The sequence below is a fragment of the Narcine bancroftii genome, chromosome 1 (assembly GCF_036971445.1).
Source record: "Narcine bancroftii isolate sNarBan1 chromosome 1, sNarBan1.hap1, whole genome shotgun sequence".
Lineage (NCBI taxonomy): Eukaryota > Metazoa > Chordata > Chondrichthyes > Torpediniformes > Narcinidae > Narcine > Narcine bancroftii.
The window spans coordinates 54,133,807-54,205,895 of NC_091469.1; the positions used below are offsets into that span (position 1 = coordinate 54,133,807).

General features: G+C 39.2%; 1 protein-coding gene and 1 gene segment (V, D, J or C); both read right to left on the minus strand.

The window, feature by feature from the left end:
- Window positions 1-32,062: 32,062 nt before the first annotated feature.
- On the minus strand, window positions 32,063-32,950 carry LOC138762394 (general transcription factor II-I repeat domain-containing protein 2B-like). Its single transcript, XM_069936319.1, has one exon. The coding sequence runs from the start codon at window positions 32,948-32,950 to the stop codon at window positions 32,063-32,065; it is 888 nt and encodes a 295-aa protein (XP_069792420.1).
- A 1,252-nt stretch (window positions 32,951-34,202) lies between these two features.
- Window positions 34,203-34,538, minus strand: LOC138763176 (T cell receptor beta variable 30-like). The segment is given in 1 exon segment: window positions 34,203-34,538. A coding segment is annotated over 1 exon segment (336 nt).
- Between the last annotated feature and the right edge of the window lie 37,551 nt (window positions 34,539-72,089).

Genomic DNA, 72,089 nt, shown 5'->3' on the forward strand with positions numbered 1-72,089 from the left:
TTTAGCATTTGAGGCTCCTTGTGTTGAAAGAAACTAACATAAGTCGGAAAATGCATAAAACTTTCTAAAAGTTCATGGAATAACATGGTTAGAAGGTAAACTTTCCAGTTACAGAGGATTTATTTGAGATGCGGGCAAGTGGCAACTTTCCACAGTTTGCTCTCTGGTATCGGGATTGGAATTCTTTGGCTTGGCTTCGGGGATGAAGATTTATGGAGGGGTATGTCCACGTCTGCTGCAAGCTCGTTGGTGACTGACAAGTCCGATGCAGGACAGGCAGGCACGGTTGCAGCGGTTGCAAGGGAAAATTGGTGGGTTGGGGTTGGGTGTTGGGTTTTTCCTCCTTTGTCTTTTGTCAGTGAGGTGGGCTCTGCAGTCTTCTTCAAAGGAGGTTGCAGCCCGTCGAACTGTGAAGCACCAAGATGCACGGTTTGAGGCGAGATCAGCCCACTGGCGGTGGTCAATGTGGCAGGCACCAAGAAATTTCTCTAAGCAGTCCTTGTACCTCTGTTACAGAGGATTTATTTGAGATGCGGACAAGTGGCAACTTTCCACACTTTTCTCTCTGTATCGGGATTGGAATAGTAAAGATACAAAACAGTTATTATTACTCACTGCTTTAATTGGGTCATTCCCATTGTAAAACAATTTATCAAAACAAAATGTCTCCTGTTTGATCCCTTGTTTTATTTTTGGATGCAGGATCACAATCTCAGCTGATTGGTTGAATTCCCCTTTTTGTATTCAAAAAGAACTTGCCAAAACCAGTTTGATGAAGGTAAATCCCAACTGCTTTGCTAATTATACATGCCAGCGAGTATAACTATTCACATTCTGTGCAAAGATCAATAACCAACTTGTAAGAGTATTCGCAGAGATTATCACAATTAATATTGCTACAATATTATGACTGTGTGTGGTAATGGTTGGGTGAAAGGAGAATATACAGTGACATTTTAATTAAGGTTTGATGGGCTGATGGTAAATTGCTACAATAAGAAGCACAACTTTAACCAGTATAATACTTTGCCAACTTTATTTCACTGAGGCATCAATAAGTCAGAATGCAGTCATATTCAAAAAAGGAAAACAGGTAAATTGTTTTTTTTCCAAATTTTATTGATGCAACTTCACTGAGATATGATAAATTCTCACATTTCCCTACTCCCCAACTCTGCTATTCCCCCAAGAGATCACTTATTTGAATTATTAAACTAAATACTCATTGAAATACCTTATTCTCAATAATATCTGTGCGTGTATTACTTTAACATTTAGCATGCTATTTAAAGATTCTCAGAACTATAGTAGATATTACCATCAAGGTTGAAATGTATATTTAAGCTGTGAATTTGTTTTATTTCATCTTTAAAAGTGAGATGTTGTCTAAAACAATCTTAACATTTTAATAAATTCTGCAAATTTACAAATCACGGATTTTAAGTTTTAATTGAATCCAAGTATTGTGAGATCCATTTCCCATTCAGCAGCGGCTTGTAAATGTGAGTTTCCAAGGAGATGGAGGAGACATCGGGGTAGGGGTGAGCCATGATCGGTGTTTCAGGACAACGAACAGGTCAAATTTATTTAACATCATGAAACAAGTGCGTTAAAGTCTATGCTTTATTAACAGTTCCTTCATCACTCTATATCATGCCGCAAATGTCATGACTACTTATTTCTTCCTCCTAAAGGCTCCCATACAACTGAGTGATTCATTAATTTATCCCACCCAAAACTTCTACCATGCAATTCCAACGATAATCAGGAACCCCCCCCCCCGCTTAAAATACCCTTTTGCTGATTCTTCAGATAACTAAGGATACGGTGTGAAAGATCTTGCAGGTGGAGCTTTCCCAGGAACTTCATCCGAGTCCCAGGAGGGTCACCTACATTCAGCAGTGTGAAATCGCCTAATATCAGTGGAACCCTTCATCAGGAATACTTGATTGAAGGATTAAAGCCTGATTGACATTCTTGATGAAGGGTTCTGGCCCAAAATGTCGACTGCCTATAACTTTCCATGGATGTCACGTGATCTGCTAAGTTCCTCCCCATTTCTCTTTGATGCTCTCGTTCCCCAGCATGTGCAGACTCGTTTACCAAAATTACAGTTTAGATTTTTTTTTCATCTTCCTCATTAATAATTTTACTTTTAGAATATTTATGCAGGCTTTTCTTTTTTTAATGTAGTGTCATATAATTATATTTAAATTTTAACTGTCATTACCTTGATTATATATAAGGTCAGCCTTGGTTTATTTGAAGCATTTTAGTCTTAGTCCTGAGTTCAAGGCCACTCCCCCATCCCAGAAATGCAGCTGACACTTGACATATTGGAGGATCTGTTAAATATGCAAATATGTTGTCTTTCTAATAACATGTTAAGCCATTAAGTCAATAGGTAAAGATTTCTAATACAATTTGAATGTAAAGTTGGAGGATTTATTGTAAGATTTGCATGAAAAAATATTCCTTCAGTAACTTCATGATAAATAAACTGCTAAAACAATTGAATCAAATTCCTGATTAGCAATCAAAAATTCAGCCCCATGTGTAAAGGTTTGTTATGGGCCCAAAGGACCCCAAAATCCAGCAGCAATAGATATTCACCAAGACAAATGGTTATTTAAACAAAAGTTGGTTTTAATTATCTTAAAACATGAAAACAGAATCACACTTTCTTTGGCTTGGCTTCGCGGACGAAGATTTATGGAGGGGGTAAAAAGTCCACGTCAGCTGCAGGCTCGTTTGTGGCTGACAAGTCCGATGCGGGACAGGCAGACACGGTTGCAGCGGTTGCAGGGGAAAATTGGTTGGTTGGGGTTGGGTGTTGGGTTTTTCCTCCTTTGCCTTTTGTCAGTGAGGTGGGCTCTGCGGTCTTCTTCAAAGGAGGTTGCTGCCAAACTGTGAGGCGCCAAGATGCACGGTTTGAGGCGTTATCAGCCCACTGGCGGTGGTCAATGTGGCAGGCACCAAGAGATTTCTTTAGGCAGTCCTTGTACCTTTTCTTTGGTGCACCTCTGTCACGGTGGCCAGTGGAGAGCTCGCCATATAACACGATCTTGGGAAGGCGATGGTCCTCCATTCTGGAGACGTGACCCATCCAGCTTTAACTTATCACTATTGACCTAACTAACCTATCTTAACCCCCTTCTGATTCTAAGTGCACATGTATGCAATGTGTGTGTAAGTTCAGAAAAGTTCTTTGATTCACAGTCCAATCTCACTTCTCATTCCTCCAAGTTCACTGGTTGTAGGCAATTCTTATACTGTGCACAGAATTTAATATTTATAAGGTTCACCAGGCTTTGGTGCTTGAAAAGTAAATGGTTAGCACGCAGGAAGGTTCTTGTTGGTTTTCTGAGAAAGATTTGTTGTACGATGGACACCCAGGCACTTCAGTGTCTTGCCGAAGAAACTTGTCCCCTCAAGGTTTCCAGATGATAACATCTTTCTTTCACGTCACCACAGAGATCCTTTTTATTTTTCTTATTCCAAGTGAAACATTAAAGAGCCTCTTGCATGAACCACAAGGGCTTTGATGAGGCTGAACTAAGAACTCACAACATGTTTTCCAAATAGGTTTCTCCACAAGCTTGCCAGCTTGTCCTGTTCTAGTCCTAGCTGCTGCTGTTGACTGTTTCACTATAGATCTGATCTCTCTCTCTCTCTCTCTCTCTCTCTCTCTCTCTCTCTCTCTCACACACACACACACACACACACAGAGAAAAAGCCTGTTTTACTTTCTCTGCTTGCCAAACCATATGATCCTCCCAAATGTCTGAGGCTCTGACAAACTCTTTCAAATGTTGCCTTTTTGTAAACAGCAATCCATTAGTGAAGTCCCTTAGGCACACTCCAAAGCTCTTGAAAAAGCTTTGAGGCCTCGACATGTCTAGTATTAGCAGAGCTCCAGTATTTTAAATAAGATCTTTTTTAATGTGTTTGCATGAGACACAAACTAACAAACCCTGCACCAATTTATCGCCCAAAACCATATCTATATTCTGTCACAGGTTAAAACCTTGTGTTTTTGATTCTTAGTTAATTTTGTGCCTATCTCTTTAAGGGGACTGTTGTTTATAGTGTTACCATCATAATATCTGCCCAGACTAACGGCTTTCTCATTATACTACAAGATGTGAAGGAAGCGTGTGCACGAGAAATTTTTCTTTGAATTTTTGTATCTCTTTTAGCTTTTGTGTATCTACATAATTTTGTATTCCTATATATCTTTGTATCTTATACAGTAAATGCTTTGTTATTCATTGTTATGAAAGTCTTGTTGTGAAGCTATGGAAAATGTTTATTTGTTCTATCAACAAATTCAAACTACATAAAGTAATAGCCGCCGAGTTTGATTTGTTGGATTAAAGAGATCAAACGCTTTGGAAGATAATACTCTGAAATTAGGATATACTAGAATAAAGAATGTGTTGTCCATACCATGCTTGGACCAATGAGGCTCTATTTGTGTCACCACAAATATCTGTGACCTAAATTCTCAAGTCCTTTTATGACAAAAGGTTTAAATATTGTTTTAACTGATTAATCATAACAATTAAACAATCACAATATGGTACACCATGTCATTTAAATGGAAACTATTAATTGGGAGATGTTTATGATGTTATCTTTTTTTCATAAGAGAAAAGGACCTTGATCATGGTGAGGTCAAAATTAAATATGTCTGTGTGGACAATATGGAGATTTAGGAAGTGAAAGTGTTGAATCTTCTCAAAAACATCAAGATTGTTAAGTCCTCAGGGCTGGACACAATATGCCCCAGGCTGCCATGGGAAGTGAGAAAAGAGATATCTGGGGCAGTAGCTATGATCTTTAAATTTTCTTTGGCCTGAAGATTGGAGAATGGCAAATGTAGTCCCCTTGATTTAAAAAGGTAATAAGGTGAATCTTGGGAATTATAGAGCAGTGAGTCTTACATTAGTGGTGTGCAGACTACTGGAGAAGATTCTTAAGTATAGGATCTATGAGCATTTGGAGAAGTACTCAAGATTGTCAGCATGGCTTTGTGAAGGGAAGATCGTGCCTTACAAGTCTAATTGAGGTTTTGAGAAGGTAACAAAGGAAATTGATGAGGGTGGGGCAGTAGATGTGGTCTACATGGATTTTAGCAGAGCATTTTAATAAGGCCCCCCATGACAGATTCATCCAGGAAGCCATGAGGCATGGGATCAGTGGAATCTTGGCTATGTGGATTTTAAAGATTGGCTTGTAGGAAGAAAGCAGAGAGTAGTAGTGGAAGGCAAATATTCTGCCTGGACGTCAGTGACTAGTGGAATGCCGCAAGAATCTGATTTGGGACACCTGCTCTTTGTGATGTTTTGTAAATGACCTGGATAAAGAGGCAGAAGGATGGGTCGAAGATTGGAGGAGTTGTGAATTTAGCTGAAGGGTGTTGAAGGTTAGAAGAGGATATAGACAGGAGGCAGAGTTGGGCAGAAAAGTGGCAGATGGAGTTCAATCTGGATAAGTGTGAGGAGATGCATTTGGGAAGGAGAAACCAGAAGGCTGAGTACAGGTTTAATGGTCAGTTACTTAAGAGTATGGATGAACAGAGGAACCTTGGGATGAAAATCCAAACATCTCTCGAGGTCACCACACAGGTTGATGGGATAGTTAAGAAGGCCTATGGGATGCTCGGATTCATTAATAGAGGGATTGAATTCAGGAGTAGAGAGGTCATGTTGCAACTCTACAAATCTCTGGTGAGGCCACAGTATTGTGTTCAGTTCTGGTCACTTTATTATAGGAAGGATGCGAAAGCTATGGAGAGGGTGCAGAGGAGATTTACTAGGATGTTGCCTGGATTGGGAAATAAGTCTTATGAGGCAAGGTTAACAGAGCTCGGACATTTCTCTTTGGAGCATAGAAGGATGAGAGGAGACGTGATAGTGGCGTACAAGATTATGAGAAGCATAGATAGGTTGGACAGCCAGCACCTCTTTCCTAGGGCAGGATCAGCCAACACTAGAGCACATATGTACAAAGTTAAGGGAGGGATGTTTAAGGAAACAACAGGGGTAATTTTTTTACGCAGAGTTGTGGGTGCCTGGAATCCCTTGCTGGCGATGGTGGCGGAGGCTGCAACATTGAGGGCATTTAAGAGACTCAGACAGACACATGGATTAAAGAAAAATAGAGAGTTATAGGATAGGGAGGGTTTAGTACTTTTTTATAGGAAGGAATATATGGGTCAGCACAACATTGAGGGCCAAAGGATTTGTACTGTCTTGTATTGTTCTATGTTCTATGTCTTCTATATTCCCTATTATGCTATTTTAAAGTAGCAGTGAGCCTGACAAAACTGTGATCCCCTTCACTTTCCCTTTGAAAAATTGCCATAAAGCCTAACGCTAAGTAACAAAAAGTGAAGAGTAAGCATGTACATTGGAAATGATCACTAATTATTTAATAGAACAAAGATTTAAATGTTTTTGTAATGTAATCGGATTAATATCAGCTTCTGGGCAAACATAGCTTTCATTGGGACTGAATAAAAGCTTTATTTAAAATGTTCCTCTTTGCTGCACTCAATGTCTTCACCTGAAATGCAAGCAACACATTGAGCTATAAAGCATTACTTGTCATTTTGTTCATCATTCCTTCAGCTCTAGGGAATTGCAAACCTTCCCATGGTCTCCACAAATGACATTCATCTTTCCCTCATGCAACTTCCTCAAGCTCTGTATGATTTCTACATTCTGTTGCCCGGTTGCTGAAGATGGGGCTGTGTGCAATCAACTACCTTCCAGCTGCTTAGACCAGACTGGTAACACAAAAATGGCCATATTCTGTTCTATCCATCTCAGCTTATTGGAAACTTCTTAATTGATGAATGAGAATTTTATCAGCTATGGCAGGAGTTGTTATGTCTGTGATTTGCCTTGAAATGTATCTGTCATGCAGCTCGAAATTGAATAGCCATTGTTGACCAGAGGAGAGATGTGGCAGTGACTTAAGGCACTCTGGAGAGAATGAATGATTTATGTAGTTTATAGACAGTCCTGCTCTTCTTCCGGCTCATGTGCTTTTTGTATCTAATCTGTAGTGGTTCAAGTTTGGATGGCACTAATGAAAAAAGACTAGATGTTTTCCACCTAACCCCCACTGCAGAATTTATTCATTGACAAAATGCGCTAATGAAATGTCACCTTGGACAGCCAGCCAGAGGAATGATGTGCTGAACCTTTTGCACTTTATTTAACTTTTTGTGAAGAATGAATAACCTTAATCCTTTTATGCAATGGAAAGTCAATAACGAAAGTGTAGCTCAGCAATTGTCACCAAACACCACACATAGGAATAGAGGGTGAGAAAATAGCTTCAATGATTCATTTACACTGACTCTTTTCTGTTTGGTTACATAGTGGTGGACCAAACAAACTAAAAATCTCAGCAATGTTAATCAACTTTATAGTGCTTGATTACCAGAAAGCCTTCATATGACCTTTGGCAAAAATAAAACAGAATTTATATAAACTCAGAGACAATATCAGGTACTTATCTATATTAAACATATTTTCCAGCACTGGTTTCTTTGCCTTCTGTGTCATGGTATTTCAAGTGATCATCTAAATACTTCTTGAATTCTGCAAGACTCCCTGCACTCATCAACCCCTCAGGCAATGTTATTGTAGATTCCAATCATATACTGATCCAAAACATTCTTCCTGGTCCTCTCTAAATTTCCTGACCTTTATTTAAGTACCCCTCTCCACAACTAAATCATGGATTTCTTTATTGAAAGACCACTGTCTGTCAGGGTTGCCAGCAGAACCTCAAGCCCCATCACAGTGAACACTGGCGCACCTTTCAGTCCTCTACTGTTCACACTGCCAACTCACAACTGCATTGCCAGGTTCAGTTCCAACAGAATCATCAAGTTTGTAGATGACACTACCTCCAAGAAATTGGGACAGGAGCATAAAATCCAGAATTGCCAAGTTGGGAACAGCTACTTCCTGTGGGTAGTGAAACTTGAAGAATTCTAGAAACCCGTAAATTATTTTTATTTACGGTATATTTCAGCATATAAGTCAAGTCATGAAACCCCCAAAAAATCTCTCAAATAATGGGGGTTGACTTATACACCAGACATACTTTTGAGACCTTATATTCAGCTCAAAATCCATTCCACACTGATTTGGCATATAAGTCAACCCTTGAAAAATGAGAAAAAAAACAATTGCAACAGATTATCATTGAGATTTTTAGTGAAAACAACTCAATTAGCACCCTTCAAAATCGCTATAATTGTCTGTAAACAACAACATATTTAGAACCCTTCAAAAATCACTCTCGCTATCACCGTCTGAAGCAAAGATGGCAGCGAGCACATCCATGCTCTCACTGTTTAAGCAGTCATCATATGGGTGCCAGTCAAATGAAACAGTTTCAGATTCATCAATAATATCCCAAAATAAATAATCTTCTGTGTCATCAATTGCACAAGAGATACCGCACTTTTAAAATGATTTTATCATAGTCTCGACTTTAACTTTGTCCCATGCCTGGACCATGAATTAACACAGCACATCAAGTGATGCAGCACCCATTGCCCCTCCTTTTGTAAATGACTTTTCTGCACTCAACATCCATGTATTCCATTCCTCGCGCACATGGTCTTTGAATGACTTGTTCAAGCAGACATCGAGAGGTTGCAATATAGATATCAAACCACCCGGGATAACCCCTATGTAAGTATTATGTAGTGCTAATCTACTTTTAGTGTTCTCAGTTAAGTAGTTATGAAACATATCAGAGACCAGCAAACTCTGATCTTTGCGTAAACCCCTGGCCGCCTGTTCCACACATTGTCTATCCATAGTTTTACAATATTTTCATGCATCCATCCTTTTCATGAAAAGATACAAAAATATCTGCAGGGAATTTCATTTTTGGTTTAATTTTGCGCTTGAAGATTAACTTTATCCCATTGGCCATGCATGATAACACCACGGTAAACCTGGTCCTTTTGTTCTGTACTTCTGGTTTGAACAGTTAAACCTTTCCATTCCACTGTTCTATTGCCTATCATGTTGAAACTCATTGGGGTTTCGTCCATGTTTCTGATATTTTCCAATGCAAACTGGTGCTTCTACCGGTTCTGTATAATAAACTGGTGAAAACTTATAACTTGTTTTTTGGTGTAATACCAGATTTTTCCTGTCACAAAACTATTGCACCAGCCGACTGTAGCCTCCAAATCATCACTGAGTCTGGGTGTGACTTGGCCCACTGCAGTGTAAATGTTCTTATTTTATTTCAGGTGACTATGAAGCAATCTTTCCACTGTTCACATACCCAATCTGCAATGTGATTTTCGAACTCTGCCCAATAAGTGATTCCTTTTCTCAAAGAACATTGCCCTTTTGGTATGTTTCTTAAAGTCTCTTCTTTCTTTCTCCAATCTCTTATTTCTCATGAACATCAAATTTTCTTGCAGAAGCATGGTTATTGGTTTTCTTGGCCACGTCTGTCACTTTCAACTTAAAATTCACTTCATATTTTTGTCGCGTGCTGTGTTGATACCAATCACCTCCAGCTAATGCTCAGCAGATCGATCCGAACGATCTATGGGGATCAACATATATGCTGGTCAATGGCCCATCTCAGGCATTGTGAGTTTTGGGGGTCAACTTATACACCAGTCAACGGATCACCTCAGGAACCAGAAAACGGGCATTGACATTCGCCAGATATTCCATAAAACCCTTAAAATGAAGTTTTAAAAGGGGGTTGACTTATACCACAGTTGATTTATGCACCAAAATATATGGTATATTTATTTTGGATTGCTACATTTATGCAGTATGTCATTGTGTGTTGGGTGTTTGTGCACTATGGTCTGGAGTTTTGGTGAGTTATATATGTCTATGCCTTCTGAATTGTCCCCCTTTCTGAAATTTCTCCCCCATCTATGCCACTCATAGTTTAGTCTACTTCTATTGCATATAACTTTGACCGTCTCTATTCTCCTGCTGTCTTTCCTGAGAAGTTAATTCCAATGAAATGGATTGTATTAGAAGTGGTGAGATGATGTCTAAATATTTAGGCTTTAATGCATTTTCATTTGAAAAATCCTGGACCTCAAATGTGAACACTCTAATAGAGTATTCATTGTTGGGGTCTTTCATGGCTTGGTTCAGCATCATGCTGAAGAAGATTGAAAAGAGGGTTGGTGCGAGAACACAGCCTTGCTTCACGCCATTGTTAATGGAGAAGGGTTCAGAGAGCTCATTGCTGTATCTGACCCGACCTTGTTGGTTTTCGTGCAGTTGGATAATCATGTTGAGGAACTTTGGGGGACATCCGATGCGCTCTAGTATTTGCCAAAGCAAATACTGTTTACATCCGGTACCGCACTGTTTACATCCGGTACCGCACGGATGGCAGTCTCTTCAATCTGAGGCGCCTGCAAGCTCACACCAAGACACAAGAGAAACTTGTCCGTGAACTACTCTTTGCAGATGATGCCGCTTTAGTTGCCCATTCAGAGCCAGCTCTTCAGCGCTTGACGTCCTGCTTTGCGGAAACTGCCAAAATGTTTGGCCTGGAAGTCAGCCTGAAGAAAACTGAGGTCCTCCATCAGCCAGCTCCCCACCATGACTACCAGCCCCCCCACATCTCCATCGGGCACACAAAACTCAAAACGGTCAACCAGTTTACCTATCTCGGCTGCACCATTTCATCAGATGCAAGGATCGACAATGAGATAGACAACAGACTCGCCAAGGCAAATAGCGCCTTTGGAAGACTACACAAAAGAGTCTGGAAAAACAACCAACTGAAAAACCTCACAAAGATAAGCGTATACAGAGCCGTTGTCATACCCACACTCCTGTTCGGCTCCGAATCATGGGTCCTCTACCGGCACCACCTACGGCTCCTAGAACGCTTCCACCAGCGTTGTCTCCGCTCCATCCTCAACATCCATTGGAGTGCTCACACCCCTAACGTCGAGGTACTCGAGATGGCAGAGGTCGACAGCATCGAGTCCACGCTGCTGAAGATCCAGCTGCGCTGGATGGGTCACGTCTCCAGAATGGAGGACCATCGCCTTCCCAAGATCGTATTATATGGCGAGCTCTCCACTGGCCACCGTGACAGAGGTGCACCAAAGAAAAGGTACAAGGACTGCCTAAAGAAATCTCTTGGTGCCTGCCACATTGACCACCGCCAGTGGGCTGATAACGCCTCAAACCGTGCATCTTGGCGCCTCACAGTTTGGCGGGCAGCAGCCTCCTTTGAAGAAGACCGCAGAGCCCACCTCACTGACAAAAGGCAAAGGAGGAAAAACCCAACACCCAACCCCAACCAACCAATTTTCCCTTGCAACCGCTGCAATCGTGTCTGCCTGTCCCGCATCGGACTGGTCAGCCACAAACGAGCCTGCAGCTGACGTGGACTTTTTACCCCCTCCATAAATCTTCGTCCGCGAAGCCAAGCCAAAGAAGAAAAGAAAGAAAGAATAGAGTATTCACTTTGAACTTACTCTATGACCTTTGACTTTACCTTCATATATTTAATAATAACATATTCTTGTTGAAGTGTTAATAGCTGTATGGTGTGACATTATTTGCTTCCTCCTCCTAACAATTCAAAAATAAATCTGAGCTGTCAGTACATCACTTTTGATACACTGAGTATTAAGATGAAATTTGCAAAGGTCGACTCCTTTTTTATTTAAAGCACTGAGAGAAGCCTAATGCAATCAAACCATATCAATGTGATTTAATGAATCTGACAAATTTGCAAAATGTTTTGACTATGTAACACATGGAGTTAATAAAGGGGAACCTGCAGATGCAGTGTATGGAAATTTCCAGAAGATTTGACAAGGTTCCACAATGTAAGAAAAACACACAGAAATGCTTGAGAAACTCAGCCGGTCTTGTAGCATCCATAGGAGGTTATATTACCGACATTTCGGGCTTGACCCCTTCTTCAAGGAATAAGCAAAAAACAGGAATCTAGAGCTCATACTATTGGAGAATGAATTGCATGAATTGAAGACTGTTATAGTACAAAAATTATAGAGCCAGAATAAATGGGCTTTTTCATGCTGGAAGGATGCAATTCCCAGAGCATTCCATATATCAATTGATGACCCTTAATTATTTACTTTCAAGATTAACGAGTATAAGGTGTCCAGGTATGCCATAGGTATGGAATTAGATGTATGCCAGAAAGAGGATATGTGAACTCTACAACAGGATATAGATAGGTTGAGTTAGTGGCTCATAACTTTGCAGATGTGGGAAAGTGTAAGGACATGCAAAGTCAGACTATTTTGTACTTGAAGAGAGATCTCAATGTTCAATAGCACGGATCGCAAAATAGTAGCAGGAAGATGCAGCAAGTGGTTTAGTGAAGGAAATGGGCCTTATTGCAAGGGAGATGGTTCATAAAATAGAGAAGCATTATTCAAATACTACTCCACTTCTGGAGTATTACATGAGATGGTGTCCTGGAAAAGCAGCTTCTATACTCAAAGACCCCCACCATCCAGGCCATGCCCTCTTCACTCTACTACCAATAGGGAAAAGGTAAAGGAGCCTAAAGATGAGCACTCAATGGCACAAGGACAGCTTCTTCCCCACTGCCATCAGATTCCTGAATAATCAACGAACCATAGACACTGCCTTACGTTTCGTGCAGTATTATTTTCACTTTTTTTTATAGTGATGGCATAAGATGGTTATAATATGAACATTTACATTATGATACTGCTGTAACACACTGAATTTCATGACTTGTTCATGATTCTGATTCTAATTCTGATCTCCTTTATTTCAGAAAATATGTACTAGGATTGAGGCAATCCAGAATAGATTTATTGTTGTTCCTTGAGATTAAAGAGTTGTCTTATCACAAATGGCTAAAGATCTGTATTATTTGGAATTTGAAACAATATGGCTGATCTTAATGTATAACATGTATAACATGACAAGACAGATGTTGAGATGTTTTGGCTTAAATAACCGTGAACGAAGGTTATTTAAAAGCTAATGTACGTATTCTTCTTGCAGAGGCTGGTTAGTCTCTGGAATTCTGTACCCTGGTGCATTGTGGAGGTGAGAACATATGGAGTATTTAAAAGAGAGAGTAAGTGTATTCTTTCAAAGATCAGGAAATTGAATGGAAAGCAGTGCTGAGTGGCCACGTGGTGTAATCTTGCTTCTACTGCTTTGTTTTTCTGTTGTGAAAAAAAAACAAATCTCGTTCATCTTAAATAAATTGTTGAACATAGTTTGCCAAATGAAATAATAGATTGTATACCTGATGATCAGCAAACTAAAATAGCCAATTCTTTTATATTCCAGGGTCCCTAATACTATGTCGCTTTCAGATTAGAATTTTAATACCATTTAAAACTGATAATCTGATCTCCATTGACTGCTACAGAATGCACTAACTTGCGTTTAGGACCCTTCGTTAGAACTATGATCAACAGCATTATTCACCTCAATTGATTTTGTACAATTCTGCCATGAATTGAATTATGAAAGAAATAATATTATTCAGGAGAGAATAAATACAAGGTACAAACATTGTTTCTGTCTCACAATAGATTGTCTACAATAGATTGTAGTCACATAAATTCATATTGTATGGAATCTGGAGCTGAAAAATATGTACTTATTTTACTGTGAATTTTTTTCTGAAATAATCTTTATTAAAAAGATAAGATTGTCAGTGATTCACACAAAAAAAATAGTCATTTAAAAAAAAAATCCTGGTTTAAGGTGGCCATTTATTATAGCACCATAATATTGGCTAGAAGCTGCATCCAACAGGAAAAATATAAATCTCAAATTATTTTATCTTACTTGTGAAGGATATGAGGTCTATTAATGCAACAACATTCTGTCTTTTTCTCCACATGGTGCTTCCTTGAAATTTGACACAATTGATCAATATTGGAATCTTCCTGCCTTAGATTTCTGATCCTCTAAGATTTGTGGAATCAGGGAAATCTCTTGTTTTACGCAGGAAGGTTATTGCTTTCATCCCTGAGTCTGTTGCAACACACCTTCTGCCAAGTACGGAGAACCAAATGAACCTTTCTAACAGAGGCCTAAGGTTCATATTTATCAATATCCCTTCATCAGGCAACATTCCTTAAAATTTTATTTTTTGCTAATAAAGTCCTTTATTTTTCAGGAATCCAGACCTCATTTCTAATCATGTTTCCACATGGTCCACTTCTTTTACCTGTTACTTTCCCAAATTAGCAGTTCCCAAGTCTCAAGGATATCAGAATTCCTGGCACAGTGTCACTATCTGGTACATATGGTATATTTTCTTTGACTCTTACAAGATCTATGGAAATTCTGATATGAAGTTAAAAGTCCATTTATTCAAGTCTTAGTCTGATGTCCAGTCCTTCTGCACCTTACCCCTGACAAGACCATTTACTTGCAGTCCTGCTATTTTGCAACATACACCTTTCAGAATTTCTATGTAGAAAAAATAGACATGTTTTGGGTTTGGTTTTTGGATTGGCTTTTTGCATTTTGGGACACCTGCATTCTGCTGACAAGCCAGTTTCTCATAAATAAATTTAAATTAAAGTACAATACACAGTTAGCATCTGCATGCCATTAGTGTATAACTCAGTACTACAGTCACTGTCAATCTTTACATAAAATATAAATGATCAGTGGCAAGAAACGTTAGTTTCCTCACAGTATTTACAGGTACATTCGCATTTTCAAATTTCAGCTGCTATTAACATTTGCCAAATATTCTGCTTACATTGTTGAGTGTGTTAAAGAGAGAAGTAGCACCCTAAAAGAGGCCTACGGTAGTGTTTCCTGTAAATCCCAGGCCAGAAATGTTAATCCTTTTTATCTTATGCCACAGCTGTTGTCTGACCTGCAGTTTCAGACTCCCAGTTTTCATTCTGGGATGACCTGTTTTCTGTTTAATCAGAAGACCTTAAAACAGATTACAAGTGTCTCGTTATTGTTGTTAATTGAGAAAGGGAATACTTTTCACTCTTCCATCTTGAGTGGGAGATGAAAGCCATCTGTTAGAAAGATCCCAGGGATCTGTAGCTCCAATGAGGAAACAGGAGTCACAGGAAGTATTATAGTACAAATGGGCAGCAAAAGCCCAATCCTATCCCTGAGGAGAAGTCGAAAACTAAAGCATCTGCTGCAAACATAAGGTGTCTCCTGTTTCAAGACCTGCAACCTCAGCTACAACAGGTACAATGTTTCCAATTACTCTCAATGGTGGTCATAGCTCTCAGTTGCTCTGCCTGCCTCATCCAAGATGTACTGATGGCGTCAGTCTAATGTTTTCAACTGCACTGAGTGGCTGATTAATATCACCTTTGCTCATGGATAACCAAATATAGTAAGATAAGATTCACTTAGATTGCAGTGTTACCTGAATGTGTATCAATGCTGTAGCTGAGGTTACTTGGAGGATCACATCAACTTATATTTAATTTATATAATGTTGGTGTGTGAACATCAACAACACATCATGAAAGTCTCTATGTGCTTTCCTTAATCCAGTCAAAGGCATCTCTCCGTTCTCCTCCTCTTTAGTCCTCCAGGTTATATGGAGATTGGTAGGAGGAGACAAGGTTAATCCCATCTCCTTCACCCTATCACCACCATCCTTGAAAACAGGATTCTTCTTTGAAGTCTTCAAATAGTAAAGCAAGCTGCGTAACAAATCAGAATCAGGATTTATTGTCATGATGTCATTAAATTGGTTGTTTTGAGGCAGCATTATAGTGTAAACATTTATAGAAACCACTTTACCAAATAATTTTGTTTAAAAGTGCAAGAAAAAGTCAAGGTAATGTCTGTATTTCATTGTTCATTCAGGAATCTGATGGCGGAGAGAAAGAAGCTGTCCTTGTGCTCGTCTTCAGGTTCTTGTACCTTTTTCCTGATGGTAGCAGAATGAAGAGGGCATGGGTGGTGGGGTCCACGAGGATAGAGGTTGTTTCTTAAGATACCTTCTCTTGTAGATGTCCTTGATGGAGTGAAGTCTGGTGCCCAAGGTGCTGCAGGACGAGTTAACAACCCTCTGGAGTTTTTTTTTCCCATAGATTTATATATAACTAAACACCTTATGAATATTATCAATGAATGTTAAATATCAGTTCCAAAGCCTGTGGGCTTCTTTCACTGCATTATTAATAATGTGTCAGGGTCATGGTGAATTGCTGTAGATTGCATTCATTTTCTCTGCACAACATATCCACAAATGCAAAGAAATGGATTAGAACAGCACTCCTTGAACTTATTGGGAGGAACTCAGTTGGACAAAAATTATTCAGTAGTCCCTGTCCCTTCCCCAACTAACACACATATTACAGTGAAAGTTAGCTCCAATACCTTCCCTTTCCTTCCACCATTTGATATACTATTTCTACCCAAAGCTAAACCTTGATATTCTAGTCATATGACATTGCAATGTCAACAATAATATTATAAAGTTACCATGTGCTCAATATCTACAACAAAATTAATTTAAAAATAAGTAAATGAAGGCTAAACCACTATAAAGCTCTTCAAATTCATCATCTCCACTGCTGTGTGTCTTCCTTCTTCCAATCATACTGATCCAAGATACCCCGATTGCAGCGAGAATCTGATCTCTCCCCCATGGTACCACACTCTCCCTTCTGCTGTGTACAAGCTTAATCCTCAAGGAAAGTAGGGTAGTTAACTTGTAGGATGTACAAGTGCTGTGAAGGTAAGATGAAGAATTCACAAGAAGTGTGTGTAGGAGCCTCAGAAGAAAGTCCTCCTCATCTCTGTCTTAAATTGTTCACCTTTTGTTCTATAACTATGCCTACTTGTTCAAGATTGTCCCAGGAGGGGAAACATGATTTGAGCATATAAACACAATCTGCTGGAGAAACTAAGTGGGTCGAACAGCATCAGAGGGAGAAAAAGAATGGATGACATTCAATTTGAAATACTTTGTTAAAATTAAGTCTCGATAAAAGGCTTCAAGCTGAAACATTAACCATTCTTTTTCTCCCACTGATGCTTCTTGATCCACTGATTTTCTCCAAAAGATCGTAGATGCTAGAATCTGAAGCAAAACACAACCTCCTGTGCATTCCCTTCTTTTCAGCATCAATTTGCCAACCTCTATCAGAATTTTATAGTTACATCATATTTTTCTTAACTCTACTGAGTACTGGTTCATTCAGCTCAATCATTTTTCATAAGACCTCACACTTCTCTCAAGAATCAACATTCTGAGCCTCATGTGGACTGCTTCAAATGCGTCCTTATTGCACCTTAAATAGGGAGACTAATTTGGCCTGCAGTATTTCAGATTCAGTCTTACTGGTGGCCTGCAGAGCTGAAGCAAGACTTCTCTAACATTTGTACTCTATTCCTATCACACTAAAGGCCAACACTATTCTTGCTGCATAGTAGATAACCTTATATTTCCTCACATTAGCAATACACAAAGTGCTGCCAGAACTCAGTCAGTCAACCAGAATCCATAGAATAGACAGTCCACATTTCAGGCTAGAAAATCCTTCCCAAAATGTCTATTGTTTTCCACAGATGCTGCCTGACTCATTAAGTTCCTCCGGCACTATATTTATTGTCTCAATTTTCTGGCATCTGCAGACATCTTGTTTTACCTAAATTATCTTCCATCTTCCAAATTTTGGATAGTCATTTAAATCTATCTGCATGTATCTAGAGTGCTCTTCATAATATTTGGGACAAAGGAACATCATTAAAAAGAAAAAGCATTCTGGTGAACTCAGTAATCATAAATGAATTGGTATTCCAAGGAATACCTCCACTGCTGGTGACTGAAGAAGTCTCATCAAAATGAATGTCTGACAGATCAGAAACACTCTTCAGGAGGCAGGTGTTAATGTGCCAATGACGACTGTCTACAGAAGGGTTTATGAACAGAAATACAGAGGCTACACTGCAAAATGCAAATCATTAGTTTGCCACAGAAAGTATGGCCAGATTATAGTTTGCCAAGAAGTATTTAAAAGAGCCTGCAGAATTCTGTAAAAAAAAGAGATCTTGTGGACAGATGAGACCATGTTGAAAAATGGCAGACTCCAAAGGTGATCAAAAGCTTTGAAGCAAACCGAACTCTCTTATACCTGCATCAATGAAGCAATTAAACATACCTGAGTAATCACAAACACGTGTGAAGCCAAATCTCCCAAACATTATGGTGCCCTGAAATTGTTGGACGGAACTACATATAAAAAGTGTTGTAATTTCTACATGGTCAAACCAAAATGTATGCAAATAACCTTGAATAAAATCTGGAATGTGCACTTTAATTACATGTAAATTGTTGGATTACCAATTTAAAACTATGGAGCACAGAGGCAAATAAAGGAAAAAGGTGTATTTGTCCCCAGCATTATGGAGAACATGGTATATTATCACATCCTAATATCTCAGAGGTGTTTGTTACATACAGGTTTAGTTCCACATGTAACCAATGAAAACTTTGTTTGAGTTGGCATAATATGATTTAAAGGAGGTGCTTGTTTCTTCAGTTTTTCCACCACATTACATTACTCATTTTACTCATGTTCTTTGGCTTGGCTTCGCGGACGAAGATTTATGGAGGGGGTAAAAGTCCACGTCAGCTGCAGGCTCGTTTGTGGCTGACAAGTCCGATGCGGGACAGGCAGACACGGTTGCAGCGGCTGCAGGGGAAAATTGATTGGTTGGGGTTGGGTGTTGGGTTTTTCCTCCTTTGCCTTTTGTCAGTGAGGTGGGATCTGCGGTCTTCTTCAAAGGAGGTTGCTGCCCGCCAAACTGTGAGGTGCCAAGATGCACGGTTTGAGGCGATATCAGCCCACTGGCAGTGGTCAATGTGGCAGGCACCAAGAGATTTCATTAGGCAGTCCTTGTACCTTTTCTTTGGTGCACCTCTGTCACGGTGGCCAGTGGAGAGCTTGCCATATAACACGATCTTGGGAAGGCGACGGTCCTCCATTCTGGAGACGTGACCCACCCAGCGCAGCTGGATCTTCAGCAGCATGGACTCGATGCTGTCAACCTCTGCCATCTCGAGTACTTCAACGTTAGGGATGAAAGTGCTCCAATGGATGTTGAGGATGGAGCGGAGACAACGCTGGTGGAAGCGTTCTAGGAGCCGTAGGTGATGCCGGTAGAGGACCCATGATTCGGAGCCGAACAGGAGTGTGGGTATGACAACGGCTCTGTATACGCTTATCTTTGTGAGATTTTTCAGTTGGTTGTTTTTTCCAGACTCTTTTGTGTAGTCTTCCAAAGGCGCTATTTGCCTTGGCGAGTCTGTTGTCTATCTCGTTGTCGATCCTTGCATCTGATGAAATGGTGCAGCCGAGATAGGTAAACTGGTTGACCGTTTTGTGTTTTGTGTGCCCGATGGAGATGTGGGGGGGCTGGTAGTCATGGTGGGGAGCTGGCTGATGGAGGACCTCAGTTTTCTTCAGGCTGACTTCCAGGCCAAACATTTTGGCAGTTTCCGCAAAGCAGGACGTCAAGCGCTGAAGAGCTGGCTCTGAATGGGCAACTAAAGCGGCATCGTCTGCAAAGAGTAGTTCACGGACAAGTTTCTCTTGTGTCTTGGTGTGAGCTTGCAGGCGCCTCAGATTGAAGAGACTGCCATCCGTGCGGTACCGGATGTAAACAGCGTCTTCATTGTTGGGGTCTTTCATGGCTTGGTTCAGCATCATGCTGAAGAAGATTGAAAAGAGGGTTGGTGCGAGAACACAGCCTTGCTTCACGCCATTGTTAATGGAGAAGGGTTCAGAGAGCTCATTGCTGTATCTGACCCGACCTTGTTGGTTTTCGTGCAGTTGGATAAGCATGTTGAGGAACTTTGGGGGACATCCGATGCGCTCTAGTATTTGCCAAAGCCCTTTCCTGCTCACGGTGTCGAAGGCTTTGGTGAGGTCAACAAAGGTGATGTAGAGTCCTTTGTTTTGTTCTCTGCACTTTTCTTGGAGCTGTCTGAGGGCAAAGACCATGTCAGTAGTTCCTCTGTTTGCGCGAAAGCCGCACTGTGATTCTGGGAGAATATTCTCGGCGACACTAGGTATTATTCTATTTAGTAGAATCCTAGTGAAGATTTTGCCTGCAATGGAGAACAGCGTGATTCCCCTGTAGTTTGAGCAGTCTGATTTCTCGCCTTTGTTTTTGTACAGGGTGATGATGGTGGCATCACGAAGATCCTGAGGCAGTTTTCCTTGGTCCCAACAAAGCTTGAAAAACTCATGCAGTTTGGCATGCAGAGTTTTGCCGCCAGCCTTCCAGACCTCTGGGGGGATTCCATCCATACCTGCTGCTTTGCCACTTTTCAGTTGTTCGATTGCCTTATATGTCTCATCCAGGGTGAGGACCTCATCCAGCTCTAGCCTTAGGGGCTGTTGAGGGAGCTGGAGCAGGGCGGAATCTTGGACTGAGCGGTTGGCACTGAAAAGAGATTGGAAGTGTTCTGACCATCGGTTGAGGATGGAGATCTTGTCGCTGAGGAGGACTTTTCCGTCTGAGCTGCGCAGCGGGCTTTGGACTTGGGGTTAGGGGCCGTACACAGCCTTTAGAGCCTCGTAGAAACCCCTGAAGTCGCCAATGTCCGCGCTGAGCTGGGTTCGTTTGGCAAGGCTAGTCCACCACTCATTTTGGATCTCCCGGAGTTTGCGCTGAAGATGGCTGCATGCGCGACGGAAGGCTTGTTTCTTCTCTGGACAGGACGGCTTTGTAAGGTGAGCCTGGTGGGCAGCTTGCTTCTTTGCCAGCAGCTCCTGGATTTCCTGGCTGTTTTCGTCAAACCAGTCCTTGTTAAATGATATACAGCCAGAACAGTTGTAAAAACACACAGAAATAATGGAGGAATTCATCTGGTCTAGCAGTGTCCATAGGAGGTAAAAAATATCTTAAAGAAACACAGAACACAACAAATAAAAGATAAAGGTGAGGAGAAAAGAAAGAAAATGGCACCCAAGAAGGAAAAACCAAAAACGATGGAAAAAAAAAGAAGGAAAGATGCCAGAAGAGAAAGGAGAATGCCCTTATCTGCCTGAAGAGGCAGGGAGCCGCTGTGGACAGAGGAGCCCACTCCCCAAGGTTAGTGGAGACCCTGCAGGGTCATGACCTCCCGACCGCGGGACTGCAAAAATGGTTCTCTGAGCCAAACAGAAGTGTGCAATGTGCACACCAAGGAAAAGGAAAACACCAACAAGATGGGGGCCCAGCTGTGGAGTTAACTTACACAGCGCGACCAGCTGAGAGATGCCCGACAGCAGGGCTCTCAGCTGGAAGAAGAGGAAAGCAATGGGAAAGGGAGTGATAAGAAAGAAAAACAGCAACAGGAAGCCCAACAGATAACTAGCCCAGAAGAAGAGGACCAACAACAAGAAGCTATGCAAAAAAAAACCCAACAAACTGTGGCAAGCAGCTCAACAAGAAAGTCAGAAGAGACACAGATACAAGGAAGAGATATAGAAGACACAAACCTAAGAGCAGACACAGAAGAAGGATAAGAAGAAGAAGAAGAAGAAGAAGACCAAGCTCTGCACAGAGGAATAGAAGGTAAAAAAGATGGACAGTATATAGATTTTTAAACATTTCAAGAACAAATGAAAGCATTAAAAAAATGGTTGACATTAGAATTTAGTAAATAAAAAGCACAGAAGAAAAAGTGAGTAGATTAGAGCTGGTCATGATAGAAATAGGGAAAAGATTAGAAAATGTGGAAGAACGAGAAATGGCTGTAAAAATGGAAGTGAATGACTTAAGAAGAAAATTGGAAGACAGTGACAAAAAAGTTAAAGAGTCACAGGAGTTGTTAGCTCAGAAGATTGATATAATGGAAAACTATAGTAGATGAAACAATATAAAGATAGTGGGCCTAAAGGAAGATGAAGAAAGCAAAAATATGAAAGAATTTATAAAAGAATGGATCCCAAAAGTCCTGGGAATGCCAGAAATACAGGAAGGAATGGAAATAGAAAGGGCACACAGAACACTAGCTCCGAAACCACAGTCACAACAAAAACCAAGATCCGTTTTAATAGAATTTATGAGATACACGACAAGAGAAAATATATTGGAGAGGGCAAGGAATAAAATTAGAGAAGACAAAAAACCATTGGAATACAAGAGTCAAAAAATTTTTTTTTTTTTTTTACCCAGACACAAGTTTTGAACTCCTAAAGAAGAGGAAGGAATTTAACACAGCAAAATTGATCCTACGGAAAAAAGGCTATAAATTTATGTTAAGATATCCAGCTGTGCTTAAAATAGTTATCCCGAGGGAGCAAAACAAATCTGGAGAAAGCACGAGAATTTGCAGCATGCCTGCAGGACAGAAAGAGAGATGAAGAGATGTAACAAGAATGAAGAATGACGACAAACTACATATAAAGATGTAAAAATAATGTATAAGTAAGAACTAAAGGGAAGTAAGGGGGAGGGGGAGAAAAAAGAAGGGGGAAAAATAAAAGAAAAAAAGAGGGTGAGCTTTGTTAAATGTGAAGATAAAAGTCATTTTTGGAGGGGGTTGGGTGGGAGAGAATAACAGTAACTGCAAAATCAATTGACAATTGTGAGCGGGTTTGCAATCCCAATGGAGAGGGGAGTTGTGGTTGCCCGGTAAGGGACAAGGGGCAACTCAGAGGGGGGTGGGGTCACTTGGGGTTAAGGGAATTTTAGATGTGGGATTTGTTGAAGTATTTTATGTTTTAGAAGTGTTGTCATATATTGAGTTCAAAATGGAAAACTGAGAGATGAAAACGGGGAAAAGGGGAAAGGTGGTGGTGAGGAAGCGGAAGTGAGGTGTAAACAGAGTATGAGATGGCCATGTTGAACTATATGACTATAAATATTAATGGAATACATAACCAAATCAAAAGGAAGAGGCTATTAAATTTACTGAAAAAAGAAAAAAAATACATATAGCATTCGTGCAGGTAACACACCGAACTGAAATGGAACATAATAAATTAAGGAGAGACTGGGTAGGGTACATAACGGCAGCATCATATAATTCAAAAGCCAGAGGTTTAGCTATATTAATCAACAAAAATGTACCAATCAAAATAGAGGAGGAAATAATAGATCCAGCAGGGAGGTATGTAATGATAAAGTGTCAGATACATTCAGAATTCTGGAATTTGGTCAATATATATGAATCTAATTAAGAGGATCAAAAGTTTATGCAAGATATTTTTTTGAAGATTGTAGATAAACAGGGGAATATATTGATAGGAGGGGATTTTAACTTTAATTTGGACCCAATTAATAGTGGCTGTTGCTTTAGACGCAGAAAAAGCCTTTGACAGGGTAGAATGGAATTATTTATTCAAAATATTACAGAGGTTCAACCTTCCAGAAAAATACATTAAGTGGATTAAAGCATTATATAAGGGACCATTGGCGAAGGTGACAGTAAATGGATGTGTATCAAACTGATTTAAATTAAGTAGGTCAACTAGGCAGGGATGTCCACTATCGCCCTCACTGTTCACTTTTGCAATAGAACCATTGGCAGAACTGATAAGGACAGAAAATAAATCAAAAGGGATAAAATTAAAGGAGAAGGAATATAAAATCAGTTTATTTGCAGATGACATCATAGTATACTTAACAGATCCAGAAATTTCAATAAAAGAACTACATAAGAAATTGAAGGAATATGGAGAAATATCGGGGTACAAGGTCAACACAAATAAGAGTGAAGCGATGCCAATGAATAATACGGATTACACAGAATTTTAAAAATAATCTCCATTTAAATGGCAAACACAAGCAATCCGATACCTAGGTATTAAACTAGATAATAATTTAGCCCACCTATACAAATTAAATTATCAGCCATTAATGAAGAAATTGCAGGATGACTTAGAACATTGGAAAGAATTGCCACTAACATTGATAGGGAGAGTAAACTGCATTAAAATGAATGTCTTCCCAAGGATACAATACTTATTTTAATCATTACCAATTCCCTTAACAGAGAAATTCTTCAATGAACTAAAGAGAATAATAAGGAAATTCTTACAGAAAGGGGGAAACCAAGGATAGCACTAGATAAATTAACAGAATGGTACAAACAAGGTGGTTTGCAGCTACCAAACTTTAAAAATTATTATAGAGCAGGACAATTAAAGTATCTATCAGATTTTTATCAAACAAGGGAAAAACCAGATTGGACCAAGATAGAGCTAGATAAAATAGGGGAGAAGGTACCAGAACATATACTTTATAAGTGGGATGAAAAACTGGTGCAATAAAGAAGTTCACCAGTACTGCACCATTTACTCAATATATGGAAGAAGATTCACATAGAAAGGAAAAAAACAAATTACCAACTACCAAATTTATTATTGATGCAAAATCAACTAATCCCTTTCACAATAGATAACCTTTCCTTTAGAGAATGGGAGAGAAAAGGAATTAAAAGAATAGAAAATTGTTTTTTGGGATATAATTTATTAACATTTGAACAAATGAAGTACAAATATGGAATAACTCATGGTACAATATTTGCATACCACCAACTGAAAACCTACTAAAAGGACAAATTAGGAAACAGGCTGAGATTACCAGAAGGAAGCAGCTTTGAATATGTGATTACAGACACAATGATAATTAAAAGATTTATAACAAATATGTACATCAAGCTGCAAGAGAAAGAAAATGATGAAATAAGCTATAAACCCAAACAAAAGTGGGAAAAAGATTTAAAAATAAAGACAAAATGACCTGATCCAGTCTGTAAAAGTAGATGACACAATTTTCTTGTTTATTTTCATTGTGTGATGACATTGTTTAATCGTTTTATTGTTTTGTATATGTTGAACTTTTAATGGGTTTGGAGGGGGGTGGGAAGGGGGGAGTAGGGGGGAAAAAAGGGGGAGAAAATGCCACTGTGTATATTCAAGAGGGAAATGTTTGTGTGTATTTTGATTGATATGGTTCATAGTGTGAAAAATAAAAAAAAGTCTAAAAAATAAGTAGAGCTGGATGAGATTGAGATTTGGAATGATGGGTCTCCACAGGAGTGAAGATTAACACAGTGTGAGCACATCACCTCACCAGGTGCTGCAACAACAGGGGAGCTTAATAAAAGCTTGTGAATGGCTGCTTGAAGGATAGTTTTGCTGATGTCAGACACAACACAATCCCCTAGCAAAACATAGAGCACAGAGAACATATAACAGCACAGCACAGAAACAGTCCTTTTGCTGCACCATGTTTGCGCCAACCATGATGACAATCAATTTAATCCCATCTGCCTGTACATAGACCATATAACTCTATTGCTTGCTCCTGTGTCTATCTGAATAATTCTTAAATGCTGCCATCCTATCTGCTTCTGCAGCCTCCCCAAGCTGTATGTATCAGGCACCTACCACTCTATTAGAAAAAACTTTCCTCACACATCACCTTGAAATCTTCCCATTCTCTCCTTAAACCCATACCCTCTAGTATTTTGCATTTCCACCCTCAGTGAAAAAAAGACGATATATGCTTCTCATAATTTTATATTGGAAATGAAAGTATACTGTCATTCTCTTTAAATGCACTGAAATTCTTACTTGCTGCAGTCAAACAGGTACACAAAATATATCTACTATAATAGTTTACATTAAATTACCACAATAAAAGATAGATATATATTCATATTTGCAATTAGTGTAATAAAAGGAGTTATATTCCAATAGTGCAAATAAATCCTCAGGTGGTCCTGAAGTACTTTATAATTAGTGTAGGACAGGAACATTCAAGACTTATATGAATTGATGAAAATAAAATAAAAATAGCTGGCTCATTCAATATTGACCACTTCCTCTTTCAAGTTGTTGAGAAGAAGAAACCATTAGACCTAACTGTCAAACATTTCTTCCATGGATAAATCCAGCTGGATGTTTCCAGGAACTGCATTTTGTTCTTCACTTACTTCAGGTGAAATAGGATGTGCTCATTGAATTTAAGAAGCATTCGTGGCTAGGGAGATTAAACAAAAACGTATTGCCTCTGTTAACTTTAGGTGCAATAAACAGATATGCTGGGACCATGTACCATAAAAGTAAAAACAAGATATTTCCCCATGATATTGTAGGAACTTGTTGTTCAAAATTCAAAGTTCAAATTTAAAGTCAGAGTGTATACATGTTATCACATACAAAACAGAGACTTCTTTTCCTTATCGGTACCTGTAAACTGCACCCATGAGTAAAGAAATGTATAGAAAAGAAAGAAATGTAAACAAATTGATTCAAATTCAGAAATAGTGAAATGCTGGAGAAATTCAGCAAATCAAAGTGAATTCTTTATGTAGCAAAGATAAAGATACATAACCAATCTTTTGGGCCTAAGGCGTCCACCGAGGTATGAGCAAAAAGCAGACAGATGCCTGAATAATGCTGTGTGACTTTATCCAATATTTTTGTATAAACTACAATCACAGTGTCTACAGGTTTTCTTGTTTACTCAAGAATTATAAATATTCAGTAATGAATAATGAGGAAAGTTAGAGTCCTTAAATGATTCATTGTAAGAGCCTATTGTTCACAAGTGTGTTGGTTGAGGGTGGGGGGTCACAACTACCCCTGCTGGCAGCAGTGTGAACTGAACACTCTGATTGCAATGTTTCATGTCGATGTAGTCGATGGTGGGAAGAGTTTTGCTTGTGATGTCCTGGACATTTTTGCGCGGCTTTCCACTCAGAGGTTTTGGTGCCCCCATACCAGTGTGATACAGCTGGTCAGCACACTTTCCACTGCACATCTGTAGAAATTTGCCAAGGTTTTCAATGTCATATCAAACCTCTGCAAACTCCTGAGAACGTAGAGCTACTGATGTGCTTTCTTCACAATGGCATCATACTGATGGGTCCAGGAAAGAACCTCCAATATAGACAATAGACAATAGGAGCTGAATCAGGCCATTCAGCCCATCAAGCCAGCACTGTCATTCATTTTGTTCATGGTTGATCTTCCACTATCAGTACCCTGTTCCTGCCTTCTCCCCATAACTCTTAATTCCCCTGTCCACAAGAACCTTATCTAACTCCCTCTTGAACTTATCCAGAGAACCCACCTCTACCACCCTCTGCAGCAAAGCATTCCACAGACTCTCTGGGTAAAAGAATTCTTTCTCATCTCTGTCCTCTAGGAATTTAAAGTTGCTCATCCTTTCCATCCCTTATCCCCCAATGATCACTGGTTTTTCTTTCGTAAAGTCGACAGTTGGTTCCTTGGTCTTGGTGTCATTGACTAAGAAGTTGTTGTCAGTACACCATTCAGTCAATTTTCAATCTCTCTTGTATGCTGGCTCACCACCCCTTTTTATGCAACCCACTATGGTGGCATCATCAGCAAATTTGTATATGGTGCTGTTGTGGCACCTAGACACACAGACGTAGCTGTAAAGCGGGTAGAGCAGGATCCTAATCCCGCAGTCCTAAGGTGCTCCGGTGCTGTTGGAGATTGTGGAAGAGATGTTCTTGCAAATCCACTCTGATTGGCGTCTAGAGGTGAGGAATCCAGGATCCAATTGCACAGTGGGACAGTGAGGCCTAGGTCTTGAAGTTTGCAAATTAGATTTGGATGGATGATTATGTTGAATGCTGAACTGTAGTCAATAAAGAGCATCCTGATGTATGCATTTTTGCCATCCAATTGGGAAGTACATGAGTGTGTAAATGAGAATTGTATGTTGGTTTCAGATTTCAGAATTCTCAGTGTTCATACATGACATCACATACAACCCTGAGATTCTTTTTTTCCAGTGGGCACAGAAGAATTACAACTAATTGGTAGCTCAAAAAATTAAACTGTACACTACATAAAAATGTAAACAATCAAAGAACTGTAAACAGATAATGAATGTAAACAAACTGACTGTGCTATTCAGAGAGAACAAAAGCAATCAATAAAGTGCACAAGTAAGTCATTAAAGAGTCTCTGAGTTTATTGTTGAAGAGTCTGATGGTGGAGGGGTAGCAGCTGTTCCTGAACCTGGTGACACCTATACCTCTTCCTGATGGCAGCAGTGAAAACAGAGCGTGTGGTGGGTGGTGAGGGTCTTTGATATTTGCTGCTACTCTCTGATGGCAGTGTTCCTTGTAGATGTACTCAATAGTGTTGAGGTCTTTGCCTGTGATGTCCTGGGCTGTGTTTAATGAACAGAGCATAAAATTATAAAACTAATGAAATATACAACACAGTGAGAAGCCCTTTTAGCCCCCTTCATTCATTACCTTTCTATGATAATACTATTTGCCCAAATTAGGCCCATATTCCTCTATTCATTTCTTCTCAAGTACCTGTTCAAGCAGCTTTTAAAAGGTGTGATTTTATCTGCTTCCATCATAACCTATGTCCACTTATTTCAGATAACCACCACGCTCTATGTAAAAACACCCCCCCATCCCCAATATCATTGTTAAATTTCTCCCCTTAAACCTGTGTGCACTAGTTCTCAACTTGGGTTCTCTGGACAAAAACGTTTGGACAATCGATGCCTTTCAATTTTATAAACCTTTAAGTTCGCACCTCAGTCTCCTTGGTTCTAGTGAGAATTTATCCTTGAATTAATAGGCCTCTATTCCAAGCAGCATCCTGGTGAATCTTTTCTGAACTCTCTCTTTTGTTATCACATCCTTCCTGTATTGTGGCAACCACAATATTTTAAGTGCAGTCTACCCAGTGTTATGTACAACAGCAATGTGATGTATCAGCTCGTTGCCTCAGCCTTGCAACCAAACATACTAAATGCCAAATTCCCTAACCTATTCACATTTGTAACTACTTTCGTGGAGACATGCAGGTACCCCAAGGTTTCTATGTACATCAGTACATTAAGGCATCTATCATATACTTTGTACTTCCAACCAGAACTCAACACTTAATCGAATTCCATCTGTCACCACTTTGCCCAAGTTATAGTTGATCTAAGTCTTGATGTTTCCCATTGTAATTTTCTTTGTTATCTACAGACCTCCAAATTTTGATTTGTCTGCAAATTTACTAATCATACCCCTTCCGTTCTAATTCAAGTAATTAGGAAATACTACAATCCACAAAGTTCCATCACCAATTCTTGCAGTAGGACCCTCGTTACACACTTCCATTCAGAAAAAAAAACACCCAATGTTTGCAGCTCTCCAAAAATGTTTGTGAGACATGATTTTGGAAATGCCAGACTACCTCGCACTTTTCAGCTTGCCGCACCAAAATCTTTTTCATTGTTCCTTAGAGCATAACCTCTGCTTCTGGGAGGGCTGGTTTCAGTGATAACCTCAAACCGTATCTATGTTGAAGGTCACACCATGGCCAGCATCTCACCACATGCAGATTCCACAATGCAGCCTCTACCTCTAGGATGTAATGTGCCAGGAAATGGTGGCCAGTGTTAGAAGGCTTCCCTTCTCCAGCTAGATCAGTGGTTCTCAACCTTTTTCTTTCCACTCATATACCATTTTAAGAGTTACAGGGAAAGGTTGTGCAGACTGGGGCTTTTTTCTCTGGAGCGTAGAAGATTGAGAGGGGACTTGATAGAGGTGTTTAAGATTTTAAAAGGGACAGACAGAGTAAATATGGATAGGCTTTTTCAATTAAGAAAGGGGGAGATTCAAACTAGAGGACATGGTTTAAGATTGAAGGGGGAAAATTATGAGGGGAACATGAGGAGAAATTTCTTTACGCAGACGGTGGTGGGGATGTGGAATGAGCTTCCAGCAGACGTGGTCGAGGCGGGATCATTGGTTACATTTAAGGAAGACTGGATTGTTACATGGATAGGAGGGGACTAGAGGGGTATGGACTGGGTGCTGGTCAGTGGGACTAGGAGGGTGTGGATTTGCTACAGCATGGACTAGTAGGGCCGAACTGGCCTGTTCTGTGCTGTAAGTGGTTATATGGTTATATGGTATTCCCTATGCCATCAGAGCTCAGTGATGAGTAAGGGATTGCTTAAGGTGGTATCAGGGTGGAAAAAGAAGGTTGAGAATCATTGTTCTAGACCTAATTGTTATTGAAATATTTTGATCAAGAAAAATTGTCATTGGTCCATTTCCTTTGGACTTATGAAACCAAGCACATAATAAGTCAATTAGGTACGATTAAAATGATGGTTTTCAAACTTTTTCCTGCCTGAATTCTATCGAGAATTTAAGGACTTATTAATGCCTCTGTATATGGAGGTGGTAGACCAGGCTAGGGGAAGAAGGTCCCTTCTGGAATCTTTTACAGTGGCGATTGTTACAACGATTTTGAAGAAGGGTGAGGATTCGCTTATGCCCTCTTCCTATAGGTCAATTTCTCTACTGAATACCAATTACAAGATCCTAGCCAAAGCCTTGGCAAATAGATTGGCATTGCATTTGCTGAAATTGATAAACAAGGATCAGACAGGCTTTGTCCAGGAAAGAAAGACAGCAGATAATATTGGCAAATTACTGCATGTTATGCATCTGGCACAATCTAGAAATGAGAAGGGTCTGGCCATTTCCTTGGATGCAGAAAAGGCCTTCGATAGACTGGAGTGGGAATTTTTATTCAAGGTCCTGGAGAAGTCAGGGTTGGGACCAATTTTTCAAAATTGGATTAGGGCACTATATCACTTGCCCAAGGCAAAAGTTGAAATCAATGGGCAGGTCTCTCCAGACTTCCCACTTAACAGATCTTGTAGGCAAGGATGCCCACTTCCACCGGCTCTCTTTGTGCTGGCTATGGAACCATTGGCAGAAGCCACTCAGCAGGATCCAGACATCAAAGGTTATAGAGTGAGCCAGGAGGAACACAAAATTAACTTGTTCGCTGATGACGTACTGATATATTTGACATATCCTGCGACTTCCCTGCCTAGGCTGCACGAGGTACTGGAGGAGTATGGAGAACTGTCTGGGTATAAGATCAATTGGAATAAGAGTGAGGTGATGCCACTCACTGGCGATAATTATAATCAATTTAAAGAAATTGAATTTAAAGTGGCCACAGAAGGGGATCAAATACCTAGGAGTTAATATTGATAGTGACTTGAATAATTTATACGCTAAATTATGCCCGCTTGCTGGGAAGAGTCGAGGAGGACTTAAAGAGGTGGATGTCCCTGCCTATCACACTGGTAGGCAGGTCAACTGCATCAAAATGAATGTGTTGCCAAGATTCCAATATCTTTTCCAAACATTGCCTATGTCGTTGCCCCAGGATTTCTTCAAACAGTTATCACATACAGTTAGGAGGTTTCTTAACTAGGGACAATAATCTAGGCCAGGGGTGGGCAATTAGTTTTCCCAAGGGGCCACATGAGAAGCAGAAAATATTGTGGAGTGCCAGACCAATAGGCTGAACTAAATTATGCTTAATATTAATTCTATCTCTTTATAAAAGCAATAAATTGCATCATTTTGACAAGATGTGACTGGTAAGAGTAAATGTGATGATTAAGCAATGGAAAATAAGATTAGGAAAAACATCATTTATTCAATCAAAATTACCCAAAACAATTGTAAACGAAATGTGCATGTTCAGAAATGTACCATTTTTGAAAGACCAGCATTAAATCAGCTTTATACAAATTGTTATTATCATTTTGCTTTGTAGTCGAACCACCTCATTTGCTGTTTTTCAGTTCTTTTTTCTGGTTCAGTGAGAGAACAAGTGCATCAAAGTTAGGCTGAATGTTTGAGGTGGATATGCGAAGGACAGCTAACAGATGATCATCAGTGAGAGAGGATCTATACCTGGATTTGTTAAACTTCATCACTGAGAACGTTTGTTAACCTATGTAGGTAGATCCAAAGAGAACCAACATCTTCTGAGCATGCCTCCTCATATGTGGAAAGTTCTCCTCCTTGAGAGAAGAGTAAAAATCCAGCAGTGATACTGACTTAAAGTGCTCTGCCAGTATCATATCACATTGTAGGTTGATGAGTTCCAGCTGAACATGACTGGGTGCATTATCCATGCTGCAGGTAAAGGGAGAGGAAATCATGTGCATTTCACCCTCAACTGTTTTGAAGTCTTCAAATCATCTTGAAAACTCACCATGCAGTGCTCCTAACATGGATGAGTACCTGCGGAGGTGATCAGGGTTTGCATGTGAGAGAGAGTGTTGCTCTCCAGTTGGCTTGAAAGAAACTGCAACTTTCTCATGAAAGCCTTCACCAGGCTGTACATTTCATGAACAAAAAGGCCCCAATGTTGCAGTTTGGTATTTAGTTCTTTCATCAGTGTAGTCACATCAACGGCAAATACAAGATCTGCCATCCATTTCCCATCTGAGAGCTCTGGTATGTCTTTGCCATTCTTCTCACAAAACTCTTGAATCTCTGCTTTCAGGTCCCAAACACTTTTCAGCACTTTGCCCAGGCTGAGCCATCTTACAGTTGTGTGGTAACCTATGTCACCATGTTCAATCTCACGCTCCTCCATGAGTGCAACAATCTGTCTGTGATTTAATGCAGGTATCCTGATGAAGTTAACTGTTTTAGTTTTAACATGGTTAAGTTTTATCACTGACTTACACAACACATTCTGATGTTTGATACAATGTAAGAATACCAATTTCAGTTCTGGGTTGATTTCAGTCACCTTATCTTGCATCCATTTCAAAGGTCCAATGTTTATCACCATTAGATTTGGACATCTATCTGTTGTAACACCTGCCAATCTGTCCCATTTCAGTCCCAACTTGTCCAGGCATGCATTTACTTCCGTGAACAAATCACTCCCCGTCATCGTCCCTTTCATTGACTGCATTGCCGCCAGCTCCTCCATAATCTTTAAGTCCTTTGTTATCCCAGAGACAAAGACGAGTAAATGGGCTGTGTCGTGGACATCACAGGTCTTGTCCAAAGCAAAGGAGAAAAAAAAATCAATATTGTCCATTTTATTTTGCAGCTGAAGCTCCAGATTTCCCGCGATGTCCTCGATCCTTCTTGTCATGGTTCATCTGGAGAGGGGCATGTTCTCGAATGCTTCTTTATTCTTGAGGCATATTAGCACTGCAGAGTCCACTCTTCGATGAACACTCCCTCAGAGAATGACTTACTGTTGTTAGCGATTTTGTAGGATATCACAAAGCTGATTTTGGCTGCTGCATCCCTGGATGTATGAAGCCTTGTTGCTTTTGCAGAATAGCTAGCAAAGCTTCAGATGTCTGTATCCATTCAGAATCAGTCAGGTTTTTGTATTTCTCCGTGTGTTTAGTCTTGTAATAGCGATTGAAATTATAGTCCTTAAACACGGTGATCTGCTCTCCATAAACTAAACACATGACTTTACCTCTGACTTCAGTAAATAAATACTTAATAGTTTGCATCAATCTTTATTTTTTAGCAGGAGCGAACATTTTTGTGGGCTAACACTCGTAAACTTGTAAACTGAGTAAAGGTAAAGGTGTGCGCATGCATGGATTTATATATGTAAGCTCTCTCTCTCTCCCTCTCTCTCCTTCGCCCTCTTTCTCACTTATTCTTTCCAATCCACCACCCTCCCTCCCTCTCCTCTCTCTCACCCATTCTTTGCAATAGATTTCTCCCTCCCTCTTCTCTCCCTCTGCATCTCTCACCGATCACTTTCACCCACAGTCTCCCCCACTCCATCGCCCTCACACACTTTCCCTCTCACCCTCATTCCTCCCACTCTACCCATGTTGTTTTACTCACCCCATTTTCCCCTTCTCTCTTCCATCTCTCGATCTCCCCTCTGCGAGTTTATTTTCTTATCTAATAATCAATAACTTTATTTTCATTTTGTACTGTCCAAGACCCTGCCGAACTCCCTATCGTTCTCTCTCGCTCTCTGTGCTCCTGCAAACCCTTTGATATCTCCCCTCTCTCTCCTCGATCTCTCTCCTCTCCCTGCCAATCTCCCTCCACCAATCACACTCTCCCTCCTTTTCTCTCACTCCCTTTCTCTCTCTCTCTCTCTCTCTCTCTCTCTCTCTCTCTCTCTCTCTCTCCCTCTCCCTCTATTTAAATTAAACACTCCGATTTGCCATATTAACCAATAGCATTTGGGAGTCGGAGAAGTGAGCTCTCCCTCAGACGTCATATGAATTAGTGCCAACCTCTTCCACAAGCCCCACCTCTCAAGCTTCTGACTGACATTTCCGCCCTTGGTGCAAAGGCACCTGTTCCCCTGCCACTGTTCCCGCCCTACTTCACCGCTGCGATGGGGATGTTTTTGTAGGGCCTCATTGACAGCTCGTGCTGCCGTGTAGACTCCAGGCACAAAGATACAGGGCCAAGAGGGCTGTGCTCAGGTCAGCGGACTTCAATATAAACAGGTTGTCGCCCGGTCTCTCTGCAGACAAACCGTTTACAGTTACCCTTTGGTCCACGTGATCTCTGACCATGGAGTAAAACAGGTTATGAGGCCCCTTCCCGGGGTCCTGTCGATACCAGAACATTCTGTTGGTGCTGCTGCTTCCCTTCACTGTATACTGCAGCTCCATTCTGTTCCCAGGCCATTCAGAAACCACGGCTGGAACCTGGATGACAGTAACCCGGGCCCGATACCCGGTACCCATTCACCCATTATCTAGTCCTTATGCGGGCCAGTCAGGGACACCCAAAGGGCTGGATGTAGCCCGGGGATCATACATTGTCCAGGTCTGGTCCAGGCAGATTGAGATTGCCGAACTTCAAAAAATATTATTGGGTGCCTCAGTTGAGATACATTGCCTCCCTTTTTCAGGGAGGAGATGTACCATCCTGAGCACAAATTGATCTGTACCTGATGGGCGAGAAGATAGCAGAGGATTTTATTTATAAATGGGACATTAAATTTTTAACAGGGAAGAAGTACAGACCCATATTAAAACAAGTCATTAGTATCTAGGCCAAAATGAACCAGTATTTGGATATTAAGCTGGAGCTGACACCAAAAACACCCTTGACTCTGAATAAATTAATACCACTAACAGTGATTCTGGACATCTGGCTCTGTAATGGAGTCAGATGTATGGAGGACTGTTATGAGCAAGGGCAATTAATGTCATTTGAACAGCTTAAAAATTAATATGATTTACTGAATAATACATTTCACTGCTATCTTCAAATAAAGTATTTTTTACAGGACTTATTAAGTCTAGGTATGGTCCTACCTCATTGCAGTAGCATAGAGGCCCTGATTTGAAGGGGAATCAGCAAGAAATTTACTTCAACAATGTATTACCTGTTCCAGTCAGAGGGTCCCAAACCGGGCCTTCATAGGTCGAGAGAAAGATGGGAGTCGGACATAGGTATTACAATTGATCAGATCTGCAGGTCTGCCCTGTGCTGGGTAAGTATGACCTTGGTCATTAATGCAAGGTATAGGCTCGCCCAGTATAACATTTTACACCAGTTATACATAACTGCAGAAAATCAACAGATCAAAAGCAGAACTCCCAGACAAATGCTTCAGGTGTGGTGTTGCAGCCGGTACATTTGTTCATGCAATCTGGTCATCTGCCAAGGTGAGGCCCTTTTGGGTGGATCTAGACCAAGTCCTGGAAAAAATTATAGTTAAATGATTCCCCCGGGACCCAGAGGTGTTCCTACTGGTGAATATAATGGACATAAGGCTTACAATGAAGCATTCCAAATTTCACATCCAATTTGTGTTAATCACAATGGCAGTGGCCATGATGTGCATTGCGGTGACCTGGAAGTCTGACTCTATTCTTAGTATTGAGCGATGGAACAAGGAAATGCAAAGTTGCATTGCCCTGGAGAAAATAACTTACAATCTGTGAAACAAATACAGAACCTTTTGGAAGATTTGGGGAGCCATACATGCACTACATAGGTGCATGGAGGTGACTGTTCTACCATTCCCTGCTGTTGCTCCCTCTCTTCTGCACTGATCCCGATCAAGGAAAGTCAAGAATGAGCACTGACTTGGAAGCCGTCCATTGAGCCATGATAGTCTCTGTTTCTTTTCTCATTTCTTTTTATCATTTGTATTCTTATTCATTTCCTTAATATTAGTGTTTGTTATTGTTATTGACATTGTAGTATGAACAAATTGTTTAGTTTTATAGGTGGGGTAAGGGTGTGGGCAATGACATGGGCTTATATATATAGTCATAGAGAAAAAGAATACATGTACATGTATATGAGTTTGTGAACTGCCATTGTTGACAGGTTGCAGTGTTTGACTGCACAGCCCTGTGTGAAAAATTATAAATAAATATTCCAAAAAAAATGTTGTTAGCCACGGGTGTGATGCCAAAGGATGAGAGGGTAGCTGATGTTATTCTGTTGCTTGAGAAAGTATCCAAAAATAGCACAGTAAATTATAGGACAGTGAGCCTGACATCAGTATTATGTAAATTACTGTAAGATGTCCTAAGAGGTCAGATGTACAATTATTTGGATAGCAAGGAATAGTCAACATAGCTTTGTGCCTGGTAGGTCGTGTTTAACCAATCTTATAGAGCTTTTCGAGGAGGTTACCAGAAACATTGATGAAGGAAAGACTGTGGATTTTGTCTACGTGTACTTTAGTAAGGTCTTTGACAAGGTCCCACATGGAAGGTTAGTCAGGAAGGCTCAGATGCTCGGTATTCATGGTGAAGTAGTGAACTGGATTCGACATTGACTGTACAGGAGAAGCCAGAGAGTGGTAGTGAATGATTGCTTCTCAGACTGGAGGCCTTTCACTAGTGATGTGCCTCAGGGATCAGTGCTGGGACCATTGTTGTTTGTCATCTATATCAAGGATCTGGATGACTATGTGATAAATTGGATCAGCAAGTTTGCAGATGACACAAAGATTGGAGGTGTTGTGGAGAGCGAAGAGGGTTTTCAAAGCTTGCAGAGGGATCTGGACCAGCTGGAAAAATAGACTGAAAAATGGCAGATGGAATTTAAGGCAGACAAGTGTGAAGTGTTGTATTTTGGAAGGAAGAAACAAGAAAGAACATACATGGTAAATAGAAGGGCACTGAGAAGTGCAATAGGGTTTTATTCCCTGGAGGGTAGAACAATGAAAAGAGATTTGATCAAGGTATTTAAAATTATGAGGGACATAGAGTAAACGAAGGTAGGCTTTTCCACTTGAGGATAGGTGAGATACAATCCAAAATATATGGGTTAAGGATGAAGAGAAATGTTTAGGGGGAATATTAGGGTGGGGGTACTTTTTCATATAGAACGTAGTGGGAACATGGGACAAGCTGTCAGCTGAAGTAGTAAATGCAGGTTAAATGTTAACTTAAGAAGAATTTGGACAGGTACATGGATAGGAGAAATATGGAGAGCTTTGGACTGGCTGGAGATCAGTGAGACTAGGCCGAATAACAGTTTGGCACAGACTAAAAGGAACGAAGGGCATATATCTGTGCTGTAATGTTTCATGTGTAACATGATCGAAAGTACTCAGGGACATGTGTAGAGCTCAAACACGCTTTTATTAGTTTTCAACTAACAGCCGGTATCTACAATAATCTTCAGGTAAATTGGAGGTAAGGTGGGAAAAAAGGATTTATATTGGGACGGACAGGGGCGAGGCCAAGAGGAGAGGTCAGCCGTCTAATCTATACATAGACAGTGAATTCCAGTTCACTGCACCATGATTTTCTGGTTCTATGGACGTAAGAAAAATAGAAGGTTATGGGTGTAAAGTAGGGAAGGTTTATTTTGTTGAATGGGTTTATCTAGGTCAGCACAACATAAAAAGCCAAAGGGCCTGTACTGTGCTGTAATGTTCTATGATCTTCCTTGTATGCTGACTTCTTCTAATCAGTCCCTACCTTTCCACGTGAACATAAATCCCATCCCTCAGAATCATATCTCCACCAATATTCCTACTACTGATACAAAGCTACTGCTCTGTAGTTTCCAGGCTTATTATTTCAGTTCTTTTTAATCAATAGCTATCATCTATTTTTCTGCCACATCAATGACCAATGAAGACACACATATCTTTGTCAGGGCCTCTGACAATCTCCTCCCTTGCCTCCTTAAGCATCCTGCGATATATCCCTGATCTCCAATTCTACCTTCCTGACACAGCCTTGTTCCAGAGTATCAGCATACCCCTCCCTTTACTCTCCATTCTTAGTGTCCTTCTGCATAGTAAAGATTGATGAAAAGTATTTATTTAACACCTTGTTCATATCCCTAAGTCCACACAAAATATAGCTCACTTGGCCCTGAGGGACATATTCTTTCCTTAGCTACCCTCTTTATTCTCATATAAAATGTTTAAGGATTATCCTTAACTTGCAACATTTATTTCATGACTCCATTTTACACTCTGTTGCCACTGAAAATGCAGTGATGGCTGATGAATGTGAAATAACGACACACACAGTTGCAGGTAAATCAGAACTTGTATACTCAAATCACATGCGTATTCTTTAAAGACATTGAAACACGTGCACCACGTCATGACGGTATGACATCCCGGGCCAGTTTGCTAGTCTTTTCGGAGTTGTAGTCTATCTGTAATGCCACTACACCTCCTCAATTCTTTATTTTTCTCTCATATCCCCAAGAAAACGTGACTAATTAGATAACAATTTCCTATACCCAATGTTCACTTCCCTTAGGTACCTGATGAAATTTTCAATATCCTTCCCTAAACTTATCTTTTTTTCCTCCTACCTTAAAGGAACATGCTGACTCTGGACTCGACTCTTTCTTGTTGAACACTTCTCACTTAATCAGATTGACTTGCACCACTCATTTCAAGAACAGCTGCTACCCCTCCAACAACAGACTCTTCAACAACAAACTCAATCAAGTACGCATATAAGGACTCTTACTTTTGCACTTTATTGATTGTTTTCTCTCTGTAATGCACAGTCAGTTTGTTTAGCTTTCCTTATTTGTTTACATGTGTACATTAAGTACAGGGGTTTTTCTTGCACTATCAGTAATTAGTAAATCTGTCTCACCCACAGGGAAAAAAATACTTAGGATTGTATGTGATGTCATATATATATATATACTCTGACAATAAATCCGAAATGTTGTTTCCCCTCTGGCAGCTGCTTCAGATCTACCTCTCCAATGTTCTATCTTACACTATTAAAAAATCAATAGGGCCTTAACTTGAAGAATAACTTTATCTTTATTCATGTTTTCCCCCCCATTGTAGAAAGATCAAAGGGTTTGTAGATTAGCATGGTAAATAGAAAACTGCAAATGCATCAGTCTCTTAAACAAAAATGATCCTTGCTACATCAATGCCCTTAAATCTTCAGTAACCTCTTATTTATTAGATCAAAAAATGCTTACAGTTTTCTTATGTTTAGTGCTCATTGTCAGCTGCATGGGTTGCAATACCTAACCAATCTGAGAGGCATTAACCTGTTAAAGTTGAGGGCCTCATAGAGATCTATTAAAGATTGATATTCATAATTGAAAATTAGTGTAAAAATGCCATGAAAAGGTAATCTCCCAGAAGAAATGATATGTGCACACATCATTTCATATACAATAATATGTATTTTAATATCCAAATTTAGAATGTCAGTGATTTGGAAGGGAAATATTCTGTTTACCCACAGCAGATTGTTTGCAAGTTTAAGATCTTACATAACCCAACACATCAAAGGTAATAAACACAGCAGCTTGTTATTTTTTTAAATCAACTGGGTTTTGTTTTAGAAATATTGGAAAGAATAGATTTCCTGTTCTCTTTTAAAAATGCCTTTTCTCCTACAAATACAGCTTTGACATTTCCCTTTGGTAAGTTATTGAATTATACTGCACTATACTGTAATACAATTTTCTCACAAAGCCCAACTAAAACTGATAGGCTTGTGGATCGAGATGTAAAATTCCTGCATGGAATGAAATTAGGAGTAATTTAATGCCTTCTCCTGTTTTGTCTGGCTTGTAACTTAATTAAGCTATCAATATCTGCTGATGGTGCTGACAAGTCTACAGCCATCCATTTTCTGGTGGATAAATAAGGTCTTCTTTGGGGATCTATTTGTTACTGCCTGAAACTTCACTATAAAATGTAATGCTAAATAAATACAGACCAACATCAAAACACATTGTTCCCTACTGGTATTGTATTGGTTAAAGTAAATATTAACAAAACAATTGGGATATGTTGTATTCGGCCAGTGGTTCTCACCTTTTTCTTTCCATTCACATACCACTTTAAGTAATCCCTATGCCATTGGTGCTCTGTGATTAGTAAGGGATTGTGAGTGGGAAGGGAAGGTTGAGAATCACTGCTCTAAATCTAATTTTTACTGAAATATTTTCCTTGAGAAAAATTGTCATTGGCCCATTTCCTTTGGAGTTAGGAAACTGTGCATGTCACGAGTCAATTAGGAACGATTAAAACACTGGTTTTCAAACTTTTTCTTTCCACTCTCGTACCACCTTAGGCAATCTCTTACTAATCACAGAGCATCTATGGCATAGGGAATACTTAAAGTGGTATATAAGTGGAAAGAAAAAGGTTGAGAACCACTGTGGCTTACAGAGGGATCAGACCCATCCATGTGCTGGATTGATAGCTGTTGGGAGGGGCCAAAGTATTCCACCTGCAACTTTTGCAACCAAGAAGCTCGCTAGCAAGCACATGGGAAGGACACCACCTCTACACGTTCCTATCCAATGTGTACCTTATCCTGAATTAGAACATCTTCTATCCTGCAATTCCCAACAGAATTACTAAACAACATTGGTGGTTCAAAAAGCTGACTCATCACTACCTTCTCAAGGGTAATAAATATTAGCCTAGATCCTAGACAAGAAAGAAAAAGGGAAAATGTATCAGGCAAGTATTTTGCATGAATAATTAATTATAATTTCTTGAATGACTAACTTACAAATGTTTCAAAACAATAGCACCCAATAAATTCACACCACACAAGAGAGAAATTAATAATTTCTGTGGGGCTAAATATTGACTAAAGTATCAAAATCTGAATATTCTCCGGCTTTATTGTTTACATTTTTAACCTTATCTCAGTACAACAGGTCACAAGTAAGAGTAATTTAAATGTTTAACTTCCATTATAATCTATCGGAAGAGCATACAGTTTAATTGTGTGTTTGAGAATAATATTTAATAATATTTAGTGAAGGTACAACAAATCACAACACTGGAAAAACAAATAGTGTAGTCCAATAATATTTGAAACAAGGAGTCAAAAATGTTTACCATGCTATATTTGTTACCCTATATAAATGCTATGGAGTCATCTGAAGGTCCAAAGAATTAATTTATAGTCAGGAAAAAATTCTTAAAGGAGAATTGTTTACTGACATTCTAAGATTATACTTGTCTCATTGTCTTGACATTGTGATAAATTCTAATACCTTTCGGATGTCATTTTTCAAGGTGGTGATTCTCTCTTGCATCAGTGGATTGGATATGTCTTATAAAACAGGTATTTAAATAATATTGGCTGATTGATGTCACAACATGGTCTGTTCAGCAGCATCACAGAGGAAGTTTTTTTACAGAACTGGCCATCCTTCTCCTGCTCTACATTTTGCTCTTAACTTGTCTCCACCAACACAAAATGAGTGATTGGAATGGAGGGCATAAATAATGTTCACTGCCTAAAATGCACTTCAGATAGTTGCTACTTTAAAAAAAAATAACCGACTGATGGTTGGAAAATAAACCTTATGTTATAAATTAATTGAAAAAAAGTTACTACAAACAAAATCATTCTATGAATTTCATTAAGCCATTGTTACAAAATATATTGCAATGATTAATATAAAAAGAAAAGTACCCCTTCCACAGGAGTGGAGGGTTAAACAACTATTACATAGTATACCCTCTACACAAAGCCTATTTGGAGAAAAAGCAGTTGAGTTAGATGCTTTTATCAATAATAATCTCATCTATAGTAAACAGCAACATTGATGGCCAGTATTACTGGATACAAATTATAGCTGCATCAGCTTTGAAATTGACACTAAAAACACTCTCAATTCAACCAAGAGAAAATGATAAACAAAAGCTTACAAATGCCAACCATGCAGCAGTCTAACATTTTTCACTCTGGATATAGAAAATATATGAAGACCAAGATTTGATCATTTTGTTAAAATTGCAGGGCTGTGTGAGGCAACTAAGCATTGACTATAAGGAAAGCAATTTTTCAAGCAGCAGTTCCAAAGGATCTGTCCATCACAACTCTTCTGCAGTAATGATCTGTACAGATCTCCAAAGCCGTTGTAAAGTTCCTTTATCCTGTAACTTTTGGAAAGTGAAACTGCAAAAACACAATACTGATAAAAGTAGTGTAATGCCAGAAAAGTAAAGGCAGCTTTAACAAAGAAGTTCCTTAAGTACTATTAGTCACCTTAATGGAATCATGCCAGCATGTGTTTGATGATGGGTGTGTCCAATTAAAATAGTCACTGACTCCCAATGATCACAAATTATGTCACAGTTATGTATTTGATATTGACATTATTAGGAAAAATAAAGACAGTTTTCTTTAAGAAAAATAGCCATCTGAATTTGGTTAGAAGATTAACATACTTATTTATGCTTATCTAGTTCTAATGCAGTTTAGGGGACATGCCATTTAATGGAGAATATGCAAGTGAATAAGGAACCCTAACCAGTGGCTTGTGCTCTTTTAATGGGTGCTTCAACACAAGCTGTGATGTGGAAAAATCAACACTTCTCTGTTTTAAAATTCATCAATGAAAATTATGTTGAATAAGGAGATAGCCCTTTTTCAGATTTATCATGTTTCAAATATATTGTCACATATAACCCTGAGATCCTAATTTTCTGTAGGAATGACAGAATTACCACTTATTGGCAGTACAAAAAAAAACTGTACAGAGATAACAGGATTGCTGCCTGTGCCATGCGCTAGAGAGGGTAGGAATAGGAAGATCTAGTGGATTCATGTGTGGCTAAAGAGTTGGTGCAGGGGGCAGGGGTTCAGATTTGTGCATAATTGGCATCTCTTCTGGGGAAGGTTTGACCTGTACAAAAAGGATGGGCTGCACTTGAACTGGAAAGGGATCAATATCCTGGCAGGAAGGTTTGCTAGATCTGTTGGGGAGGGTTTAAACTAGTTTGGCAGGGTGGTGGGAATCAGAATGAGAGTGAGGATATTAGGGTAGAAAGACAATTAGATTTGAAGGGAGAGTGGAACCAGACTGATAAAAATTAATGAGGGAGAAGGTGTAGCAAAAGTAGATGGTAATCAAAGAAGTTAATGTGAAGAATTGTGGTGCTACCACTGTATTGTCTGTATTGTATGTATTGTTTGACCTGCCCAGCTCCCTAAGCCTATGATTCCTCCCCCATAAAATCCCTATAAAGGCTGTTACACCCAAACTCCTCCCTCAGTACCTGCCTTTGAACTGTGCCTGTAACATGGGATGTGTTGATGTCTTAAGGTGATTAAAGCCTATTGATCATAACTCACTGTCTAATGTGGTTGATCAAAAGTGCTACAGGAACATTCTCTCGAGTGTATATTTCAATGCAAGGAGCATTATACATAAGGTGGATGATCTTAGAGCATGAATTGACAAATAGAAATATGATATTGTAGCCATCAGTGGAACTTGGTTGCAGGAGGGCCATAAATGGCAGCTAAATGTTCCTGGATTCCATTGCTTTAGGTGTGATAGAACAGGGGGGGATAAAAGATGGAGGAATCGCATTGCTTCTTAGAGGAAACATTACAGCGGTGCTATGGCAGGATAGATTGGAGGGATTAACCAGAGAGGGTATTTGGGTGGAAGTGAGGAAGGGAAAGACATGAACACACGAAAGGGGGTGCATTATAGACCACCTAATAGGCAGAGGGGATTAGAGGAGCAAGTTTGTAAGGAGATAGCATATATGTGTAATAAACATAAGGTGGTGATTATAGGAGATTTTAACTTTCCACAGATTGACTGGGAAGCCCATACTGTAAAACAGCTGGTTAGGTTGGAGTTTGTAAAATGTGTTCAGGGAAGTTTTCTAAATCAATACATAGAAGAACCGACTAGAGGGGGTGATGTATTGGATCTCCTATTAGGGAATGAGATAGGTCAGGTGACAGATGTGTGTTGGGGAACACTTTGGATCTAGTGATCACTATACTATTAGTTATAGGTTAATTATGGAGAAGGACAGGGCTGAGCCTGAGGTTGAGATTCAGGATTGGAATAAGGTTAACACCGAGGAGATGCAAAAGGATTTAGAAGGTGTAGATTGGGATCATTTATTTTCTGGGAAAGATAGAACAGATAAATGGAGGATATTCAAAGGGGAAATTTTGAGAGTACAGAGTTAATATGTCCCTGTAAGGATTAAGGGAAAGATTAGAAAAATATAGGGAGCCTTGGTTTTCAAATATTGGAAATTTGGTTCGGAGAAAGATGGATGTGTACAACTGGTATAGACAGCAAGGAATAAAAGAGGTCCCTGAGGAATATAAAGAGATGAGAAAAAAAAAAACCTTAAGAAAGAAATTAGAAAGGCCAAAAGAAGATATGAGGCTGCTTTGGCAGGCAAGGTAAAAATAAATAAATCCAAAGGGTTTTCTACAGATACATTAAAAGTAAAAGAAAAGTAAGGGTTAAAATTGGACCCTTTGAGGAGTCAGAAGAAATGGGGAAAATTTTAAATGATTTTTTTTTCCCTCAATATGCACTAAGGAAAGAAATATTGACTCAGGTGAAGTAAGGAAATCTGGTAGTGAGGTCATGGAAAATATATAGATTAATTAGTAGGTAGTACTGGCTATTTTAAAGAGAATAAAGGTGGATAAATCTTCGAGTCCTGAAGATATTCCTGAGGACCTTGAGGGAGGTTAGTATAGAAATAGCTGGGGATCTGACAGAAATATTTATAATGCCATTAGCCACAGGGGAGGTGCCAGAGGATTAGAGGGTAGCTCATGTTATTCCACTGTTTAAAAAAAGGCACTAAAAGTAAAGCAGGTAATTATAGGCCTGTGAGTCTGATGTTGGTTGTAGGTAGATTAATGGAGAGTGTTCTTACAGATGGTATATACAATTATTTGGATAGACAGGGATTGATTAGGAGTAGTCAGCACGGTTTTGTGCATGGTAGATCATGTTTCTCAAATCTTATAGAGTTTTTCAAGGAGGTTAATAAGGTTGATGAGGGGAATGCTGTGGATGATGTCTATGTAGCTTTAGTAAGACCTTTGACAAGATTCTGCATAAGAGGTTAGTTAGGAAGGTTGAATCATCAGGTAATAATGTTGAAGTAGTGAAATGGATTCAATGATGGTGCATAGGAGAAGCCAGAGAGTAGTGTTGGAAATATTTTTGTCAAATTTTGGAGGCCAATGACACCAATTTGACAAAATTTCCTCAGGGATCAGTACTTGATCTATTGTTGTTTGTCATATACATTAAAGATCTATATCATAGGGTGGTAAATTAGATTAATAAGTATGAAGATTAAACTAAGATTGGTGGTGTCGTGGACAGTGAAGAAGGTGGCAGTGGGATATAGGTCAGTTAGAAGAGTGGGCTGAAAGATGGCAGATGGAGTTTAATACTGATAAATGTGAGGTACTACATTTTAATTGACCATCCAGTTGCCTACTTTAAAAAAAAATAATGTTCATCAAAGGAACTATTCCACTATTGAGAAAGAACTGTTATTTATAATATTTGCTCTGCAGAATTTTGAGGTATATCTCAGTAGCTCTCATAAACCAAATGTGATATTTACTGACCATGATCCTCTGGTGTTTTTGAATAAAATGAAGAATAAAAACAGAAGATTTTTAAACTGGAGATTAATGTTATAAGAATATAATCTGCAACTTAATTATATCAGAGTTGCAAATAATGTGGTAGAAGATTGTTTTTCAAGATGTTAAAATAGATTGTGTATAGAAAAATATTTTCTCAACATTGGGTTACTTTATATTGTGTTACTTTATATCTTATATACATATTATATATTGTGTATTGTTATCTCTTTAGTGATGTTAAAGACAGTTTAGTTATAACTGAATTTTAACTCAAGATTTAAATTCCTTTAAAGGGGGAAAGTGTGACAGAGTATGTAGATATGTTTTTGGGAGATAAATGGGGAAAGGTATGTTAGAGTAGGTTACATAAAAACACTTTAAAACAGATCTTATTTGAAATACTGGAATTTTACTAATGCTAGACATATCGGCTCCATAGCTTTTGCAAGAGCTTTGGAGAGTACCCAAGAGTCTTCACTAATGGATTGTTGTTTACAAAAGGCAACAGATGAACGATCTTGTCAAAGCCACAGACAGTCTGATGGGGAAATTGCTGTTCTAAGAGGGTCATTTGGTTTTGAAAGCAGAGAAAGTCAAACAGGCTTTCTCTCAGAGAGAGAGTGAGAGAGTGAGAGTGAGAGAGCAAGAGAGAGAGAGAGAGAGAAAGAGTGACAGACAGACAGACAGACAGACAGACAGACAGAGATCACTTCTGCAGTGATACAGCCAGCAGAAGCAGCTGAGACTGGAACAGAGCAAGCTGGCAAGCTTATGGAATGCCCATTTTGAAGATGGCCTAGTCAAAGCCCTTGTGGTTCATTCAATAGGAGAGGACTGGTTGTCTAATGTTTCACTTGGAATAAGAGAACTAAAATGAACTCTGTGGTGACATGAAATAAATAGGTTATCATCTGGGGAACCATGAAGGGGCAAGTTTCATCCGCAAGACACTGGAGTGGCTGATGAAGAAGGAATCAGTTGTGGGTGTCATGGAACAACAAAGTTCTTTCTCTGAAAACTGACATAAACCTTCCTGAGTGGTAACCATTTATCTTTCTAGCACCAAAGCCTGGTGAACTTTATAAAAGTTAAATTCTGTACACAGTATAAGAACTGCCTGCAACCAGTGAACATGGAGGAATGAGAAGTGAGATTGGACTGTGAACCAAAGAACTTTTCTGGACTTACACACACACTACATACACATGTGCTTAGAATTAGAAGGGGGTTAAGTAAGGTTAAGTAAGTCAATAGTGATAAGTTAAAGTTTGATTCTATTTTCATGTTTAAAGATAATTAAAAACAAATTTTGTTTAAGTAACCATTTGTCTTCGTAAATATCTATTGCTGCTGGGTTTTTGGGGTCCTCTGGGCTTGTAACAGTGTGAGGTGTTACATTGTGGTAGGATTAATCAGCAAAGATTATACACATTAAATTGTAGACAATTGCGAGTGCAGTAGAACAAATGGATTTAGGAATTCTGGTATAATTTCCTGAAAGTAGAGTCACATGTAGATAGGGTGTGAAGAAAGCTTTTGGTATATTGGCCTTCATAAATCAAAATATTGTGTACAGGAGTTGGTATGTCATGTTGAAGTTGTATAAGGCATTGGTAAAGCCAAATTTGGATTATTGTGTGCAGTTTTGGTCGCCGAATTATAGGAAGGATATCCACAAAATAGCGAGAGTGCAGAGAAGATTTACAAGAATGTTGCCTGAGTTTCTGTGTTTGATTACGGGGAAAATTTAATCAGACTAGGACATTATTCCCTGGAGCATAGAAAATTGAGGGGTGATTTGATAGAGGTATTAAAAAATATGTGGGGGACAGATAGAGTAAATGTGGACAGGCTTTTTTCAATTGAGAGTGGGGGAGATTGAAACAAGGAGACATGGATTGAGATTGAATGGAGAAAAGTTGAGGGGAAACATGAGGGGGAATTTCTTCACTCAGAGTGTGGAATGAGCTTCCAGCCAAAGTGGCAGATGTCGGCTTGATTTTAATATTTAAGGAAAAGTTGGATAGTTATATGGATGAGTTATAGGCTGGGTGCAGGTCAATGGGACTAGGTGGGAGAAGGTGTTTGGCATTGACAAGAAGGGCCAAACAGGCCTGTTTCTGTGCTGTAATTGTTATATGGTAAATAAACTAGCTGTGGAGTACAGAGAGAATTTCTTTAAAATCAATAAAGTGCACAAGTAAGAGTTCTTAAAATGAGTCTACGATAGAGTTTATTGTTGACGAGTCTGATAGTGGAGGGGTAGCAGCTATTCCTGAACCTGGTGGTGTGAGTCTTGTCCTACCTATACGTCTTTTTTTTTAATACTTTATTTATATTTTTTTAAACCACAATAATAGTTACATTACATTCAATTCTAAATTATTTCAAAAGAAATCAAACATGTTAAATATATCATCCCAACCCCCCCCCCCCAACCCATCCTCCTATCTCCCATCCCCCACCCCTAAAAGAAAAAAAAAAGAAGACAGAAAGAAAAACTGGAGAATGCCAAGAAAATAAAACATTTATACAATAAAGTTTATTGGAAGAAGAGAGCCAATCATTACATGCAAACCAACATTTTGTAAATATGAGCTCCATATTTTCCAAAAATCATGATATTTATTTTGCAAAGTATAAGTAATTTTCTCTAATGTGTGTATGCAGCTATAAAGTTCTGCATGTCATCTTTCCATACCTAAATCTATTTCCATAATTGAACATACATTTCCTAGAAACTGCTAAAGCAATCAACACAAATTCAATTTAATAAATACTTAATTTTAATTTGGCCTTGTAGCCAAATTAATATTACTCAATAAAAATAACATCGGATCCTGTGGGAATTTAACCCCTGTGATTTGTTCCAAAAGATAAGCTAACCCTAACCAAAATTGTCTAACTTTAGGACATTGCCAAGTTGAATGGAAAAAAGTTCCAATCTCAGATCTACATCTAAAACACAAATCTGATATGGCAGGATTTAATCTATTTAATTTTTGTGGAGTCAAATATAATTGATGTAAACTAACCTATATCTTACATTTATAAGTTTAGTCATATTATTCTGACACAAATCCATCCAATGCTTTTCACGAAAGAGATTGTTAGATTATTTGAAGTAAATTAGAGTTGAAATTACTTTTTTATAGGGAAACTCATTTATCTGAGAAATAACATCAAAAATTGAAAGAGATTAGGTTGACCAAGTTTTAACTCTAAAGCAAGGGGTGTGGCAATTTTATTTAAATAAATGTTACCTATTAAAATTCATAAAGTAATTACTGATCCTATGGGAAGGTTTGTATTAGTAAATTGTCAAATTTATCCGGATGATTGGACTTTGATGAACATTTATGCACCAAACATAGATGATGAAGAATTTAATATGGATACATTTATATATTTAGCTGAGACACATCAAAAAATATTGGTAGGAGGGGATTTTAATTGTTGTTTGGTCCAGTTTTGGATAAAACAACCAAATCAGTTACTCGAGCTAAAGCAGCAAAGACAATTTGGATTTGTAACACTACTGTAAATAAATTTATCTCAGTAATGTATAACTTACTTCAAACTAAACCAAATTGGGGTGCATAAATCAAGATTAAAATGGGAAACAGATTTATATATACAAATAAATTTACCTAGACTTCTTTCCTGATGGCAGCAGAGAGAACAGAGCATGTGTCAGGTGGTGTAGATCCTTGATGATTGCTGCTGCTCTCTGATGGCAGCGTTCCCTCTAGATGATCTTGATAGTGGGGACGGTTTCATCTGTGAGGTCCTGGTCGGTGACTACAACCTTTTGGAGGGCTTTATGCTCAGGAATATTGGTGTCCCCATACCAGACAGCACACCCTCCACCACACATCTGTAGAAATTTTCCAGGGTTTCTGGTGTCATACCATGCCTCCACAAACTCCTGAGGAAGTAGAAGTGCTGACTTGCTTTCTTTGTGATGCCATTGGTGTGTTGGGTCCAGGAAAGGTCGACCAAGAGAGTGACTCCCAATTTGCTCACCTTCCCCCACCCCCCCTCCACCCCCGACCCTCCAATGATCACTGGATTGTATACCTTTGGCTTTCCTTCAACAGTCAGCTCCTTAGTTATGATGACACTGAGTTGAGTGAGGATAGTTGGAGAACTTAAGTTTTATTTCACTGCTTACACCCACATTTTACACTAATTGTACCCCAAATCTTTTTTTAATTCTCCCTTCATTTCAAACAGCTCCCCATTTCACTCCAGGTTCCACTGCACACCTACAATTTACAGTCGTCAATTAACTTACTAACAGGGCCATCTTGTAGGAGGAAACGAACACCAGGAGGAAGGCAGAAGATCAATAATGGCTGCAGTGTTCAGAATTAAAACCAAATTGTTGGAGGTGTGAGACAGAAAATCTGCAACAACCAGGTAGGGTTATTTGCCAACAAATTCATCCACTGTCTTCACACTGTTCATGTGTAACAATTTTCTGAATAACTTCATCAGCAAAATAAAGATTCCATCTAAACACCAAAACCCATTGACTATAAATCCTATGCTGTTGTATTTAAATTGAAGGAAGGAAGTGATACTGGTGTATATTACGGACCAACAAACAATGTAAAAGCAGTGCAAATAGAGACCAGTACAATTTTGAAAAAAATGACTATTTGGAAATTGTAATTTATTTCATTGAGCATAAATGGATGCATTCAAATGTAAAAATGCAAGAAAAATTGAATACAGTTATGAATTTTTTTTTGTTATCTATTTACTATCATCCAATACTTTGTTGTGCACAAGTACACTATTCAGAGTGATGCATGATAGGCTGCAGGCACTGTGATTGTAATAAAAACACCAAAATGCTGGAGAACTCAGCTGGTCTCTTCAGCATCTATAGGAGATGAAGATGTTTTGCCAATGTTTCGAGCCTGAGACCTGCAAATAAAAATCAGAAAAGCACAAAATAGACCAGCTGAGTTCAGTGTTTTTTTTTAATTGTAAGTGCATTCTTCATCTGTAAATATGTTTTACTTTTTTTTTATCCTAAGCCAAAGCAAACATGAAAATCAAAGAAAGATCCATCATGATGGCAACAATAAAATAATTGAACAATGAATCTCACAGAGGAAACTAGAATTGTTTCTATCACTATTCTACTTTTAATTAAATAATAATTTGCTCTGTGTGGTTCATGAAAATATATCAGAAGCTGGTTACTGCCAAAAGAGATCTCTCCTGACGCTTTGCAATAAACACAATTATGGCTCTTATTCTTCATTTGACTAGATAATTTCAGCAAATGGATAATGAGTGAAGCAAAATGCATCTTTTACATCAATACGTTATTAATTAACTGGTACCTTTTTGTTCTTAAGTAGTAGCCAGTGATCTAAAATATTTTAGAGTGTTCCCCACAGTACCTTAGTGCATCATCCTGGAACACAGGACAGAAATCAATATTTATCATAAATGACCTGTCAACATTTCACGATCATGACAGAAGGAGAAAAAGAATCTCAGAAAAGAGAGAATGATTTACCATTATGGAGGTGGGAAAGCCAAAGGCTTTATGAGCCACCAAATATATGTGATTAAATATATCTGAAAATTAAACCTCTTATCCTACAATTGATTTATTTAAACATCCAGAATGCCTGACTCTACAGATTAATAGTGCATTCTAGACCAATCCTCACCAAGATTTTCTGAATGGAAATCAGTCTTATCAATTGTCAATGAACTAACGTTTGAATAAGCACACATCTTCACCCCCAAAATCTTTTAGAGAAACATTCTGTGAATGAACACTAGAAGCTGAAATCGTGCTATCATTTCTGCAGGGTTATTTAGCTAAAAGCTAGAAATTCTGTAGATCTGAGGTAGCTGCAATGCTGAGAAAGTCAATCTGCTTGCAAACCCAGATCTACCACATCATTCTGCTCTAGTATGCTCCAAGTTGAACTTGTCTGAAGGGTGCAAGAAACTTCTGGAGGAAGCATATTTTGGCTTTTCATTCACTTTTCCTCTGAAGGTATAGAGTACTTTGGCTGTTCGCTTGGAAATCACAGCTTATTTGCATGCTGCTCAGTGTTGAAAAGACTAAAGAAAACTCCTATCAACAGTACTGCAGGTTGTAATAGGGAAGAGAGAACAGAGGAGACCTCATGAAGAAGGATAATTTTTCACCATCTTCACCTACAACTTGTCCTCCACTAAACTATTGGTCGATTTGATTTCATGTACTCTTCCCATTCCTCAGGAATAGATAATACTGAGAACTGATGCACATATACCAGGCTGCTATGGACACATAGAGTAGAGCTAGTTCGAGCCCTGATTGAGATTTTTAAATGTCATTAAGCAGCAGAAGACTGTAGGACAGCGAATATGGTTCCTTTATGCAAGGGGAGCAGAGATAAGCCAGACAATTCCAAGCTAGTAAGTCTAACATCAGTTGTGGGGAAGTTATAGGGAAAAAAGTTCTGATGGATGGGTAGATCTGCAGGATTTGATCAAGGATTGTCAGAAATGATTCATTGGTGGGAGATCCACTCTGACTAATTTGATTGAGTTTTTTGAAGATGTAACTTACAGAGTATGTAGGTTAATTGGTGTATTTGGACGACATGGACTCATGGGCTGGAAGGGCCTGTTATCGTGCTGTATCGGTAAATTTAAAAAAAATACATAAATGAGAGACATGTGGTTGATGGACTTCAGGAACATATTTGAAAAAAGTTCCACAAAAATGTCTGGTGCAAAAAGTTAAACCCCCATGGAATTAAGGGCAAACAGCCAAAATGTATATGGACTAAATGCAGACAAATGATACTACCCCACAATGTCATCTTGGTTGGCATGACAAGTTGGATGAAAGGTCCTGTTCAAACTTGTATTACTCTATGGCTATCTTTAAATGGAATATGCAAGCTACATTTACACATGGATTCCAAGAATAGTGCATGAATGAAGCAACTGGAAAAGCTTATACAGGAAGAAGTGATCAAACATTTCCTGACTTGCTTGAAAAGTCTAAAGGAGAATAAACATAAATGAATGGCTAAAAGATTACATTGCAGAACATGGTCATCCATAAACAAGAGAGGTGCAGATTTGCAAGAAGCCGAGATCAAAATATTCAACAAGAGAGGGGATAATCAAGTGTAGAACATATTGATAGAGAAAATGAGCTGGGGCCAATCAGGGAAAGAGTAAAAGAGACAAGTTTTTTGAATATCACTGCCGATGCTTTCAACACAGTCAGCCTCCACGGGGTAAAAGGGAAGTGATGTCAATATAGGGCATGAAATAGTTTGACAGTCAACAAGGATTTATTACTGCAGCTTGGAACAAACTCTATCACTTCATTTTGTTATATATAATAATAATAAACTTTGGATTTATCTGAGCCAAGGGTTAGGAATTAGTTCTGAAGAAGAATGATTTTGCACTTTGCAGTGAAATGCCTGTAAGAAGTTTGTACATTCTCTCTGTGTCTATATGAGTTTTTACTCATTAGTCCAGTTTCATCCCACATTCCAAAAACACACAGGGTTAGTGGGATAATTAGTCACATGATAATAATTGGGCAGTGCAGGCTCATGGGTCTGAAGGGCTTGTTACTGTGCTGTATCTCTAAACTAAACTGAGATTTCATAATAACCCCAACTCATCATTTCAAACCCTGGCATTGCCTGATACCCTCAAGCAACCTCCAAGCCATGTGGATTAATGAAGAATATGTGTGCCTCTCTGCACCATAATGTTGACATCAGCAACATCCCAACATATAACCATATATGACCATATAACAATTACAGCACAGAAACAGGACAATTTGGCTCTTCTAGTCTATGCTGAACACCTTCTCCCACATAGCCCCACTGACCTACATCCAGCCTATAACCTTCCATACCTCTCTCATCCATATACCTATCAAAACTTTCCTTAAATCTTAAAATCAAGCCTACATCTACCATTTTGGCTGAAAGCTCATTCCACATACCCACCACCCTATGAGTGAAGAAATTCCCCCTTGTATTTCCCTTAAACTTTTCTCCCTTCAATCTCAATCCATGTCCTCTTGTTTGAATCTCCCCACTCAATGGAAAAAGTCTATCCACATTTACTCTATCAATCCCCCTCATAATTTTAAAAACCTCCATCAAATCACCCCCCAATCTTCTAAGCTTCAGGGAATAAAGTCCTAGCCTGTTTAACCTTTCCTGATAACTCAAACCCTGAAACCCAGCCAACATTCTGGGTTTTTTTTTTGAATATTTTAGTTAAAGTTTCTGACCATGCAATTATATAATTAATGCAAACAGTGTTTAAGTAAAACAGCAAATTGAATAATTACATGAAAATTATAACCCTCCTGATCCCTCTTCCCCTTCACCCCCCACTAAATAAGAATACTGTAAATAAATATGATTAGTTAGAAAAGAAATAAAAAGAAAGAAAACCAAAGATAAAAAGAATAGCATCATTCTGGATTTCACAGAGGATTGGCTTGCATGCTGGAATCACACAGCATTGATATATGTACATGGTTTCAGGGAAGATGATACAGAACTAAAGGCCAGAAGCAGCCTTATGCATTTATCCTTAACACTTGCATATTTGGACTCCAAATCTATACAAAAAACAGAATATTTATTTCTCATATTATATATAATTTTCTCCAAGGAGATACAGCTTTGCATTTCCCAATGCCATCTTTCCATACCTAAATGAACATCCGACTTCCAAGTCACAGCAATACACTTTTGTGCCACCACTATAGCAATTTTAACAAACTTAATTTGGTAAAATGATCATTTTAATGTAGGTCTTGTTCCTGCTATATTCCCCAATTTTTTTAAAAATCTGAGTTTAGTGGAAAAGCAATACCCATAATTTATCGCAAAAACTTTCTTAGATCTTCCCAAAAAGGTCGAACCTTAGAACATGCCCATGTAGAATGTAAGAAGGTATCTATCTCATCTAAAATATTGATCAGATAAATCCAATTAATTTTATGCAATTTTGGAGGTGTCAACTATAATTGATTTCAATAATTGTATTGAACTAAATTATATCTAACGTTAATAATATTTGTCATACAATCATGGCAAAGTTCAGCCCATCTTTTCTCACCTATCACAATATTCAAATCCTCCTCCCATTTCTGTCTTGGCTTATTATGTCCCCTTTTTTGTGGTACCTGCTTGTGGCGAGAGGTACATTACAGAAATAAATTTCTTGTTACAACCTTTTTTATTGAGTAGCTCCATCTCACTGCAAGTTTGTAATATCATACTCGCACCTAACGTCTCTCATAGATATCTCTCAGATGCACATAATGAAAAAGTACATTTTGTGATATTCCATACTTAATTCTTAATTGCTGAAATGACATCAATTGACCTTGTTCAAAACAATCTTCCACTGTTCTAATTCCATTATGGAACCAAATATTAATAAATTGATAATCCTTTGTAATAGGTATAACAATGTTTAGAAATAGAGGTGTTTTAGGAGAGATAATACCCAATTCATCATTCAACTTTGTCCAAATATTTATTAAGAGTTTAAGCAAGGGTGATTCTCTCCAATTTATTAAAGTTTGGCCGAACCCAAATTTGTCCATAACTTTAAACCAAAAAGTCCCTCTCTAATCTATCAAAGTCTTTTTTCAGCACCTAAAACTACAACTACATTCAAATCTTTCCTTCTTAGTGCTGCATGAATAATACGAATGAGTCTAGCTACATTATCTGCTTAAAGTCTTTCTTCATCAAATCCAGTGCGATCCATATTTATTAATTTAGGCAATAAATTAGTAGTTATGTTTGCCAAAATTTTGCCACTATTTTATAATCTGCATTCATTAACAAAATTGGTTTGTATGAGGAAGATTTTAAGGGATCTCTATCATTTTTCAGCATCACAGTAGAAAATTAATCTGGTATGAGTCCTCGCAGCTTGATCCAACATTTCCATAAAAGTATGGATCAATTCCTCCTTCAATTCCTTATAAAACTCAGGGAAGAAACTATCTTCCCCCGAGGATTTATTACTTTGCAATGAACATATTGCCTGTTTTCCCTCTAATTGTGTAAATCGAGCACTCAGCACTTCCTGCTCTTCTAAACTTAGTGAAGGTAGATTTTATGTTTGACAAATACCTATCTATTTTATTATCATCCTTTAACAATTCTGAACAATAAATTTTTGAAAATAAATTTTTTAAAGTTGAATTATCTCTCAGCATTTGTAAGTCACAATATTAGAATCATCTTTAATTATATTAATCATTCTTGAAGCTTGTTGAGGTTTCAATTGCCATGTAAGTACTTTATCTATATTTTCCCCTAATTTATAATACCTCTGTTTAGTTTTTGTGATTATTTTTTTAGCTATATAAGTTTGCAATGTATTAAATTGAAGTTTTTTTGTTAATTAGTTGTTTATACATGTCTGCTGAAGATCACTTCCGAAGGTTTTTTCAATGTTGTTTTCTTTTGTTCCAACTGTTCTACTTCATTTTCGTAATTCTTCTTAATCTTTGTAGTACAACTTATAATTTGACCTCTCAAATATGCTTTTAATGCATCCGAAATTATGAATTTATTCTCAACTGAAGTTGTTTGTATCACAAAACAGCCTAATTTGTCTCCTAACAAAATCACAATCTTTCCTTTTCAATAATGTTAAGTTTAATCTCCTTCAAATACCAATTTCTCTTTGTCCGACATTGTAATAATCAATAATAGTTGTGAATGACCTAACAGTAGTTTAGCTTTGTATTCCCCATCCAATATTCTACCTAAATAATTGGGCGGAGATCAAAAATAATCTATTCTAGAATAAGAATCATATCTGCTCAAATAAAAAGAGTAGTCCCTCTCCCTAGGATGAATTTTCCTCCAAATATCTATCAAACTTAAATCTTTCCTCACAGCTAAAGTTGCTTTAGATGCTTTTATTCATTCTGCACCTCTTGTAGTTTTATCTAAAATTGGATCTAAACAAAAATTAAATTCGAATGTTCTTTCTCTGTTAAGTGAGTTTCTTGCAAAAAAGATATATCTACTACCCAGTTTCTTTAAATACATTAAAAATCCTTTTTCTCTTCACTTTCCCATTTAAACCATTAACTTAAAATTTACAAACTTAGGCATATTATTCATCATCCTCTTACAATTTTACTTCCATCTCTGCCTGCATATCTCCTCCCCAGCACCTTTGCAAAAAAAACCCCTGAAATCCAAATAAAACAAATGATAAAAAAGATTTAAAAATTAACAAGTGCAATAAACATCTGTAAAGATACATACATCTGTGAAAATGTGGGAAAAAACCCCTCCCAATAGCTGTCATAAAAATACAGTCCAACACCATCTATTTTATGGGCTGTGACTGAAGTCACAACAACCCACGAGACACACCAGAGGTCACAACATCTGACATTCACCAACTCCCCTAGTACTATCACATTGAATCATTAAATCATACTTCAAAAAAAACTTACCTAAAAATAATTAAAAATAGAGTAAAATGTAAATAAATTACATTAATAATAAAATAGTGCATAAGTAGAGGAGAGAAAGAACCATTTAAAATATTTTAGATCTCTCCTCATGGTTTAAACAGCCAATAAAATCAATTAATTAAAAAACTATTAGAACAACAACAAATCTTGAAATACTTCATGCCCTCTGAACAGTTAGGAGACCAGCAGCATATTCTTCAGCTTCTAACATATTTTGAGAGAATTTATTCAACGTTGGTAGATGATACAGAACAAATCTGTATTCTTTCTCCCATAAAGTTTTCTAACCGGATTAAATTCCCTTCTTCATTTAAATAGGTTAGCACTTATATCTGGGTAGATTAAAACTCTCATGCCTTCATACTCAATCGACATCCCTGCCACTCTCGTCTTTGTTGCTACCGATGACAAAATCTTCTCTTTATCTTGGAAGCGAAGAAACTTAACCAGTGTAGAACGTGGGCTTTCATTTAGAGGCAGTTTAGGTCCCAAAGCTCTAGGCGCTCTTTCTTTCTCTAAGGGATGGTCAAAACCTTCAGCATCAATCATTTCAGAAATTCATTCCAGAAGAAAAGCAGACATATCTTGTCTTTCAATACAATCTTAATATTATTTTTCCCACTAAAGTTTTCCAAAACATCCACATTTTGCTGCAACTTTTTATTTCATTGTCAAAGCAGTGGTAGTATCTTCAACAACAGTAATTCTACTTTCCATATGTTGCATATTTTCCTTCACCCTCTGCATTGAGTTTTCTAGTTTATTCAACTTTTTCTCCATTTTTATTAACAGCTTTCAACACTATTTATTTTCCCCTCAAAGGGTGGGGCCAGTACTGCGCGCACTGCACTCCACCTAAAAGCTCCTTTGCGCAGGCCCGAGGACAGGTCCACGTCCTCCCCCTCCACGTCCTCCCCCTCTACGTCCTCCCCCTCCACGTCCTCCCCCTCCACGTCCTCCCCCTCCACGTCCTCCCCCTCCACGTCCTCCCCCTCCACGTCCTCCCCCTCCACGTCCTCCCCCTCCACGTCCTCCCCCTCCACGTCCTCCCCCTCAAAAGATGCTCACAAACTCAAGCTAGCATGCTGGAACATCAGAACCATGCTAGACAAGGCTGACAGCCACCGATCTGAACGTCGGTCTGCCCTCATTGCACATGAACTCCTCAGACTTGACATCGACATAGCATAAAAGGTACAAGGACTGCCTAAAGAAATCTCTTGGTGCCTGCCACATTGACCACCGCCAGTGGGCTGATAACGCCTCAAACCGTGCATCTTGGCGCCTCACAGTTTGGCGGGCAGCAACCTCCTTTGAAGAAGACCGCAGAGCCCACCTCACTGACAAAAGGCAAAGGAGGAAAAACCCAACACCCAACCCCAACCAACCAATTTTCCCCTGCAACCGCTGCAATCGTGTCTGCCTGTCCCGCATCGGACTTGTCAGCCACAAACGAGCCTGCAGCTGACGTGGACTTTTTTACCCCCTCCATAAATCTTCGTCCACGAAGCCAAGCCAAAGATTTTCCCCTCTATATTAAACCACAACTCACTGACAGTCATCTTTTTCTTAGCTTTAGCTTTGGCAATCCTCGTAATTTTCTCTTTCTTTGCCTCCTTCTGTAAATTCTTTTCCAGAATCTTCCTCCTCCTCGCTACTCGATGTCTGGGAGTCTGAGGCTTCTTCTGATGCCATTATTGAAGGCCTCCGTTGCTTGTGCACACATGCTGTGTCACTTCAAGTCTCTTCGTCCTAGGAGGCCTTCTCTCCGCCATTGAGGGAGAGCAATGTCGAGAGAGGAGGCTGCAAACAGGTCTGCTAGTTCATATTTCTTCTTTTGTTTTCTCATTTTGTCAGGATCCCAAAGTAGCAGTTCTAGTTTTGTCCTTTTTAGGAGGCAGAGTAGAGAGTGTTTTAAAAGTGTTTAAATGAACTTTAATCTGTTTTTTTAACAATTAAAACATTTCCTAACTTAACATTTTTTGGACGATTCCCAGGGGAGTTAGGATTCACGTTTTAACCCCTGCGCATCAGTAACATCCCCCCCCCACACCCCACCCATTCCCCCAGCCACCTTCCGTAAATCTTTTCTGCACTCTCTCTATTTTGTTAACATCGTCCCTATAATTCGGCGACCAAAACTGCACACAATATTCCAAATTTGCCCTTACCAATGCCTTATACAACTTCAACATGACATCCCAACTCCTGTACTCAATTCTCTGATTTATGAAGGCCAACCCTACCAAAAGCTTTCTTCACCACCCTATCTACCTGTGACTTCATCAGTGTAACAAAATTCCTAAATCCCTCTGTTCTACTGCACTCCTCAATTGTCTACCATTTAAGGTGTAACCACCTCCCTCTGCTGATTATTCCAAAGAATACTTATCAGTAGTAACCTCCATCTGCCATCTTTCTGGCCACAGTTCGAACTGGCCTATATCCCACTGCAAGCTATGAAACCCTTCCTCACTGTCCCCAACACCACCAATCGAGTATCATCTGCATACTTACTAATCCAATGTACCACCCTATCATCTAGACCACACATGTCAAACTCAGGCCTGCGGGCCAAATTTGGCCCGTGATATAATTACATTTGGTCCGCAAGATCATATCAAATATGTATTAGAGCTGGCCCGTTGGCCACCGCGCCAGTATAGTGCATCCGCAGCTAATACTACAAATCCCAGAGTGCTTTGCAAATGCGTTGGCGCCGGCACGTCAGCCCACTATTCGCCCCCACCTCCTCTCTTTACTTTCATTAGCATCTGTGACCTGTCGCCCAACTCACATGTAATAAACCCCTTACGAAAAATGGCCAAAAGAAAGACAGAAAACAGGACCTTTCAAGACAGGTGGGAGGCAAACTCTGACCCCAGAGTTTGATGAACTTGCATCTAAGAAGAGATGCCAAGTATTTGGTTTAGACCCAGGTGCATCAGAGTAAATCACAGTGTAGCAAGCTAAGCTTGGATTAATATTTTCTTTGGTTAACTTTGGACTGTTCACAGTTGAAAGATTGGATTTTTATTGAAGCAAGTTGTTATTTTTTTGTCTTGTTGGCTTGTGAAAAAAAATACATTTAAAAGGAGTTTAAAGGCCAAAGAGAAATATTATTTATTGAATATTTTATTTCTCATTTGTTAATGCTTCTTCTGGAAAGAGTTTAACCAAAACTATTATTAAACATTTATTTTAATAAGAAAAAGTTTAATGTTACATATGTTGAAAGAAGAGAAAACATGCAGATGTTGTTGAAAATTTTCAATAAATATTTAGTTTGGCCCACGACTTAGTCCAAGTTTTTAATTTTGGCCCTCTGTGAATTTGAGTTTGACACCCCTGATTTATATCATTAATATATATGACAAACAACTATGGATTCAGTACCTATCCCTGAGGCACTCCACTAGTCAGCATCTTCCAATTGGACAAACATATCTAACCATTCTCCTTTTGCCACACCTCCATATTAGGTTGATCCAATCTACTTTCTGTTTATACTGTGACTTATTTAAAGTGAACAAAAATAATGCTTGTTTTTCGATTTAACAGATGGTGCTGAAAACTCCTTTGTTTAGGATATTTATTTTGAGAATCTTTTTCTATCAAGGGTGTCCAGCTCTTAGCTAATAACAGAGCTTGGATCATTCGGTCAGATCCATGTTCACTTACACTATAGTGTAATTATGTACTTGTAGGAGGAAGCACATACCCAAATAAAAGACATTCAGATCATTTGAGGGTAAACATCTAATAACACTGAAATTCGTTACAGAAGTGTGGATTTTAAATGTTCAAATTGCAAATAATCTTATTTTGATCCTGGTCAAACTAAATGTAAGATTTATCCATGTGGTGAACATGCATTAAAACATCAAGAGTCTAAATGTTTTACTCTCTTGCTTATAACAGATTCTTAAAACTGAATTTCAGGCTAGGATGTACAAAAATTGAATTTTAGACCTGTGAAATCAAAGTTGCCAAGAAAACTAAAATCATTGCAAAATAAGAGCTTTAATCCAAAGTCCAAATTTCCCCAAACACCAATCCTGAGTGAATTGTTACCCTAATTAAAGAGAGCTCTGGGTCGACCAAGAGCTTGTTTGAAGAACTACTCTGGTATTTTATTGCTTTAGTGACTTAAAAGTATGTTTGAAACACTCTGCAGATAGCTTGTTGAATATTTATTAAATCTTTCTTTAAAGGCAGGTAAGGGATGGCAGTCAGGCAAATGAAAGTAGAATTTATAAGAGATGGTGGAGTGAGTAACTTAACTGGATGTGCAGAAGCTCAAGAGATTTCCAGATTGTTAGGAATTAAAGTACCTTTAAAGAAATTGCTCGAGACAAAAATTGAGAACAAAGAACATTTATTACTACAACAATGCAAAGTTGGGTGCTTCCCCTTACCCTGGGAATACACACACATACTGGGGCTCACCCAACTTTTATACAGTCAATTTCAGTATCAGAATGCCCTCCCCCTTACATTCTTCTGCCCCCTGGATGGGTTTGGCATAGGTAATTCTTCCTGCCTACGTGCAGTTTCAGTACACTTGGAGGACCAGGGGGTATCCTGTGGGTGTCCCATCATGTCATTGTCCTTATTCACACCTTCCTGATTCTCTGGGCTACAGTCTCTTGATATGCAGAGTTGACTCATTCTATCTAGGGTTGGCTAATTTCATATGTATAAATCTGTGTATGGTTAGCTAATTAGAAATGTATGACTTGGTACTTCTGTCCAGGGCTAGGAGACCCTTATCTGATCCAGACTACCTCAACTTCCTACATTCTATTGTACCTTACCATTCCTTATCTTAGTCCTATGGTCTTGTCACAAAGGATAGAAGATTCTTATGTTAATCGTGCTGACTCTGCTTTCCTGCATCCTAAGCCCCAAACTTATCCTGTTTGAACTGGTTTCAGCCATTTTACTGATGAACTTTAGTTTCTTCCATGTTCATAATTTTAGGTCAATTTTCCCATCTCTCACAATCCTCACTTTTCTTTTAGATCAGTAATACTGATCTTTCACCATGATCAGTGTTACTGATCTTTGGTTACTAGTGTCAGTGTGACTGATCCCCCCCCCCCCCCTCCTCACTTTTCTTTTAGATCAGTAACACTGATCTTTCAAGTGTAAGGTGTAGTTTTACCCAGCTGGTCAATAACCAAATTGTAATGTCTGTGTAAAGTCTTTAGGTAGGGGAGCACCATGAAGGTCAGGGGAGTGAGTCCAGCTGCTTATTAGGGTTTGGAGTATCAGGCTCCAGTTCTCAGTAAAAAGTCTAGTCCATCCCATACGTTGAAATATTGAAGCAGTGTCTTTGAAGCACACGACCTTTGTAAGTGTTGTCCCGACGAAGTCTGTGAGAAGCGCTGCCTTCAGCAGCGAACGAGTAGCAGTCTATGAGAAGCGCTGCCTTCAGCAGCGAACGAGTAGCAGTCTATGAGAAGCGCTGCCTTCAGCAGCGAACGAGTCGCAGTCTATGAGAAGCGCTGCCTTCAGCAGCGAACGAGTCGCAGTCTATGAGAAGCGCTGCCTTCAGCAGCGAACGAGTCGCAGTCTATGAGAAGCGCTGCCTTCAGCAGCGAACGAGTCGCAGTCTATGAGAAGCGCTGCCTTCAGCAGCGAACGAGTCGCAGTCTATGAGAAGCGCTGCCTTCAGCAGCGAACGAGTCGCAGTCTATGAGAAGCGCTGCCTTCAGCAGCGAACGAGTCGCAGTCTATGAGAAGCGCTGCCTTCAGCAGCGAACGAGTCGCAGTCTATGAGAAGCGCTGCCTTCAGCAGCGAACGAGTAGCAGTAGTCAGGCGGTTCCGTTTGATTGTGGCTAGTATCTGATGTCCTCTTCAGCCCCGAACCCTAGGGCCACCGATCTCCGAAGGCTGTTTGGAGCCTGATATTAAAGTGTCAAGCAGCTCACGTTGTTGGAAACTGGTGCTCCCTTTCATGGGGTGATGAAAAGAGACCAAGCTGGGGGGGGATTGTTTCTTGTGATTTAACTGTGTGTTGCAGCTTGTCTGCTAACATTAGCATATGTGTCAACTCTCTCTCTCTCTGCTACATGTACAATCCTGACTACCATTCTGTCTGTCTTTGTCCCACCATGTCCTTTGTGAGGATTTTGACACCCTGCACTCTACTTCGCTCCTTTCCACGTTATATAACCACCAGATGAGCAGCAGCTCCCTGAAAACAGGTGTTCCCCTTCAGGGATGATCAGAGAGAGAGAGCCAGGTGGGGGATTATGTGTCTCGTGGTTGTGTGAAGTGTCTGTTTGTTTTGCGGTTAGCTTGTTAGTTTCCCCCTTTGTGTGAAATGTACATTGTTTGTTTTGCGGTTAGTCTGTGTACACAGGTGCCTCACTGTGTGACTGCCTATCCCCACTGTGTTTCCCTGATCCGTATTCTAAATACCTTGCCTCTATGCCCTCTCTAGCCTGTAAAACAGTACAATCTGTAACCTCTGCTACCCCTTCTCCAGAAGTACTTAAAACATCGAGAGTACTCCACTAAAGCTGTTTAATTCCCCTGGTCCGTATTGGGATCCCTTATATCCCATTATGACTATACATTAAATCTATGCCATGTCTACATTCTAAAGGAGCTGAATTGTAACCTCTGCTGCCCCTATTCCAGGGGGCTTAAAACATTAACGAACAATATTCCAAAGAAATTAGTAAGCTCATTAAAATACAATAAGAACTGAATAAAACACAAAAAATGTAAAGCTCATTGAAAACAGCAATAAAATACACAAAACTGAATAAACCACGATAAATGTAAAGCTCATTGAAAACAGCAATAAAATACACAAAACTGAATAAACCACAAAAAATGTAAAGCTCATTGAAAACTGCAATAAAATGCAAGAAGAACTGAATAAAACCACAATAAATGTCAAACTCATTGGAAACTGCAATAAAATACAATAAGAACTGAATAAAACACAATAAATGTAAAGCTCATTGAAAACTGCAATAAAATGCAAGAAGAACTGAATAAAACCACAATAAATGTAAAGCTCATTGAAAACTGCAATAAAATGCAAGAAGAACTGAATAAAACCACAATAAATGTAAAGCTCATTGAAAACTGCAATAAAATGCAAGAAGAACTGAATAAAACCACAATAAATGTAAAGCTCATTGAAAACAGCAATAAAATACACAAAAACTGAATAAACCACGATAAATGTAAAGCTCATTGAAAACAGCAATAAAATACACAAAACTGAATAAACCACGATAAATGTAAAGCTCATTGAAAACAGCAATAAAATACACAAAACTGAATAAACCATTAAAAAAAACGAATAAAATTGTAACATTATGGCACTTTGTCATTAATTCTTTGAATGTGGGTCCAGCCTTTCTCTCTTGTTCTTACTGCGGTGTCTGTAATTAAAAGTACACAGAAGGGACCATCCCAGGCAGGTTTTAGTTGATCCTCTTGCCATGCTTTTACATATAACCAATCACTAGATTTTAATAAAATGAATAACAATCTGACTTTCCTTTGTGTTAGTGTAAAAATTGTAAAATGAAACACAAACCATATTTGCATGGGTTTTGAATATGTTAGACCTTATTAAAATGCAGTTGGAGCTGCTTGTCTGTATGGGGCACAACCCTCCAATTTGTTAGAGTGAGTACATAACAGACATTGCAGCACAAGAGCCCCTGCAAGAGAACTTGAAACATATTCAACCTTTAGTTCTGCCTTAAGTAAAATGCCTTGTGCCACAGCTCACAGGAGCTGGCCTTATTTAAAACAGTCTGTAAAACAGGCACCAAAAAAAGTTAAAAGATGTTCTTATGAAGATTGCACACACAATAATTTAAGTACAGGCTAGTTTCTATTATATTCCACTTAAAAGTTCTGCTGCATGAATCCTGGAGCTTGTGGAGTCATTATTGAATCAAGAAATATTGGTACCATGCCAATCTCATTCTAACATGCCAATTTCTCCAGTCCTTAAGTCAAGATGTACTGAATAGCATCTGGTACAAGATCTGTGAGTTCTTAATGATATTATTATTCTTATGCACCCAATTGTTCTGAACTATGCCACCAATTTAAATCATATTCCACCTATTGCAGTACTCACACACCACCATAGACCAGTTCGCAGGTTTATTTCTCCATTAAGCTGAATCCAGTTGCGCAGGGTTTACCTCCGTGATTATTTACAATGTAACTTCCGCACTACCGGATTTAAATATAAACCTGATGAATGGGGGAAAGTTATCATGAATTAAATAACAGCGGCAATACAGAGAAATTGTGCTGAGGCATTAATTTCACTCCGGAGGAAAATGCACCAGAGAAATGAATGATTAAACTTATAGGAATCCCCATAGGAATCCCCAGAGGTATCTTTATTCTCCAGAAGTGGGTGATCTTTAAACTCACGGACCTTGACTGCTGAATGTGTAGAAGAAATACCTCTAACTGCAAGACAAGAGCCTGAAGCCTCAATTTCAAGTGCCACAGTGCACTTAAAGGGACATGCACACTCCCCCTTCAACTGGCTGATCCAGCCACTTTACACATCAGATCCTTTCTTTATCTCACATACACTTAAAGTTAAGATGTATAGAACTCACCCTATTTGCGCAAACATTTCTCCCTGCAAATGTTATAACATCACTATTCTCAGGTAGTCCCTGTGCAAAATCACATTTGAATACAATTTATTTCATAAATTGGAATTAACTGGTAGTTAAATTCGCTAATTCTACAGTATTGAAAAACGATCATTTATGACATTTAATTTTTAGCATGAATTTTAATCAATAATGGTCAGTGACTGAAGTGGGAAGTTGTGATTTATGAAATTATCTCTGGTCTCTACTCTCCCACTCCCTGCACTTCTCCCAACATTCAGGAGCTGGCACACAGTCCCTGCCTTTTTTCATGTTACTCATCTACTATTCCTTTAACTGCTTGCATCAAAATGTTAGCCTTTGCTTTCTGCTTATCCTCAGATGTCTGGACAAATGCTTTTTGTGTGATCTGTAGAAGCTGGGTTATTCCCTGCTCATGCCAATTTTCTGTCTTTTGTAATTTTCTCTTAATGTCTGGGGCTGAGTTGGTAACAAAACCTGTTAGTACCAATTGTTCCCCTGCTGGGGATTCTATGTCGAGACCCCCATATTGTATATATATATATGGTCCCAAAAATTGGTCTAACTGTTCAGCACATCCCTGGGGATCTTCTATCAGGGAGGTCAGTTCTTTCTTAAAGTTACACACTTCAGTACTGGTCAGGGGCACATTTACGAAACCGAGACCCTCTCCCATGGGAACTTCCCGCCGTGGTCTCATCCAATTGGTTTCTGGCTTATTAGGTCTGGGTTCCTGCTCCCTGGGAAATGAATCAAAGGGTTCTGCCCTTTCTTCCTGAAGAGTCTCACGCTGTTCTGAATTAAAGTTACCTCTCTCTCCTGCCAACAGAGGTGGTAATCGAGTGCTTTGTGAGCAAGTTATCATACCACTCCTGCTCTCTTCTCTCTTCTCTAGTGGTGGGGGAGGTGGGGAAGGTGCGGAGGGGGGGAAGGTGCAGAAGGGTAGGTCATAGGAGGGGAAGGAAAGATAGGAGCCGGCATAGGAGGAACATAGGGTGGAGGGAGGGAATGTAACACATCCCAACCCTGTGATTCAGGGACAAGAGGTTCCTCCTCTCTCTTATCCCTGGATTCTTTCTCATTCAAAACCAGCTGTTCAATGGATCCCTTGAGCCAGCAGGCTGCATATTCCCTGCTCTCAACATTGTCTGGCTGGTTTTGATAGAGCCATAAGTTCAAAGCTTCACACATCCATTCATCCTCGGATCCGAATTTTGGCCAGTACACGGAGCTCCCTTTAACCGGGTATCCCACCCATTCATTACAACAATACCTGACCGTCGTCAGTTTGTCTTTACCGCGGGTCTTTCCTGTGCCCCACTCAGATAACATCATCCCAAGCGGGCTGTACGTAGCTATCTGGTGGTCACGTCCTGTGTCAGGACTCTCATCTCTACTGCCCGCTATTCCCATACTTAGGAACAAGTAAAATACTCTTACCGAGTTCTGGCAGTACTGCTCTAGCGCGCGTCCTTCCGCCGTTTGTTCTCAATGCCTCTTCTCGGATATCACTCGCTTCTTCCACTGACCAGCCACCCGTCGCCCGTGAGTCCAGCTGAATCAGCCGGGGTGCACCTACTCTCGTCGTCGGGGTACTCTGTCAGTGGAGGGAGTGTGATCCCGGACGAGCCCCCATTTGTTAGGAATTAAAGTACCTTTAAAGAAATTGCTCGAGACAAAAATTGAGAACAAAGAACATTTATTACTACAACAATGCAAAGTTGGGTGCTTCCCCTTACCCTGGGAATACACACACATACTGGGGCTCACCCAACTTTTATACAGTCAATTTCAGTATCAGAATGCCCTCCCCCTTACATTCTTCTGCCCCCTGGATGGGTTTGGCATAGGTAATTCTTCCTGCCTACGTGCAGTTTCAGTACACTTGGAGGACCAGGGGGTATCCTGTGGGTGTCCCATCATGTCATTGTCCTTATTCACACCTTCCTGATTCTCTGGGCTACAGTCTCTTGATATGCAGAGTTGACTCATTCTATCTAGGGTTGGCTAATTTCATATGTATAAATCTGTGTATGGTTAGCTAATTAGAAATGTATGACTTGGTACTTCTGTCCAGGGCTAGGAGACCCTTATCTGATCCAGACTACCTCAACTTCCTACATTCTATTGTACCTTACCATTCCTTATCTTAGTCCTATGGTCTTGTCACAAAGGATAGAAGATTCTTATGTTAATCGTGCTGACTCTGCTTTCCTGCATCCTAAGCCCCAAACTTATCCTGTTTGAACTGGTTTCAGCCATTTTACTGATGAACTTTAGTTTCTTCCATGTTCATAATTTTAGGTCAATTTTCCCATCTCTCACAAGATCAAAACAAACTGCTCGAGGGACTTTTCTCTTCACAGTGGTCCATGTTATGCCAGTTGATGATCTACTTTCCATCAGGACAGCAGATTACAGAATAAAGAAACAGGGTGGGTGACCTAGATCACAGCTGACACTAGCAACTCATGCAGAGATAAAGGCTGTGTTGGGGATTTAATGTACTGCCCTTTGATCACCGAGACTGAACATGGTGTACCATTCATACTGGGGATGTACATGAACAAGATAACTAATGAAATAGTTCTCTGCAGTGCTAGCTGTTATAGTTGCTCAATATCTCTTCATGGATTGCTTCTTTAATGGTTTTGGATCATAAAATAAATTAGATATATGCTAGTTAATGATTCAATGGCATCATTTTTATTTGTTTTGAAACTGTGGGAAGATGCCTCTGTCTTTCTCCCTCACTTTGATGTTCTGATTTGTAAGCCTATTGACAGTAATGAGGCTTGATGATCCACCTGTTTCTGGCTGGATGCCATCCTAATGCCATCACAAACTGGATTTTGCCCAATTCTATGAGCCTGCAGGGAAGCCAGTTAGAAGTGTGTGCTAAGACAAAAGGCTCCAGAACAATTTGAATTGGGGACAAATGGAATTGATTTCCACTTTGAGAAAGGGAAAATTCCTGTTTTTTTTTAAATTAAGACTATCTCAGACTATTTGGTTGCAATTTATTATTATTTTTAATAATCATTTTTGTATTAAATTAATTGTAGGGCAAGTCATTTAATTTATTCTTTGACATTTTAAAAATAGAACAGTACAGCAGAGGAACAAACCTTTCAGTCTATGTGTCTGCACCAAATATGATGCCAAATTAAACTAAAGCTCAGCTGCTTGCACATGATATATATCCCTCTGCTCCCTGCATATTCATTTGTCGATCTGCAAGCCTTTTAAACATTACCATTGTATCTGCTTCCACCACTACTCCTGGCAGCACGTTCCAAGTACTGTGTGGAAAATTTACTCTGCAAGTTGACTTTTAATTCTTTAATTTTTTTTTAAACTTTGAAAAACTGGATAAAATGAATGTCAGTCATCTGCTGAGACCTTTTTTTTTCCAAGCTTTCCTATGGTAATGGACCAACAAATTCTCTGAGGATAGGGTCAGCTGTAATGCTTGGCTTTCTGCTGTTAAGAGTTCTAACTTGCAGATTATTGTGTTTGGGCCGATCAATGTAGTTATTTCTCCACAAGGTGATCATTTGAGATAGGATTGAATGTTTTCTCATTTCATCTCAATCTCCTGTGATGCTGATGTATCACAGGCGATTGAGCAGTGAGCACACAATTCAAAAAGATGCCACTTTTTCAGAATATGCTCAGGCGGAGCAGTCTGGCCACTGGCACCTGGGGAGTAATAGCTCCAAAGGTACTTATTTCTCCTTTGGATTCAAAATTATAATAGTTAATAACCACCCCTCGCCTGTTCTAACCCCACTGCCATTCCCCGCCCCCCCAGTCCATCATTGCCGCCACTGCCCAACCCTCCCCCACCCTGGTCCACCAATGCCAACAAGTCAGTGCAGCCCACCATTCAACCACTGACTCACCATGTGGTATGTGTTGTGGCACTTTTTTTATGCACTCGCTCCCGCTAACTTTAGAACCTGGCTATGCCTTTGAGGCTGAGGGGTAATCTCATGGAGGTTTATAAAATCATGAAGGGCATGGATAAAGTGAATGCCCTTCCCAAGGTAGATTATTCGAGCACTGGAGGGCATAGGTTAAAGAAGAAATAGGAGAGATTTCAGAGAGACCTGAGGAGGAACTTTATTTTACTCAGAGAGTACTCTATATCTGGTACAAGCTGACAAAGAAATCTATAGAAGTGGATGCAATTATAATGTTGAAAAGGAAATTGGGACAGATATGGGGATAGAGAGAAGGCAAATGGAACAGTCACAGAATGCCAACTTGTTGATATAGACAAAATGGGGCTAACTGCCTATTCCATGCTGTATGCCTCTATCACCAATTCTATTCCACATGATCATGATAAAATGGTAGAGAGTTGGATTATTTGTTTTCATCCTTCATCCTTCTATTGCCAACCTCTAATTGCTACAACCATTTCTTTCTCAAATGATTTCACAAGACCAATACTCTCCTTTGGTCATTCTTTTTTTAAATTATTGAGCCAAGTGGAAGATCCTGATATCCATGTTAAAACTACCTTTGATATGTTGAATCTGTTGTTTTCTCTTGCTCTTTTTCCTGGGAATAGTCCTTACCATCATGAGAGATTTTATGGGCTTCTGTGATATTGGGAGAAATACAATAAGATTCTAATTGGTGGAGATAAATCAGCCAGATTGATCAATGGAGACCAGTTTCAAGTCTGTTCACTGGTTCCTACTGATAAGCGGGTGTGAGTCAAACTAATGGTATGGCTGTGTAAACAATTCCATATTGTTAAATAAGATCAAAGGTACACATCAACAATGTGGCTGTCACCATTTGATAACCATTATCAGTTGGTATGAAGAAAGGTGTTAAATTGATTGAAGTCAAATAACCTGCTGTCGCAAAAGAGCAATGAAAGAATGCATGTGGTTTGTTTGTTGTCAGCACAAAATCCAGGACTGCTATTAATTTTTCAGACTATTTTTGATGAAATTATGTGTTTACTTTGCCAATCTCTATCCCAGAATTTTCCATACTTCATTCTCAATCTCTGTGAACTGTTGCCAAATCTTCCCTTTGTCCTACACATTTGTTATCGGTTGCTAAAAGAGATTTACAATGACTTACAAAGCAGAATCCACCAAAATTGGGTTCTAAAGAAATTCAGTCAATTAAATTGGGTAAAAGAATCTAACTAAACTGTCCTGGTATATTTAATGTAATAATCAAAGATCAGATTTTCCCCAATTACTTTTCTTATTCGTATTGATGTCTCAGATCCTTAGTTTTCAGAATATTCTCCTGTTGCATTGGCCCTAAAACCAGGGAAGTGCTACATGGTTCTTGATGGGTTCTTTTTTACCATAAGCTAAATAGTTCTCCCTTGTTTCTGATTGGAATTGGCATTGAAGGTAAATTCAACCAGAACTTCTCGCAGATTGATTTCAACTTCTCCAACTTGCATTCTGCAGTTTTGTATATGGATTGGTTCCACACAACAGGCATTAAGTTTTCTAAAAACATACACTAATGCTGGAGGAATTCAGTCAGTCTTACAGCATCCAGGGGAGGTAAAGATATATTACTGATGTTTCAGGCCGGAACCCTTTGTCAAGGAATAAGTGAAGAAGAGGAAGGCATCAGAACAAAGACTATAGGCATCCATGGGGAGGAGTCCAGACTAATAAAATGCATTAATTAGATATGATAAGAGGAGGTGAGAATTGATTTTTGGCTCTGTGAAAGGGGAAAGAGGGAAAAGGGAAAGGGAGCATGATAGAGCTGTGGGAAAGGGACAGGGGGAAGAATAAGTTTAATGGAACCCAGAGAAGTTGATATTAGAGGGTGTCCAGATCGAAGATGAGGTGTTATTCCTACAATTTTCAGGTGGTCTCAGTCTAGCAGTGCATGAGACCATGGGCAGTCATGTTAGCAAGGAAATGGGGTGGGGAATTGAAATAGACGGCCTTTGAGAGATATACACTATTGTAGTGAAAAAGAGCCAAGGTGCTCAACAAAGTGATCTCCCTGTATACGCCCAGACTTTCCGATGTAGAGGAGACCGCATGGGAGCATCGGATGCAGTAGATGACCCCTGCAGATTCACAAGTGAAATGTTGCTTCAATTGGAAGGACTGTTTGGGGCTTCCATTAATCCCTTCCATCTTCTTCCCCTTGTTGCTTCTCTCCCAGCACTCTCTCTCTCTTTCTCTCTCCTCTCTCTCTTTCTCTCTCTCCCCCTCTTCTTCCTT

What these genes read in the sequence shown, in the direction of transcription:
- LOC138762394 (XM_069936319.1), bottom strand. Translation starts at nt 32,950, where the DNA reads ATGACAAGAAGGATCGAGGACATCGCGGGAAATCTGGAGCTTCAGCTG.